A 72,089-nucleotide genomic window follows, 5' to 3' on the forward strand; every position below is an offset into this window, starting at 1 on the left:
CACCGGATTCTCCACTTGCAATACATTTTGTCTCTTACTGACCCCCTTAGTCGTAGTCAGTCTCTGGGTGTCCTTCGCTCCCTCCAGAGATTTCAATCCCCTTTGCCTTGTATTCTCATGATGTTCCTCCTCTATAGGCCTTTTCATAGTATTAGATCTCTTTTCTTTCATAGTCCTAAATAGGGGAAATTGATCATCGCCAGTTATCTCTATCCCCATCTGTTGGTCTTCTATCTGTTGCTTCTTCTCCCACATGCACGAAATCTGTAACATTTGTCTGTCTATTCCTGCCAGATCTGTGGTGCTTACATTCCTCCATTCCTCAGCTTCTTCTTCTTTTTTGATGATTTCTAAAAGATCACTGAAGCAGAAGTCTGACATTACCTCCTGTTTGTTAACTCCCCACTGAGCCTGCACTACCTCCACAGATTGACTGACCTTCATTTTCTGAGTTATAGCAGTTACCTCTTGGTCATCCTTTTTTTGTCATTTCACATTTGGAGGTTGTAGGAAGGGGGGAGGGGTTCTCAGGTTTCTCAGGAATGCCCAACATCCATTTGATTTTTGTTTATCTCCTTCTTTTATGTTTTTCGATTTTTTCAAATCTGGTGTTTGGGCGTTAGCCTGGATTCTCAGCCACCCACCTGTTGAGTCTGAGTTTTGGAATATCGAAAACACATTTCCATCTGCAGAATTTATCAGCTTTCTTTTTCTTGTGTGTTAAGCACTTCCTTCGAGTTCCCAACTTGCTTCAAATGCTCAGCCATTTCCCCATTCTTTTCTACCTCCATCCAAGTTCTCAGTTGATTTCTTATTCCGGCTTCTTGTGGAATTCTGCAAATCTTTTAAGTTGTTCTGCATCCACTTACAATCTTCAAGTACAGCTGCCATCAAAGTGGACTTATGCAGCTCCTCACGTCTTGCTAAATCTCATAGACGGTTTTGCCAATTCCGGGATGATTCGTCTTCCTAATCCATACGTTCATGAACCTTTGCCAAAAAGCCCTCCAAGTAGCTCATCTTAGAGTGGGGCTTTCAATGTATCATTAAGAGCTTTGTATAATTTCCCAGAGGGTGCCAATGACAGGGTAAGTGTCACGATCAGGGTGTATTGCAGGTAGGCCACATCTGTGGTAATACGGGCCCCTCTATGTTTAGCCTCAGCCTGGGAGTCTTGCTGATATCTCCTTTCATCAGTCGATCCTGAGGTTAGACTACTATCTGTGTCTTCATCCCTCTGTCTCCGATGGGGCCTTTGGTTAGCTTTTATGTTTTCTCTCTCCTTGACATCTCCTACTTTGCCTATTAAATTGCTCATTTCATTCAAGTAGAACACTGCTTCACTTAAGATATTTGCTGCAAGGCTTGGGTTTAGCCAGGATTAATTTCCTAGTCTTTCTTTTAGACTAGCTACACTTAGACATTTTTGATTTTCAATACTTGCTGTTAAATTTAGGATGTCTTTCGATGGATGGGCCACCAGCATTAGTGATTTTTATTCTTCCCGCCCTACCTGAATGGCATTTACTTCACTCATACCCACGAATTGTGGCTGTTCCTTGTTGGAGTTGAATTTGTCTCCCAAGGTACCCAATACTCTTGTGGGGCTTCGTTCCTCTCCTGATGCTGCCCTTCCTTCTCTTTACTACCTCCAGGTTACTTTGCAGGGCTAGCTCCACCATATAGTGGGCCCAATCATCCCCAGTTAGTAAGTCTGATCTTGGGAGCTCCATGCCTTCAGATTCCCTTTGAGGGGACTCATCCTGATTGTTCACTTTTTTCGCAGCAGGGGCCGTGGTAGTATCTGTCACCCGTAAAAGGGGAGGGGTTTCAATGTCCTTCCCAGCAACCTGACGCTTTAATTGCAAGCACGTTTTGAGGCCCCAGTCCCGCCATACCGGCAGCTCACTCCTTCACTCCCCAAGCCTCCTCACCTTTAGTGGGTTCTTCTTAGGTATTACTCCTGTAGAGGCATAGGCTGGTCTTTAGCCACAATCTTCCGGCTCTGGTCGCGATGCAACTGGGGACCGACAACTTCAACCAGCCTGGCACCGCACACCAAACATAAAACACTCTGCTCACTCCACCTCAGTGCTGCCAAGGTTATGTGTATTTATGCTCCTCCTCCTGGAAGAGCTTGGCCACAGAGGACAGACTTTGCTCTGTAGGAGCAGCAAAACGGCAGAGCCCGCAGGATCAACAGCAAACACAGAGTGTCACAAAACACTGTGCTCACTCCATCCAAGGAACCTATATCCAAATACAATATCAACACTTTGCAGAGGTTTTTGAGCAAAAAGAGGCAGACAACTGACCGCCACCTTGATCCTGTTTTGTTGGATTAAATTAAGCCAGGTTCATAAATACACACGAAATTAACACATACTTTGGTTGCCTTCTGCAACTAATCTGGCTACTCTTTAACCTGATGGAAGTATTGCGAATGTTTATTATGTTGGATTCAAAATGAATATATAGAATTATAAGGATGTACCCAGGTGATGAGTGGAAAACTGCCTTATTCACACACTCTCATTGTTTATGAGTAATGTATAATTCCATGTTGCCCCTGCTTTCTTCCAACTGTGATGAAACAGCCATAAAGTCAATGGGGGTCATTACGAGGTTGGCGGTAGGAGTTTAACGGGGCAGTAGAGCTGCAGGCCCCTTTAAACTCCTACCGCCGCATTACGAGGTTTGCTCGCGGGACCCACAAAGGGCGCCTGGTAAAACCAGGTGCCCTTAATGGGTCCTGCTAGCAGAACAGGGAGCTAACAACGGGCCCGTTATTAACGAGCCCGTTGTTAGCTCCCTCCCCATTCCCATTGAGCCCTATGGCGGCAGGAATGGGAATGGGGATGTACCGGTTGCAGGTTCCTCGAATGAGGAATTACTGGGTCCTCCAAGGTTGGAATGGCCCGGTAATTCCTCATTTAAGGAACCCGGACCTGGTACCCGGTAAGGGGTAACCATGCCGCAAATTGCAGCATGGTTACCTCCAAGGTAGTAATGACCCCCAATGTGTGCAATGTGTGCAATATGAAACCTAATCAATGACATTACTGTAATTTACTAATAACAGGGCAAGGAGAGTTTTATTAAGATGACATACATTTTTGAAAATGAGGACTTGATTAATTACAAGCATCATCATAACAACCAAATTATACATCCGTTTCCAGTTAAGGTGTTTAATAGGAATTGACTGAGTTGATACGTTTTCTTTTCAAATCGTGTTTGGAATATTTACTCCTTTGCAGACTTCAATCAACCAGAAAGAAAATTATGCAGTAACCACTCAGAAGAAACCACTGGTTTAAGCAAGGAGAAAAGAAAGTCTGAATGAACACATAAGTGAATTAGAAGCACAACAAAATCGCAACCAGACTGTTAAAATACAAAAAGGTAAAATGCTGAATATTCTTGGACCAGGGAAAAAAAAGATGTTGCGGCTCATTTCAGTTATTTTCCTATTGACATGCTGTCACTTCTGTTTTTATAGCTTCCAATCACTGTGCTGGTTGTGGCCATACAGATGTGTTCTTTTTTTCCAAGCTGTTAGCAGAAATGTTGCTATTGCTCCTGTTGTTTCTGGAAGTTAATCTCCCAGGAGGGACTCATGTCAGTCTTTGAGATTTCCAAAGTTTGTTTTGCCAGTGTCTAACTCTGCTACAGCTGTTTTAAAAGTTCACTAACTGGAGATACAGGGAAAGCTTTATGTAACTGAAATGCCAGAGAAAGAGGATGAAACCTATAGGCTCAGAAAAAATAGAGAAATGTTGAAGTTTTAATCAAGTTCACTGAAAGACAAACGCTCTGGTCTGGTGCAGACCTTTAGATCAATAACCAACGCTTTATAAGATGAAAGAACTGCCCATCATGTTTTATGGTGTTGAAATATGGGGGCTGAAATATCGTAACAAACTGATGTCATCAGACAGATTTTGCCCTTGAAGGCTAAGTAGTCCAGTTGAATATATTTACATGGAATTTGGGCTGAGGAGCATCCTTGCTTGGATAATTAAGCGCTGTCTGAGTTTAGACTGGAGTTAAATCCAGAGGCATCACTCTAATAAATGTAATCTATTTTAGCTTACATTCCTCTAATAGGACAGCAAGTGATAGCAATTTAGCAGGACTTAATGTGGTTGCAGCGTGGTCTACTCTACTATGTATTGGCCCTCATGACAACTCAGGCGTTAAGGGTTAACGCCACCGTTAACCCTTAACGCCTAAATCTGATTTTAACGCCTGCTTTTAGCAGCCGTTAAAATCCATGGCGCTAACCCGCCATGGTGCTAATTACGCCGCCGTAATTTACGGCGGCGTATTTAGCGCCTTCCCCACTCCCATTATGCCCTATGTGGCAAAAATGGGAATGGGGAAGGGAAAATGGGAAATGGGGATTTACCGCCCCACTCACCTTGGAATGGGGCGGTAAATCCGCCATCCACCATGGTGTAAACGTAGTTTACACCATGGTGGTAAAGTTGGTGCACTTTGCACCAAGGTTGTAATGACCGCCATTGACTTGTGGAACGCAAGCCAAAACATATATTAGTCTGCAGTGAAGAAAGGTATACTTGAATACGATTATGCTCAAATTATCATAGACTTAGCTAGTAAAAAAATATAGTGGAGGATATCTACTAAATGTACATAAAAAAATAAATAAATAAAGATGGCGAGCTATATAACAGTCTTTCCAGACTTTAGGATTCTCCACTAATATATTGGAGCCAAATTTAATATAGCAGAATCAGCAGAAGTGACGGTTGCTTGGAATAAAATTCTGAGAGAGATGAGAACATGTAGACTAAGTGGCTCCAGCGCTATTGAGACATGCACATATTTGATTTTGACTTGTAAACACTTTACTGCTATCCATATAAGGTATATATCAGCAACTGGCAAGCTAGAATTATTCAGGGAACTTATAGAAAATAGGTGGGAAATCTATTCCTGAGGTGATGACAGCGCAGATATATACCATTTAACAACTTTCTGGTTCCGGAGTAAGAACCTGCTGCTAACTTTGTGAAACATTGACTATCGCTTCCTCTGGTATATGCATGTGATTTGATCAGAATCTACTTTGGCACTTTGGATTCTTTTCTTTTGAGATTACTGCACGCATCTTGGCCAATTGTCACTTTGTCTTTATGGTTGCATGAAATATTACTGAATGATCGTTTTGTTGGCTCACTACAGATTCAATCTGTTTCAGTATTTTCATGATTGTATAAAAGCTTTATGCCTAAATAAATATATAAACAATGCTTTATGCAGAGATGATCACATTTTAAAAATAACACGTGAAGATCTGACGATGCAATCTACCCCGAGGTGGCTCATTAATAAGGGACAAGGCCCGCAAACATGCCAGAACCTGCCAGATCCCTCAACCATTATGAAGGAGCCAAGCCAATCCAGTGAAAACATTGAGCACTCCCTCCGCTGCCTTCTGCAGATTTGGGAGCATTCCCAGGCTACTTAAACTGTTAAAGGGAATCGTGGTTTCCCTTTGGAAGTTTCTGAACCCCAGCATGCATGTCCAATCAACCATGCAAGGCAGGGGAGTTTAACTTCCCCAGCCTTGCATGGCTCATTGGGGATACAGGCTGGATGGCGGCACCTCTGAATGTGCATAGGAAGTACGTATCTCTGCATCCCCCCTCACATTCATACAATCTGGAGCAGTTTATTGGTAGCGCATGTGCAGTAACAAATAAGTGTTCTTTGCCTTTTAGCTCCTGTGTGTAGGGTGCAGGATCTGGAGGGCTTCCACTTTCAATGGGTGGCTGGCGTGCAGCGAGGTGGCAGGTTCCAGACTAGGCTGAAGTTAAGAAAAAGGTATTTAATAATTAAGTGTGTGTGTGTGTGTGTGTGTGCGCACGCGCTGGAATGCGTTTATGAAGGAGTGAGTGTATAGTGTATGAGTGCAGGAGTGAATGATGTTTCAATGAGCAAGCACATTTTCTGTTAATGTGCCCTTGTGTGTTTGTGCCAGACTGATGATTTGTGGGTGTTTGGGTATATGACCGTATCATTGAATTCAATTTGTTATGGGCATTTGATAAAGGAAGCATGATATGTCTTTTTATACCTGGCTAGACAGGAATTTTTCTTGCGGCAAGCGTACTGACATCTTTGGAATGCCATTATTTATTGGTCATCTATAATAAAGAAAGCATGGTAAGTTTTATTATGTGGCTAAACTGGCATTTTCCTGCAGTCAATTAAGTTATTTCTTTCTTTGACAGGTGAGCATGCCAGTCAGCGTTAGCTCACTTTGCATGGTGGACTGAACACTGACAGGGAAAAAGGCAGCACACACACAAGAAGAATTAGCTCCTATGTGTTATTAGGTGGTTATTCTGGAATTTAGTTGCAGCCAGTCTAGCTATTTATTTGGCATGGCATGTTTCACTGAGCATCTGCGCTAAAGCAAACATGATGTGCTATTACGTGATTTGAATGCTTAATTTCTGCAGCCAGAATGGCTAGTTCTTTGACATGACATTTTACACTAGGTGTCTATGATAAAGGATGCAATATATGGGCAGGCTAATTTGTTTGTACAGACCATCTAGCTATTGCTTTAGAATGACATTTTATACTGGATAGTGTTGATAAAGCAAGCATGATGTGACATTGCATGGCTAGACTGGCATTTTGTTAAAGCCAGCCTAGCTATTCCTTTCTGTGACATGACATTTTTTAACTGGCCATCTATGATAAACCAAGAATGGTGTGTTATTATGTAGTTAAAATGGCATTTTGGTTCAGCCAGTCTAGCTATTTCTTTTTTGTGAAGTGACATTTTGTCTGGGCATCTATGATAAAGCAAGTATGATGTCTTATTACATGGATAGAGAAACATTTTGCTACAGGCAGTTTGAACATGTTTTCATATAGTGGCATGCTGTTTTGAATGTAAAATACCACCAACAAAAGGTGAGCAACCATATACTTCATATTGTGTTTAAACCATATAAATCTGTTAAAAACCGAACCTCAAATCGACTTCATACACTTACAAATTCTGGCACAGCAACATTTTGTTAGTAGCAGTTCATATTTGTATAAAACAAACATTTGAATAAAAATCTTGACACAGTTAATGCATTCTCTAAAATACATATTGTATACAAAAATTGAATACATATTCATGTAAAATCAAAGGGATAGAAATCCACACATTCATATCGCTCCATACAGTGACATAAAAAACGGACGGACACACATACAATGCACACATCTCACTTAAACTCAATAATCCCTGACACTCTATTTTTGCGTAACTCTATACGAATTAAAGTTATGTTTATAGTCTTTATCCAATGTTCTAGCATTGAATTGGTCAGCTGATTACCACAAAATCGTCCAAACGCTGGAGTGTTGTGTTTTCGCCACAACTTAATTTTTGGACATAGATGCCAATTTTCCTATATGGGAGTTTCAAGGGTAGATCTAACAATGAACAGTGATCTGGTGTTGTGATTGAATTACTCTAAAGTTACTCCTGTGAGCTTTTAAAAAAATGATTAAGGGTAATTGACAACAAGTAATATGTGGTGTTCCTGATGAAAAATCCAGTTTCTATGTGACTTATTCTGCTCATCTTATTTCTTCCTTTGCCAAGCGTCTATTGGAGCACCTCAGGGTCTTGGTCTTGGCACAACACTGTAAACCCATAGAATTCTTTCTGTTCAAATCAATAGACCTGAAAGAGAAAAGCGGTGACAATGCATCACTGATTCTCTCCTCTTGTTTAAAATTATGTCACCAATATGATGAGTTCAGTCTGGTGACTAAAAGGTAGCCCTACCGAACTGGTTGCACCACCTGATTCTATTGCCATGATTCACCCCTTGGTGTTTCCCCAATTCCCTCCATCAGTTCATGGAGTGGGGGGCTGTCCACTGCGCCAACTATGGGAACGTTTGGTGCCATTTCGTCAAGAGAGGTTCAAGTTATAAGGAGCGTCGAAACATTTTTTAAATCAGAAATGACTTCAATGAGACAAAAATCGGTTGCACCCAAAGGTCAAACTCCTGTCTGATTTTCAAGAAACTTGTATGAGGATCTGCCGCCCAGTCCCAAAAGTGCGCTTTTCCAAATTTGGCTTTAATCCATAAAGTGTTTTTTTTTAAAAATGACCAAAAAATAGTTACAGACATGATTGATAGCTTGTTCCAGTCCTTGTACTCAATTGCTGATTCGGATTCCGTGGACGCTAATGGACTAATCAAGGAGGTGGGTAACATTTGCAGACATTGCCCAAAGGGGCTGATTGTTCAGTAGAGAAATGAGCTGAACATCAACTTTTTACAATGGATCCCATGTTATGTTTGCAATCTGTACCAGTAGTCCACGAACTGCACTGAAATAAACATTTCAAAAACAAAACCTTTCAATTGCCTTGCATATGAAACAACTTCTGGTGGGGTGTGGGGTGTTTCATATGAGTTTTAAAAAGTGCATTAAATGGCAAAATAGCGTGTTGTTGAATTTCTGATGCGTGTGGACTCCTAAGTCTTTGGGTGCTGTGACAATGTTCATCGAAAACTCTTAGCGACTTTTTTTTTATTTTTCACATGTACGTTTTAATTTGCAAAAACGCCCCTTAAAATAAAAAAAAGCAGATTTTATAAAGGCACATGAAGGCATACATCTATTATACATTTATTTACATTTTTTTTTCAAAATAAGTAACATATAATCTTTTAAATCACTACAGAAAACAGAATGACCAAATAATCTCCATTCAAAAAAGCACGTTTATTCTTTTCTCAGCCTAAGCATTTGGCACGTTTTCTATGGTGGTGAAAACCTGACACATCTATGACACTTTATGGCTGGTGCATGCCTCAGAATCTTTTTCCACTCCATCAGGGACGTCATTCAGGGGGTCGCCAGTGGTCGCAAGAGCAACCTCTGCTGATTAGTTTAACCTCGGTCAATATTTTGCGACCTCTGGATGTTGTCCAATCAGAATACAGGGGGGCGTGGCCACAGCAAGCTGGTAACTGTGCCGTGTGCCTAGGTTCCTCCATTTTGTCTACAGCACGTGTGTTCTCCTGAGGGTTCTGCATCCACTGCTCATGGGCTACCGGCTATGTGTGCTTTGTCACAGTCAGTATTGATGGTAAGTGTTGTGTGTAGGTGGGGTAGGTCAGGCTTGAGTGTGCTAAGGGGTGGTACGGGTTCTGGTCGTTCCTCGACCTCATGTCATCACAGTGCGGCCTGGCAGACAATGTGGCCCTGGGCCAGCTGGCTCGGGGTATTAGCTTGACGCACGGCCTCCCGGCCAGCAGCCCGTCCTAGGGGGTCTGCTGAGTCTGAGACTACCAACTAGGCCCAGCTGTGACTGCTGGGCCTGCTGATGCTGAACACCCATTGTGGGTGTCTCTAACTATCTAAGGGAGCATTTTGCGGAGTGTGTAGGCCACGCACGTGTCTGTGATGTTAGTCTGCCCCCGACCCCCTGCCTTGTCTCCCATGCTGTTAGTCTGCCCCCCAGCCCATGTGTTGTCTCCTGTGATTTTAGTCAGCCCCCTACCCCCTTCCTTGTCTCACGTGATGTTAGTCTGCCCCCAATGCCTTCCTTATCTCCTATGATGTTAGTCTGTCCCCCCACCCCATGCCTTGTCTCCCGTGATGTTAGTCTGCTCCTTCACCCACTCCATGATCATCCGTGATGTTAATCTGCCCCCCAACCCCTGCCTTGTCTTCCATGATGTTAGTCTGCCCCCCCAAAAAATCTCCATGGTTGTCCATGATGTTAGTCTTCCCCACCGACCTGCATTGTCTCCCGTGCTGTTAGTCTGTCCCCCACCCCCTGCCTTGTCTCTCATGATGTTAGTCTGCCCCCCAAGCCCCTGCCTTGTCTCCTGTGATGTTAGTCTGCCCCCCACCCACTCCATGGTCATCTGTGTTGTTGGTCTGCCCCCTACCCCCTGCCTTGACTCCTGCGATGTTAGTCTGCCCCCCACCCCCTGCCTTGCCTCCCGTGATGTTAGTCTGCCCCCACTCCCTGCCTTGTCTCCCATGATGTTAGTCTGCCCCCCACACCCTGCATTGTCTCCTGTGCTGTTAGTCTGCCCCACACACCCTGCCTTGTATCCTGTGCTGTTAGTCTTCCCCCACCCCCTGCCTTGTCTCTGTATGTTAGTCTGCCCCCCACCCCCTGCCTTGTCTCACATAATGTTAGTCTGCCCGCACACCCACTCCATGGTAGTCTGTGCTGTTAATATGCCCCATCCCCTGCCTTGTCTCAGCTATTGTTAGTCTGCAACCCCACTCCCTGCCTTGTCTCCTGTGATGTTAGTCTGCCCCCCACCCTCTCCATGGTCATCTGTGGTTGTTAGTCTGCCCCCCACCCCCTGCCTTGTCTCCCCTAATGTTAGTCTGCCCCCCACCCCTTGCCTTGTCTCCCGTGATGTTAGTCTGCCCCTCACCCCCAACCTGTCTCCCGTGATGTTAGTCTACCCCCCACCCACTCCATGGTCATCTGTGATGATAGTCCTCCCCTCCACCCCCTGCATTGTCTCCCGTGCTGTTAGTCTGTCCCCCACCCCCTGCCTGTCTCCTGTGATGTTAGTATGCCCCCCACCCTCTCCATGGTCATCGGTGATGTTAGTCTGCCCACTACCCCCTGCCTCTCTCCCTGTGATGTTAGTCTGCCCCCCAACCCCTGCCTAGTCTCCCGTGATGTTACTCTGCCCCCACCCCTTGCTGTGTCTTCCGTGATGTTAGTCTGCCCCCCACACCCTGCCTTGTCACCTGTGCTGTTAGTCTGCCCCCACCCCCTGCCTTGTTTCCCATGCTGTTTGTCTACACCCACCCCCTGCCTTGTCTCCCATGATGTTAGTCTGCCCCCACATCCTGCCTTGTATCCTGTGCTGTTAGTCTGCCCCCACCGCCTGCCCTGTCTCCCATGCTGTTAGTCTGCCCGCACCCCCTGCCTTATCTCCTGTGATATTAGTCTGCCCCCATCTCCTACCTTGTCTCCTGTGAAGTTAGTCTGCCCCCAAACCCCTGGCTTGTCTCCGTGATGTTAGTCTGCCCCCCACGCCCTGCCTTGTCTCCCATGATGTTAGTCTGGCCCCACCCCCTGCCTTGTCTCCCATGATGTTAGTCTGCCCCTGCACCCACTCCATGGTAGTCTGTGCTGTTAATCTGCCCCATGCACTGCCTTGTCTCAGGTGTTGTTAGTCTGTACCCCCACCCCTGGCCTTGTCTCCTGTGATGCTAGTCTGCCCCCCCACCCTCTCCATGGTCATCTGTGCTGTTAGTCTGCCCCCCACCCATGCCTTGTCTCCCGTGATGTTAGTCTGCCCCTCCACCCACTGCATGGTTGTCCATTATGTTAGTCTGCCCCACACCCCCTGCCTTCATTCTTGTGATGTTAGTCTTTCCCCCACCCCTGCCTTGTCTCCTGTGATGTTAGTCCACCCCCCCACCTGCCTTGTCTCCTGTGAGGTTCGTCTGCCCACCACCCACTCCATGGTTGTCTGTGCTGTTAGTCTGCCCCCACCCCCTGTCTTGTCTCCCATGCTGGTAGTCTGCTGCCCCCCACCCACTCCTTGGTCATGCATGATGTTAGTCTGCCCCCTGACCCCCTGCCTTGTCTCACGTTATATATATATATATTTTTTTAAATTCTTTTTATTGTTCAACAACAGTGGACTTAACAGTTACAACAACTCTCCCCCTCCAATTCACACAAATCGACAAACAGAAAAAGAAAAAGACATTTACAACCGACATTACACAGCTTCATCATCGTCTGAGAGCAAATCACATAGATACATACGGAAGGGACCCCATATGTCCTTAGGCCGGCTTGCCCCCGGGAGAGTCAAAACATATTGTTCCTCACACTCGTTGACATATGTCAGCTCGCGAAGGAAAGTGGTCATGCTTGGCGGTGTGGACATTTTCCAGGTTTGCAGGATACATTTCTTCGCCACTGCGCATGCCACATTCAATAGTCTCCTGGTTTTCTCCACGCACTTGCCAATGTCTCCAAACAAGTATTTGTGGGGGGTTAATTGCGGGGGTATCTGCATGATATCAGTCAATAGCTCAGCCACCTCCCCCCAGAATTTCAGAACGGCAGGGCACTCCCCTCCATGCTCCACGACAAATATTGCCAGTTTAGCCGGCTTGTAATGCAACCTGTTCAAGAGTTAAAACTGTATCAAGCGTAGACCCGCATTTAATGAAACTTTTTTCGTCAGTGCACAATATCTGCTCCACTTATCTTCCGGGATGGGCATTTGTAGGTCCGTTTCCCATTTGTCTTGACCTGGTTTATTGTAGGGGTGTGGGTTTGCACTGCTGCATACAATTTAGAGATACCCAGCCCGGCATTCATAGTGATGAGCTGCATGCAGGGGTGTTGGGGAGGTTCATCTGGTAACATTGGCCATTTCTTCTGAAACGTGGCCCTTACCCTATAATATTGCAATATTTTAAGTGGCCCACCCCCCATTGCTCTCACAAAGTCTTCTTTAGTTGCAAATTTGCCATCTATATACATGTCGCCCACCCTCATCTCCATGTGTTGTTCCCAGACCTCCTGAATACCCACATCGAACGTGGGGGGAATACCTGAACATGTCCACAGGGGGACCTCCGAGTTATATGGTGTCTCCAACTTTAGCCTCTTAAACAATGCGCCTCAAGCACGGACCGTGCGGCTGACCGGGTCATAGTCACAAGTGTCCCTGTGTCTTGTAGTAAATATGACTGACCTAATGTCCACTGGGGATATAATTTGTGCCTCCACCCACGTATGCGGTATTTCCCCAGAGTCCTCATACCAATACTGCGCAAATTGTGCCTGGGCGACCAGATAGTAAAGCTCAAAGTATGGAGCAGCCATACCTCCAGTATCATAGGGTTCTGTAATTTTTTCCCAGCCAATTCTGGCCGCCTTACCATTCCATATGAAGGTTACTATTAACAACCGTAGCTTAGTAAAAAAAGTCTCTGCCCGGCCATATTGGTATATTTACAAAAAAATATAATAGTTTGGGAAGGACTATCATTTTAAGCAAGGCGATTCAGCCATGTAAGGATAGAGGGAGGCGTCCACAGATCTGTAGCTTAGTGCTCAGCATCTGTAGCGCCTTCTCGTGATTATTCGCCTATAAGGTTTGCCTATCTCTGGACACTAGCACCCGAAGGTATCTGATATGTTGTTCTGACCATTTCAGGCCGCACATATTCGTGGGGCATTCAGTGGAGGGCGAGAGTGGAAACACCTCCGACTTGGCTCGGTTGATGACATACCCCGAATACTCCACAAACTTGTGTATGTCTGTCATAATGGGCTCTTTGTTTTTTTCTGGTTCGCGGACGTATAGGAGTGTATCATCCGCATAGAGCGAAATTAGTTTGATTGCGCCTTTCATGTTTATTCCCTTGTCTCTATGCCTTAGTCTAACAGCAGCTGCCATTGGCTCGATAGTTAAGGCAAACAAAATGGGCGAGAAGGGGCATCCCTGTCTTGTGCCCCTCCCTAATTGGAACATCTCGGAGACGGTTCTGTTGGTGCACACTCTGGCTCCTGGAGCAGTATAAAGCAGTCGAACATACACAATGAAAGTAGGTCCCCCCCAAATGTCTCCAATACACTAAAGAGATATTTCCAGGTCACGCAGTCGAACGCTTTTTCTGCGTCAAGGGCAACGGCAGCTGCACTCCTCCCGGGATCAATCTGGGCCATTATACCAAATAATCTACGGAGGTTCAATGTAGTGGATCGCAGGGGAATGAACCCATTCTGATCAGGATGGACCAATGTCGAGACCAATGGTTCCATTCGGTTCGCCAGAACCTTGGCAAATATCTTGGCATCGACATTGATAAGTGATAAGGGCCTGTTGCTAGGTGGGCGTCGGGGTTTAGATAATACAGTTACGATGGACTCCCTCATTGTCGGGGTAGTATGTCTCCCTCTAGGGCTTCCTCCCAGATCCCCAGTAGCACTAGAGTTAGCTCCTTGCGGAACTTCTTGTAAAATTCGGCCCCCAGCCCATCGGAACCCGGTGCTTTGCCTGACGCCAGCCCCATGATTGCCTCTTCCATTTCTTCCACAGTGATTGGTTGATCTAGGGCCAAACTGTTTTCAAGTGGGAGTTTGGGAGCCCTAATGATGTTAAGTATGCCATTATCTCAGTGGTCGTTTTGCTATCTCTGTTGGAATACAGTGTTTGATAAAATTGGGCAAACTCACTGTTTATATCCACCTCGCTTGTTTTGACCTCGCCATTCACACCTTGAATACTAGTAATAGGTTGTGGCTGTCGCTCCTGCTTAATTAGATTGGCCAGTGTTCTACCCACCTTGTTCCCCTCGCCATACCTGCATGCTCTGGACGGGGCTGCCATATACTCTGTTTCTCTGGTGGCCAGGTCATTGAAATCACGGATGTGTTCATGGATTTCGGCTAGGGTGTTCCTATCGTGTGTGTAACTATAAGTTTCCTCAAGGTTGTTTAGGGCGCTTTCCACCTCCTCCAGCTCCCTCCTCACTCCCCTCAGGAGACCAGTAGATTTCGATAGGATTGCCCCTCTAACCCAGACCTTGAAAGTCTCCCAGACAGTGGAGACCAGCGTCACTGACCCAAGGTTATTAGTAAAGAATTCTGTTATTTCTTCACGTAGGGATTCTACTACCCCAGGGTCAACAAGCATCCCCCCCGGCATTCTCCATCTCCTAGTTGGTCTGGGAGTATCTCTCAGCCAAATCTCCAACGCGACTGGGGAGTGGTCAGACAGTGTACGAGGTAAAATCTCACAGCTGTGCAACGTCTCGGAAAGGCCTTGTGAGATAAAGAAATAGTCTATTTGCGACTCACTGTCGTGGACGGATGAATAATAGGTGTACCGTCTAACATCTGGGTGTAATGTGTGCCATGTATCCGTTAGTGCCATTTGTGGAAGTAGCTGTCTCATTGTCAGCGCCATTCTAGTTGGTGTCCTGACTTTCACACTAGATCTATCTGTTGTGGGGTCCAGGGCCATGTTAAAGTCCCCCCCCATATTATGGAAGAAGCGTCAAGTTTGTTAAGGGTTGCATATATATTTAAGTAGAAGTCTGGGTCGTCTATGTTAGGGCCATATGTATTCACTAATATAACATGTTTCCCAGCCATTTCTCCCCATACCAGAACGTGTCTGCCCTGCATGTCCACCTTGTGGCCCGCTACCCAGAACCCCAGGGAGGGGGGTGTATGAGAGTGATAACCCCCCTGGACTGAGACGAGTAATTAGTATAATACTGTGCCTTCCCCCATTTGGGCATTACACTCTCGTTCACTGCACCAATTGCATGTGTTTCTTGCAACATCACGACTTGAGGGTGATGTCTAGACACATAATTGCCAAACTTCCTGGCCTTCATTGATTGTTCAATCCTCTTACATTCCAAGACAACAATGATATTTTCAGCAGCCCTGTACCGTTAGTTCCATATATATTAGTACCCGCCATGTCATCCAACTTTCCCAATATTCACATTACGGGAGCAGCAATCGCAACCTCAAGACCACATATTCTTCAACCCAAACATAACAACAGTGCAACTATCCCCCTTCCCCAACTTTGCCGATGGCTCAGCATAGCGAACTATTACCTGGTTTCCTGGCCCCCCACCCACATCATCACCCCCAACTTGACGATGCTGCCCATTAACACTCAAAACTTGCCCAATGGGCTTTTTAACTGAGCTTGTGGACCTTTCCATAGGGTCGGCTAATGTTGCCAGCTGGACACCCACGGAGGAGGCTGCACAGCCCGACAACAACGTATCGTGTTCCAGTTCAGTTGTACTGATTTATGAAGACATAGAGTCACTGCAGGGAAGGCGCCGACACATCTGCCCGCCAAATCGGTTCAGTCCTCGCCAGGATTGGGTCTCGCATTTTGATCCCTCATTCGGTCTCTAGGGGGCAGCGGAATGGAGGCCTCCATATACGCCATGGCCTCGGAAGGGTTTTCAAAGAAGTGGGCTCTCCCTCCATGTTGAATTCTCATTTTCTCCGAGAAAATTAAAGCATAAGGGACACCATGGAGCCGTAGTTGTTTTTTAACCATTTCATAGGACCTGCGCTGCGCTTGTATGGTCACGGAGAAGTCAGGAAATATATGAATTCGGTTCTCCTCGAAATGTATTGTTCCTTTTTCTCTGTATAGACGGAGTATTGTGTCCCTATCCCTGTAGTTTAGAAGGCGCGCAATGATAGTGCGGGGTGGACCTTCTGGTTTCGGAGGGGGTGCAAGCGTGCAGTGAGCTCCCTCGACTAGAAAGTGGTTCGAGAGTGATTCCGCTCCCAGCACCGATTTCAGTAGTTCTTCCACCTGCCTTTCCATAGAGCCCTTGCCAAACGATTCAGAGACACCAACAATACGAATGTTGTTTCTGCGGGACCTCGATTCGAGATCCTCACACTTGCTTTGGGTTTTGCGCAGTTTGGTCTGGAGCAGGGCTATATCTCGGCCATGTTGAGAAATCACATCTTCATTCGAGCTTATTCTATTCTCCGCCTCCGAAATGCGTGCGCTTTCCTTTTCCACCCGGGCCTTCAGGGACCCGATCGCCACTATATCGTCCAACTTGAGGTTGACAGCCAGGAACCCATTTTGCACAATTGTTGCCAAGCGGTCCAATGGGTCTGCGTCTCGATTTTCGGATGTTTGCGTCACCCCTCCAGATGCCTCCTGCGGTTGGGAGCTGGTAAAGGAATCCATTGGGCCTGTCTTTCTTCCCCCTGCAGCTTTTTTCTCAGTGCGGCCCATTAGGCGACTTTGTCACTTTTGGGGTGGTCTGTGTTCCCCCACTTATGGGTACTGCTGGCGACCAGTATCGGGTTATGTTGTATGGTGGCAGCACAGCTTGGGCAAACCGCAGTACAGGTGTGGGGATAGGTTCAGTCTCACCCCCGATGTACACTCTCACCCCCAGGGTTGTATTTGTGAGACTTCCGCAGTATCCGTCTATCGGGGGCAAGGTGCACTCCTTCCCGCAGCGCCTCCCTCACCTTCAATTGTGCTGTGGCGGCAAGCTTCTTCTATAACAATATTTTAACGTTCTCCCCCACCTTTGTTGGGACCCAGATGTATCGTGCACCGGGCACTGGTCCCTGGCGTCCCCTCTCCCCAGCGACCCACTTACTTCACCAGCAACGTCCTAGCTGGACTTAGTCGTGGGGAGGGATCCAGATCACTTGGCAGGATTTTTTCGCCCGGAGCTTGGCAAAGTCTGAGTACTCGTCTTCGTACAGGCGGGAAGAGAAAGCAAAGCACCGCCGTCCTCCGGCAGCGCTTGTGTATTGGCGGGCTGCCCCTCCCCCAACTGGCCGACTCGCCGGTGCGAGCCCCGGGCTCAAGTGGAAGCCGCCTGGAACCCACGGGAAGTCACTCCGCAGCACTACGGCCGCTGCAGCTGCACCTGCGATTATCACCGTCGGCCCGGGGTCCATACGTTCCGTTTTCACAGGGTGTCTTCTACGAACCTTCCCCCGTGGTATTCTGCAAACGCACGTCTGCCAGTTCAGAACTGGAAGGATTTATAGCTGAAAGGATTTCAGTCGAGCCGGAGCTCTCCACCGAGGCGGCCATCTTAGATGTGCGCAACAGTGCCCCCCCTTGTCTCACGTTATTTTAGTGTGCCCCTCACCCCCTGTCTTGTCTCCTTTAATGTTAGTCTGCACCCCACCCACTCATGGTCATCCATGGTGTTAGTATGCCCTCTCTGCCTTGTCTCCAGCGATGTTAGTCTGCCCCCCAACCCACTCCATGGTCATCTGTGCTGTTAGTCTGCTCCCCACCCACTCCATGGCCGTCCGTGCTGTTAGTCTGTCCTTGCATGTTATCCTTGTTCCCACCCCTGGTGTCTACTTGCTCCCTCACTTTCCCATATCCTCTATCTTCCTATTGTCCCCGCCCACCGCCCCTCCTGGCATTTCATAATCTCCCTATCCTCCCCCCTCTTTGCTTTCTTCTTCCTCACCCTCTACCACTTTTCCTCATCACTACTGTTGCAGGTTCTTAGTGCACTTTGGTTCACCTTCACCAAACATTTTGCAAAAGCATGGCTTTGTCTTGACACTTTGTCCCTATGCCTCACCGTCTTTCTCATACACATGGCGACATGTCTTCTGACTTATGGACACTGAACACTTGACTCGTGTGATTCACCTTCTCCACCAGTACGCATGGTTGGTCCAGGTTCATGCTATGTTCCCTTTTGGCCATTCTGTGTTACGTAAAATTTCCACAGAGCTGGTAAATCTTCCTTTCCTGGTTCAAACCCAGAACATTTTGCTTTTCTAGTGGGATATTTGTCATTAATACCTCAGTGAGTGAGAACCTTTTTCCACACTCACCTAATGTTTAACTCTTTTTATGGGTGTCATTTTTAAGATTCTCCATAGTGTCTTTTTAAAGTTATCATGTTTAAACAACGTATTGGTAATAAGTGCCTGTTGTTGCAGGGTTGCCCTAGGGGCTCCCCATATAACTTTCTTGTGCTAACCTTGAGTGAACTACAGTTCCCAAGGGTAGAAAGGATCTTTGGATCCCTTTTACATTTTATTCTGTGAAACCAGCACACCCCACCTTATGTGGAGTGCTGGGGAGATACAATGTATCCCCTTTCACATCAAAAACTGTAACCATTCTGTTACAGTGACAAGCTTACCTTTAATGGCTGGTGGCAGTGATACCTTTTATTAATTTGGTGCAGATTTACCGTGGGATGTGATCAAAGCTGCAGTAAAGGCACCTAATGGTGCTAATTTTACCAAAATGGCCCCTGTCGTTTTTTTCTGCCATTTTAGTTTTTCTTGTAATTTCTTGTTCCTTCCCCTGACATCCAGGGTGGGAAATTCCTTTGTGTGAGTTTTGTCTTTGGCGGGAGTCCCCTAGACACCCCGCCCAGGCTCCAGTCAGTCTGTAAGCACAGGAAGTGGGGGAGGAGTCCAAAACTTCCTCATCCTTTGTCTTATGCCTTGCTTCAACTGAGACAAATCCCAGTGGGGGGTTGGTTGTCCCGATTGGACAACCAGACGCCCCTTTCTTGTAAAATGTGGGGAGAGAATGCAGAGGTTGTGCTGTAGTTCCTGATAAATACTGGAAACCTGAAAGCTGAAGTCATGTCAACCACTGGAACAAAAAACTGAAGAGGACGATGAAGGAAAAGTGGTAGAGATGATTTCCAGTGACCAAAGAGCCTGCTGTGTACCCAGAGCCTGCTGCAGCCCTTCCTTGCAATTGACATGGGGTCTCCAAAAACGATGACCCAAATGCAGAGCCTTGTGAGACACACTAAACTCATGAAGACCTACATTTTGAGCCATCCAAAGGGTTGCTGCAACCTTGCGTTCTTGCAATACCCCAATACCCTGCAACCTCCAGCCACTGTGTGGTGCACGGTCTTCCGAATTCCTAATCTCGCAGAAACTTCGTGGGCATCTTGGTTATCTCCAGAGACATGAATCAAGTCGGAAAATTCCCGTCACAAGAGAGTTGGACCTTTAAAACAACGAGAATTCAACTGTGATTTTCAATCTTCTTCTGTGCTCCTTGAAAAGGTGCCAAAACCACAGAACCACATTCAGCCATGAGGGAAATCTTGCCTAGAGCCTTCTTCATCAATCCCTGCTGCAAAGTCTCTTCTGAGGTCTTGTTTTCAGTCTCCACAACAAGGAATCCATTGACCGGGTATTTGACTGCCGACCCTGAAGTTCTCCTGCTGCAATCTCTTCTTCATTGCTGAGGTACTGTCTTGGCTAGGGTATATACTTACCTTAAGCCTTTTGGGATGTATGTGTACTCCTGGGGTGTTTTCTGTGTTTGGGAGGTCCCTCATCCAGTGCACCCAGTCACACTGCTAGAATCCTGCTGGGGTGCCTTGTGTGAAGCCCCTGGGCCGTCTTCTACCTCTAAAAGTAAAGTACTCACATGTTTGCCCAGTTTTCCTAAGGAACTCTGACTTTTGCTACTAAAGAACTTATTCTAACACTGCCTGTTGGTCACTAGTCCTAGTGACCCCCCTTCTGCCACTGAGAACACTCATGCTCCAAGAATAAGGGAAACACTTTAAAGGGATTGGGACTTCTGCCTAGAAAAGAAATCAAGTGTTTTACTTACTTGTAAAGAGTTGGTTACTAACTGTAATTCTAAGAGTGAACAGTTACAAAAGTTCTTTCTGATCTTGAATGTGTGATGCATTATTCTTAAAAGTATGGTTGACATCTTTTCTTCCTTAGCCACTGTTTTGCCAGTCTAATAGAAAGTAGATGTGAAGGTATTTTACTCTCCTGTGATTAGGTTGTACCTCTTTACAAAAGTAATGTGTTGGTTTCACCAGATTATTCCTGTAGGGTAATTGTATGAGTGTCCTACAACTGTTGGTATCACCAGGTTAGTCCTGTTAGGATAACTGTATGAGTGTCCCCCAACTAGGTTTTGCTTCCCCTGACTTGCTGCTAGCCTGTCCTTAATAAGTCTACATTAGGTTTTTGCCTACCTAGAATAACTATTCAGTAAAGTGTTACATTGGGTTTTACTTTCCCCTTCATTGTGAAGTTAAAGTATGTGGGGTTTACTTACCTTGTGTTAGCTGTGTGCCATCGACAACACGTTACCAGAGTTATTGCTTACCTCAATCTGGGGTTACCTGATTTGAAAAGCATCAGTAATTGTATATCCTTAGGTTTTACTCACCTGGTATAACTGTGTGTTATGACAAAAGTAGTTATAGGTTTTTACTGCACCTAGGATAAGTGTTTCACTATTCACCAAAAGTATATTGTCCTGTTGACTGTTTATGTGATTTGTTCCAAGAGTCACTGTACAACTGGAAGGGCCTACTGCCCTTGTATTACTGAATGTAATCTGAAAGTAACCATTGGTCTTTTTCTTCCAAAGAATAGGCTTGATGTATACTAAATGTATATAACAAGGTTTTGACTTCCCCAGAACTACTGTTAGGTGTTCCAAATAAGGTCTATACTTGGGTCTGTGGATTTCAAGTATAGTGTTGTGTTTTTATACTGTGATTTCTTATAATGTTTTAGTACTTACTCACCCGTTGATTTATCTGGGCCTACCTGTATTTAAATAAATCCTTTATTTTTACAATACATAGGGCCTCATTACATGGACGGCGGTGGACCAAGGTGCTATTAGCACCTTGGTCTATGCCGGTAAAATACCGGCACCGCCTTGGTGGAAAGGGGAATTACCGCCCTATTCCAAAGTTGGTGGGGCGGTAATTCCCCCTTCCCCCATTGCCCTTCCCCATTCCCATTTTTGCCCCATAGGGCATAATGGGAATGGGGAAGGTTCTAATTACGGCACCACACATTGCGGTACCGTAATTAGCTCCCTGGTCCCTTTGCGGGTTTGTTTTTAACGCCTGCAAAAAGCAGGCGTTAAATTCTCCAACCCGCAAAGGGACCTCGTAGTAAGGCGGTAAGGATTTACCGGTACCGGTAAAATACTGGTACTGGTAAACCCTTTCCGCCGTCCGTGTAATGAGGCCTATAATGTTTCAGTGTTTCTTTGGATCATTTGTATTACAATTTCACTTGTACTGTGTCTACTGCCCTCTCTCCCTCCTAAGATAAGCCTGGCTGCTCTTTCTAAAGCTACCCTATACTCAGGTGGTACAGCCTTATACTAAGAGTGGAGTCTTGTACTGCCTCAGTTTAATGGTTTTACTAAGCCCTTAGTTGGACTTCAGAAAAAACTGTCCTAACAGCCTGAATCCTTGCTTACCTTGGCTCTCTGTAACATTGTGATTTTACTGTCCTCTGCAGCTGTATTCTCTCTCCCCTTTGCTCTTCACCTTCATTGCTTACTCTCTGCTCCCTGCCTCCCTGACCCTCTTTATTCTCTACACTTATGTTATCTGAATTTTCCTTGATCTGGTAGGATAGCAACAGCTGTCTGTCTCCTCTCCCTTCCCTCATTGTTCCGACCCCCGCCCTCCAGCACTATCTTAAATATCATCAGGCCTAGTACGATAGTTGCTTGCTTATTTCTTCTCCCTCGTTCTCTCCCCCTTCCCATCCTCCTTTGTATTCTCAGGCTCTATCAGAAATGTTGTCAGGCCTAGTTCTGTAGTTGTCTGTCTGTTTCCTTTCCCCCTCCCTTCCCCCTCCTTCCTTATATGTTCTTTAGCAATTGCACTATCTGAAATGTTGCCAAGCTGAGTATGATAGTTGATTTCTCATTCTTGTTTGTGGCCATTCAAGAATGTCTCTGTATTTTTCCCTTGTTCCCTCGCATGCCATGAAGCGCTTTGAAACACATTGTGCATAGGCGCTATACAAATAAACATATTATATCATATCATAAGCTAACCTAAATCCCCGACCCGCTCGCCTCCTTGTTAGTACCTGCTGCACACCCATTGTGTGGGTGTCTCTAAGGGAGTGGGTCGGAGAGTGTGTGGGCAGTGCACAAGACACAAGAAGTGTTACAGCAGAACCCTCACGAGAGTACAGGGAGTAAGATGGAGTCTTGATCTCTGTTTTCTAGATGTGAGTATAATACCTACCCATCCTTCAAATGTGTGATGGACACGGCAGGCTTTCACGCAGAGTACTCTAAGTTCTCTCCTTTTCAGATTTTTGGTAAGGATGCAGCACTAGAATGGCAATGCTGAAACACTGCATAAGAGGAATAACAGGTTTCAATATTGGCAATCGGGTTTTGGAACACACCAAACCTCTGCAGACCTTGGATGGTAGGATGTGTACTAGAAACCAATAAATTATACTTGTTCTGAAAGTGTGAGAGTGTGATGGTAGAAATGTACAGAAACAAGAACTTGAAATGGTTTTTCCTCTTGAGTTATGCAAGCACTTTGAAGAGATACAGGAAGATGATCAGGTAGCAGTATTTGCCAATGCACTAATCAAACCCATTCTAAGCTTAGCACTAGGTTCTGAAGGAGATGAAAATCAGAGAAGTCTGGCTGTTTTGTGCAGGAGTAATGAAGTCCATGAAACAACTGCAAACAGTACAACACAACACTGAAGGTAACTTGTCGAATCAGAAGAAAATGGGTTAAGTGCCAAAATCATTGAAGAATGTGGATGCCATCGACTAGAAGGATACATGTTCTCTGGTGAAATATCGTCCCTCTACCCTTTTATCCTGGCTTTTACCTATCCCCATACCCGCTTATCCGCCCCTGTCCCCGCAGAAAGTGATTTTGCGCAGTAGTCCTTTGAAATAACAGGGCGCATCCACATGAAGAGGTGATTTGGGTTCATACACTTCCCATGGCAACATGGTTCTTGACACACTGCTGCATTCGATGATCCATTCTTGTATGAAATGTCACAATACAGTGATCTTGTAACCATATTTTTCTTAGTGTACTGAGGGATAATGCTTTATGATGCTACTTCCTGTGATGTCACACGGGGCACAGCAAAATTACTGTTGGTGGAAATAGCATTATCACTGTAACAGAAAGCATGACAGCGACCACCTTTTTTTCTTAAAACATTTTAAGTTTCTTGGCATTTCAATATTACAAACCACAAAACTACCAGGTTAAATTAACACAAAGAGGAATACAATGAATCTACTTTAACCATGGCCCCCTAAAGAAAAGAAAAAAATAACATATCACCAAATACCCCCCGCACCTCAACATATGCTTACATGATTTATTGACCCGGGATAAGCAAAAGTGTTCTAGTCTGTCCCTCCCCCCTCACAATCCTCTGAAGCAAAATCAAACCCCCCTGCAATTAACCACCCAGGTAGGCACACCCGAACTAGAGTTCCCTCCATGGCTCCTGTCCTTCATTTTCCTGCCTCCCCTACAAGCCCTTTCTACACAATTTAGGCCTCAGAACTGACCCTCTGCCTCAAGGCTAGCCCCTCTTGCATGTAAAGCTGCTGTGATCCTCTCCATCACATATAGGTTATTTCCGTACTTATCCACTCCCCTTTGTCAGCGAGCAACAATCTCTTCCAGTACCCTGCTAAGCAGGCCCCCCTTCTAGCAACAGAGAGTGTGGCAGGTGCGGAAGACTCCTACATTCCCCTTCTACACCTTCCAACCTGAAAATAACCAAAAGAAGTGACATCGCTCTACAGATCCCCTCCAACTCCTTAATCCACCTAAGCACCTCTCCTCAATAAACCTGAACCTTCTTGCAGCCGCACCACATATGCCAGCAATCGGCCCTCTCCACACATTAATGCCAGCAAAGTGGGCTCACCTCCGGAAACATCTTGGAGAGGCGCACAGGGTCATAATGCCATCTATGAAGGAGTTTGTAGTGTCAGGTGATCGAGACCCTGTGTGCTTTGCAACACATTTTACGCCATAATAGCTCATCCACTTCGAGACCCATCTCCCCCTGCCACCTGTTCTAAAGCTTTTCTGTACTCCCTTTACTGACTTCCACCAGCACACTGTACAGTGATGAAATCAGTCCTTTCATCTCCCCACAGGAGTCCAAAACCTTCTCCATGGGGGTCAATTCTCACTGTATTTGGTCATTTCATGATTCGGCAGTGAGTACACCCTTCAACTGCAGATATGAGAATACTGACAATTGTCCTATTCCTAGGTTCCCCTTCAATTCCACAAGTGAGATGAACTGGCCATCCCGCCACAGCTGCCCAACCCTCACTGAGCTCACCTCAAAACAAGTCTTAAACCTATCCAAATTATGGATCGGGTCTCTAGCTCCTGGTACCCAAAAGTGACTTAAGGAGGAGGGCCAAGTCATAACACCCTCATTTCAGGACCCCTGCACCACATATTCCAGATGACCCCATAAATGGGATGGTCCCTTATCCTTCTGGGGAGCCGGTTCCGTGGGGCCCACATCCATTCCCCCACCGTCGCCGGTGTAAAGTGTAGGTTGTCCAGCTCCAGCCACGGACAGTCCCCGATCTCCCTCAGATGTTGGATCAGGACTTTAAGTTGCGCCACCTTATAATATAGAAAGATATCAAGAAACCCCACCCCTCCTTTTTCCCTTGGGAGAACCAAAACCTCATATGCTACCCTTGTTTTCTTACCCTGCTATAAAAACCTCAGAAGGCGGGCCTTAATCTCTCAGAACATAGCTTCCGGAACTCGAATTGGGAGCATTTGAAACAAGTAGAGAATCCTAGGGAGGAAGTTCATCTTTATAGTATTTAGCCTACCCAGCCATGTGATTGTAGGTTTACCCCACTTTTCCAGAAGGCCAGTCAAATACGTGAGAAGTGGCAGGAAGTTTGCTTCATATAGGTCCCCTAGTTCCTTCTTGACATTTCCCAAAGTAACGCAACCGCCCTTCTTCAAGCTTCACCCCCAACTGCAAGTCTCTCATGTTCTCCCAACTGGGTTAATGGAAACAGAATAGATTTCCCATTGTTAATCTTGAAGCCCGCCAGCGCCCCATATTGTTCCACTATCTCCACCACCACCGGGACCGAGGACACCAGATTAGATAAAGTGCAGAAGGATGTCATCCATGTACAAACCCAACTTATATTTCCGACCCTTTCATCAGGATACCTTCCACCCAAGGGTCGCCCATATGAGCCACGTCAGAGGCTCCAGCGATAAAGCAAAAAGGAACAGTGAAAGGGAGAACGCTGCCTCGTCTCCTGCCCCAGCTCAAACCATCAAGAAAAGTCTATGTTGGCAGACACAGAGGCCGTTGGCTCTGAATACAGTGCCATTAAACCCTGTATAAACTTCTCCCCGAGACCGAACCGAACCAGAGTCGCCTTCAAGAAGCCCCACTCCACTCTATCAATTGTTTTTTCTGCATCGAAATACAAGAGCTTGGGTTCCCTTCTCCGCCCCAGGACCCTTCAATCAGGTGCAGGGACTTAGGCATCAAGTCTTCCCCCTGCCGTCCCTGTATAAAATCCAATTTGTTCTGATGCACAAACCTAGGCATATACATATCAAGTCTTGATGCAAGAACTCAAGTGAATAACTTGGCAACCACATTGAGGAATGAGATTGGGAGATAAGAACCACAAACCTGCAGGTCTCTGCATTCCTTATGTATCTTGGAGATGAGAGACCGATCAAACGACTTTGGGGTCCTTCTGGTATCTAAGATGTAATTAAATAACCTGACCAGATGCGGCACAAGGACCACTGAAAAGGTATTGTAGAATCCAGCGTTAAACCCACTCTCCCCCGGTAACCTACCGAGGTGTAGCCTGTTAATTACACAGCAAATCTCATTTCTGGTAATGGGGGTGTTCATTGCACTGACCTTCTACAAGGTTAATGATGGTAGGATCACCCCAGCTAGATATTCTCCTATCCCCTGGGTCTTGTCGGTCTTCCCCTTTGTATACGCTTTCGTAACAATCTGCAAAGACCTCCACTTTTCCCCCGTAGTTGTTTCCAGTGTGCCTCCAGGACCTGCAACTGCTGCTGTAAATCTGTCGGCCCGCTGTCTGCACAGTCTCGCCACCAGCAGAGCAGCCACCTTATCATCTTTGTCATAGTATTTCTGCTTCAGGAACGGAAGCTTACTAATTATATTACTCTCCTCCAGCAATCAAAGTTCCATTCTCTTGCTCCTCTATCCACTCCCCAACCCCTCCTCCTGTGCCTGTATCTATTTCTCCAGGGCCTCTTTCCTGCCATGCATCCTATTCTCCAAGAAGGTCTCCTCTCTCTTCCTATGTGTCCCCTTCCTGATCAACAGCCCCTACCATGTCACCTTCCCCGCATCCCACACTGTTCCCTGTTCCACCTCCCCTGTGTTGTTCATCTGAAAATAGTCCTGTATTGCACCATCAAGTTCTTCACAGAACACAGAATCTTTCCTTAGGGATTCCTTGCATCTCCATATTGTTTACTGGGGCCCAGGTCTGTCCAAGATAAGTCTAGGGATGCCATGTTATGATCAGACCAGAAAATCGGGTGTATTTCTGAACCATTCACCCCCTCCACAAGCTCCCCCGAGATGCAAAGATAATCTATACAAGTATAGGTCCCATGAGGAGCGGAGTATAATGTGAATCCCCTCTCTTGAGGATGAAAAAGGCGCCACCCGTCTCAAAGGCCATGTAGGTATGAACAGTTCTGTAAACCCCCCCCCTCTCGAGGTGGACCCTGATCTGGTAAATCCTGTTGCCCTCCTGTCCAACTGTATGTTTGTTCACATATTAAAATCTCCACCCATAACCATGTTCCCACTCTCCTCGCTTAAATGCTTGGCCAGCATGGGTTCTCCATGCACCGCAAGGCCCTATCTACCTCCACTTTAAGCCTTTTATGGAACAGAATGCCAACAACCCGTTTTCTCACCTCCCCAGACACCCAGCACAATTGTCCTAGGAGACCAAATGGGATCATCCTTTTGTCACCCCTCAGAAACCTAGATTCCTGGACGAAGAGAACATCTGCTCTCATTCTCCTTAACTCAATAGCGACCATCGATCTTTTGGTCAGCGAGTTGAGTCCCTTCACATTTGGAGTGCAAATCCCAAGGTGGTCTCCCCCATCTCCTCTGCTCAAGTCAACCATAGCCTCACATCAAACCTCACCACCTTGTCAGACCACAGTCTGTAAACAACCTTATCTCCCTGGATCATAACAGCTTGAAGTAACTACCCCCCCAACCATAACAACTCCCCAAACCACATCGTACAACCACCCCCCCGCCCAAACCCCCATTCCCTCAAAGGTGCTCGGTCCCCGCAGTTAACATCACCAGACGGGCACCAAACCAAAAATAGGAGCCAAATCCCAGTCCATTTCCACTTATTGCACCCGGTCAGGACCCTCCACTCACACCCCCTCCATCACCCCAACAGCTCCCCAATAGCTCTGTAGAAGAGGAGCCAAATGCCACTACAGGAAGTCCCACCTCCATGCTACCTATATGTTGGGAACCAGAAGTTGTGACATGCACAAAACCAGTGACTGTGACTATTCCAAAGAGAGTCTTCAAGACAAGGTATCCACAGAGAAAACCCTATCTGATGTATCAATGGAGAACTGAGAGTCTCCTGGAGGAAGTCACTGAAGGAATATGAAATTAGAGGGAAAGAAGCAAGTGAGTGTGACACACTGAGAAGAATGGTCGAAGAAGAAGATGCATAGACCTTATAGAATTTGATGACGAAGTAAAGAATTGAGTAAACTTCCATATGCAAATTGAAGATTGCCTGTGTAAAAAGCATTGCAGAACATGCAAGCCATTTTATAACTGTACAGATTCAGTAACACAAGTAGACTAAGTAATCATGATATGATATGGCAGTTATAACACGCCTATACACAAGTGCTTCAAGGCGCGATGAGGCAAGGCGGGGGGCAGAGGGAATACAGAGACAATGATCTTACTAGGGCAGCTGACATTGAGTTCACCAATCATAAAGCTGGCTATACGTAGTAAAATAGATTGCAGGCGGTGCTGTCATTATATATAATCTGAATGTTCGATTTCACAGTTATAGTAACCTCAAACCCATGCAGAAAGAAGGATGGATAGCTATGCATGTGTCGCAGCAAAGAATTAGCTGGAGCTCGAAGCAAGACCAAAAAGGTTGTCTGGCCTGATGTCAAAAGGCTGAAGTAGCCAAAACTGGTTATCATTCCTGGGAGAACACTGAATGTGAGACACTGAGGCATCCCTTGTTAAGTTGCAAACAGAGAACATCATGAGTGACATGTTTCTTCATTTAAGACAAAATGCTATAAAATGGGCCGATTCACGGTCTCTGGTCACTTGAGTCCAGGATGGAATCAGAAGTGGACATGCAGACCTGAACCTTGATATGAACTTGCTCACACTCCCTTATATTCCCAGGAGCAATAAGAAACTACAAGGCCGAGTTCAAAGACAATCTGAATGGCAGAAGACATGAGCGATTAGAGAGATGAGGCTAATTGGGTGGGGAGACACGGTCAAGTCCACCCACCAGCAGCTGGCATACCAGTTTACATGTTGCTGGTGAATCGAATGTTCTGGAAGGGTACAAGCGTGCCCACCATATAACATAGGGCCGTATAGTTTGACAGCCAATGAGGTATGGTGAATCCAGTAACTGTCGAATATGATTTGCTCTAGGGGTGGGTATAGGTTGTACACCTGACGGTAGAGACCCAGTCACAATACCACCCAGTACAGCAAGTATACTTAGTTGTTCCCCTTAAGCCAACCACAATCCCACATAGTTTTTTCTCTTGTTTGCCACGTAGTGAGACATCACGTATGACAAATTATTGCTATAAAAGTATGCTTTTTTAGGAAATGCTTTGAGACTATGCTGTGCAATGTCCATTGATGTACATTCTAATGCCCTGTTTAAGACAATTGGAAATAAAACAGTCTGACAAGACATTTTGCCAATTTCCTGAGTCGGTAATATTATTTGGTGTAAGAATGATTCTGCATCCCATCCATCATTTGACGTTTTACCTCACTTAAAAGGATCATACAGGTTCACTTGGTCACATGATGGATAGTTGGAAATAAGACCCATGGACCTGTTGCCTCCAGAGCTTTGGATGATTGAACATCCTTCGCTATCCAGCTGGAAAATTGCAGGGTTTCCTGTGGAGAGCAGCCGATATAGAATTCTTGCCAGAACAATCAAGACAGGGGGCAGGGTCCCTCTTTGACGAAATACCTACCTGCTTTCCACAGGCGCTTTGCAGACAGACGGCAAAGTGGTTCATTGGAGAAGCATTCAATACCAAAGGCCTCAAGCTAAACATGCAAATGGTGAGTAGATTGAGGGTAGATGCAAACTGAGGGGACTGGGTTGTGGTAATTTGGAAAGTAACGGGAAAGTAACAGGAAGGTAACAGGAGATTATTTTTATGTGTAACGATAGAGAGGAGAGTGCCCAAGATTCCTAACCCAAAAGGTTTTACAAGAAATTGTAATACACTTCAGTCTAAGTAAACTAGGCTACGTACAGGACAGGTCTGTATAAGATAACAATCTAAATTCTGTAATCAGAGTATTGATTATTGGCAAAGACGATGAGGGTGATCACTGAAGAATAATGTGAAGAGTCAACTAGGATTTCTGTTTGTGTATTTTCATTGAAATTGAAGTGTCGAAGAACGATATGTGTAAGCAGAGTAAGAAAAAGTCAAGAGTTTATATAATTTATCTAAGGAACGTGTTGATACAAACCCAGAGGTAGATTGAGATCATTGAGATATATAGGTTTTGAGCAGCAATTGTTGCAGTTCTCTCATAGTTGTTGTTTTTGTGAAGGTATTTTACAAGGTCTGGTATGTATCAAGAGTTAATTGAGATTTGTCACAAAGGAAGTCGAGGAAAAGAAGATCACATGTTGGTCTTCCAATCATGGAGGGAAGAGGAAAATCTGTTCAGCCATGAGCATAGAACCTTGTCCTTAAGCAGACTGACCTAAGATAAGGGAGAAGGGGACGAGAGTCACACAAGTTGGGGACTAGATATGTCAGACGAAGAGAGAGAATCCTTCCGTGGGGAAGAGGGATGAGGTGCATGTGCTCACGAGGGCAGCCTGCAAGCGGCCAAGGAAGTAAGATGGTCTGATCTAGAGCAACCAAAGGTCCTGATGCCAGACCCTTTAGCATATCCGGAGCATCCCAAGAACAATCGTATAGCGAGAAAGGAGAATCACCACTGTATGTGATCAGGTTAAGATTGTTGCCAGGGAGGAGACGATCAGGAACCATTGTCCCCACTATGGACAGGCAGAAGATGGGAGCTGATTGCGGGTCAGGATTTATATAGTTTTCCTTACTGGAAAAATGAGGAGTGAGACCACGTATATTCCATGACTGCAGATGGATAATGATAATTTAAGGTGCAAACTCCAAAGATTAACGGCGGGTGCGGGAAATGGATTTATGAATTCAAAAAGAATGACAGGAGGAAATACCTTGGCAACAGGGGAAATTAAGGATCTCCTAGCAGCCATTCTTGGGGAAAGAGCAGACAACATTTGGAAGAGAGCAGGCTATTCCATTGACACAGCACATAAGACAGCACATGAAGGAGCACTTTTAATAATTATAGAGCAGATGTCTGCAGGGTTCTCAAGGTACAGTATCCTGACATGTCAGACATGGGTGCAATTATGACATGTAAAATGAAAGAAGATGAAGATCCTCTTGCTTACATTCTGGACATTCAAGAGCGCTGGACTCTTGAAATGCGCGAGTCATGGGGAAAAACAGTGACAGTATTTTACCACATTTTATGTCAAAGATTGCCCGAGCAGGTACAAAGGCAACTCAAGAAGTTGGTGGGAATGGCAGCAAAGCCATGGGCAGAAAAACTGTTGACAATAGTGCATCACTGTCGGCTGTTGCAGGAGAAAAATAAGAAGGGAGAGGATGCTAGAAAACTTGAGGAGGCCAAGCTAGTTCAGAAGAAATTGTCAAAATATGCAATAAAAGGGGCGGTATTGACAAGCGGAGAAGGATTGGGGATACAGCAAACAGTGGGTACATCGCATATCAACAACCAGCGCCAGATGGACCAAGGAGGTTATAGATTTGTGCCACGAGGTAGAGGTATGGGTTACAGAGGAAGGAGTGAATTTAAAAACAATCAAGGTGGGTTTCAGAATGCACAGAAAGAGAATTTGAATGTGCAAGGAGGGTTCAACCAAGGTGGACTAATCAGAAGGGCTCCTCCTATATGTTGGATGAGTGGGATGACATGGCACATTGCATACACATGTGGGATTCAAGGGTATGTACAGAATGGCCAATTCTCAAGAGGTAGAACATCTTATCCTCCAGCATATAGCTCACAAGCTAGGGAAGGGTTGGCCCAGGATCAATCAGTGAATCAGGCACAAGCGCTCCAAATGCAACAGGCACAGCAACCACAGCAAGCACCATTGAATCCACTGCAAGGGCAGCCATAGCACTCCCCCATGCACATACAGCAGAATGCAAAAATGGGACAATTACTGACACCTAGAATAGGGGTTGTCACTGTGGAAGGAGGAAATTCTTTCACAGGTACAGGGGTATGCATGTATCCACAATAAGACATCTCACAGGGTGTCTTGATGTGTTCAGTAGTATCAGTAACACCAGACCCCCAAGAGGAACCAAGGGTCGATGTGACAATGGGAGGCAACTCTTTTTTGTTTCTAGTGGACATTGGAGCTACATGCTCATGTATACAAGAGGGAAAATATCATATGTTGGGAATTGCCATGAATGCTCAAGGGTTCTCTGGAGATACGATTTGAGTTCCTTTTACTGATGAATTACCAGTCTCTATAGGAGAATGTTACATGTCTGTTCCATTGTTGTATTCAAGGCAGACACCAGTCAACATTCTGGGAAGAGATTTAATGACTAAATTTAACATGACGATTTATTTTACTGATGAAGGTATTTGACAATAGGAGGCAAATCTTTTTCTAGTAGACACTGGAGCTACACGCTCATGTATACAAGAGGGAACATTTCAGATGTCGGGAATTTCCATAAATGCTCAAGGGTTCTCTGGAGCTATGATTCGAGTTCCTTTTACTGATGAATTACCAGTCTCTATAGGACAATGTGACATGTCTGTTTGTCTTTTCCTTTATTGTATTCAAGGCAGGCACCAGTTAACATTCTGGGCAGAGATTTAATGACAAAGCTTAACATGACGATTTATTTTACTGATGAAGGGATAGTGTCTTCCACCCCTAGAATACACTACATGAATGTGGGTGAATTTACATTGGCAGAAACAGGGCAAGTGGCTCTGCGAGGTGTACCAATAGAGCCAGAGGGTTTCCTTTATGGGGGGAGCATTCTGTTAACATGACTACCTGGCTTAGTGGTAATAACTATGAGGATACCTGATTAATTTTTGTTTAGGCCACAGATACCTATGGACGAAGAGGGGGGGCATACACTCCCTCTAGAAATAGATGCAGCCATAGAATGAGGGGAAATGGCAATGCTCCAAGGAACAGATGATGAGGGTAGACCATGGAGAACAGTGATTAGCATTGGGGAAGGGTATAGATTGAATGATGTCACTGACAATGACATATTTAGCAATTATCCAACTGATGATGTTGTGGTATTCTTCGTGAGCATTACATATTGTATCAGAATAGAGAAAAGGGAGATCCCACAGTGAATGGGAATAATGTGACAGTGTCCAGTATTTTTTGACAAAGACTTGGAGAATGTGCCAAGCACTTTATGGACTACAGGCCTTTATGAGGTAGGCTTAATGAAGGGACTAGGGGAAGTCAAGATAAAGCTGAAGCCAGGAGCAATTTTACCTTGAGCAAGACAGTACCCAATGTCTCGAGAAGCTGATGAGGGAATTTTTAAGACTATTTCAGCACTGATGGACCAAGCTATTCTGGTTCTGGTCCCGTCACAATCATCAAGTAATACTGCAGTGTACCCTGTGAAGAAATCAAAGGGAGGGTCGTGGAGATTTATATAAGATATGTGACTGATTAACCAGATTGTAGATGCAGAGTTTTGTTTAGTTCCTAATCCAGCAAAGAAATTATGCAGTCTCCCAGTAGAAGCTCGATATTTCACAGTGATCAATTTGAAAAATGTGTTTTTCTCAATCCCGTTCCACAAAAACTCACACGACTTGACTTAATTTACTTTTTGCCAGATTCACCTGAAACATACTAGGCTGCCCCAAGGATATTGTGAACCACCATCGATCGTTAACAGAGTCCTACAGATGGATTTAGGCAATATTGATTTGAAAAGCACTATGATACAGTACGTAGATGACATTTTAATCAATACAACAGCAGAGGATGAGTGCAGACTCAATTCTATTGATTGATGACTATCCTAGCAGACAAGGGATACAAGGTAGACAAGGAGAAGTTACAGTATTGTCAAGAAGAAGTGTTATATATAGGACATTTGATTTCACATGAGGGAAAGAGTGTAACACATGAAAGAGCTGAGATGATCATGAAGTCTGCAAAACTGCACACTGTAAAGCAGATGCAACCGTTTTTGGGACTATGTAATTATGTAAAAGCATGGGTGTTTGATTATAGTTTGTACACAAGACCCCTTTTGCAGGCTTTAAAGAAAGCACAGGTGAACAAGGAGAAGATAGAATGGAATTAGGAAATGGAGGAAGGGTTCGAAGAGTTGAAGAAGGCAATTTGTACAACTTCTGTTTTAGGAATTTACAATTATGCTGAGTTTTTCTTGTTTTCGCACACAAATGGGACAGTCATGACTTCAGTGCTTACACAGAGGACTGCATTAGGGTACAAACCTCTGGCATATTACAGTGGGATATTAGACCCAATTATGAAGGGACACTTTCCTTGTGACCAGTCATTGTCAGCTGCCGCGTTCGCAATAGAGAAATCTGCAGGTATTGTAATTCGCTGCTCTATGACGCTTTTTGTAGAACATGCTTTATTTGTGATTTTAGACAAACCCAAAAGCACATTGACATCCCACAGAGCTTCTGTGTATGAAGTAATGATCTCAAACCCAGCAATTGAAATTGTCAGATGTAAAATTGTGAATCCTGTCACATTTGTATCTGTACAAATAGCTGAAGGCAAGCATGCGCATGAATGTGCTAATTGTGTCGAGTTTTATGATGATGTACTGCGCGTAAAGGATAATGCGTTAGCAGGAGGGGAACTTCTCTTTATTGATGGTTCTTCAAAAATTGATTAAACAAGTGCTGCAGTAGTATGGCTTAGAGCAAATGCGAGTTTGAGATTGTAGCAAGTGCAAGACTACCGTCTCACAATTCAGCACAAGCGGCAGAATTGGTAGCGCTCATTGTCATGCTAGAGAATCACACAGGGCAGGAAGTGATGGTGTATAGTGACTCTGCCTATGTCACATCAACCGTGCATGCATGGATAGCACATTGGAAAAGGAGGGGCATGCATCTTTATTGGACAGGCTTATTAAGGCACTACAACTCCCAGTAGCCATAGTAATAGTTAAATGTGCAGCACACGCTAAGCAAACTTACTTTATCTCTTGCAGGAATGAAGCCACAGATGCAGAGGCCACAAGGTTGGCATATTCACCAGATATTTCAAGTTTTGATTCTCCAGATGTTAAGGAAAAAGCAATCACGATTATGGAGGTGACAAAAGGATTTAATCATTTTCTGAGAACCCAATTCATGGAGATTCAAGGCAGTGCACCACAGGAAGAGCATGAATTATGGAAATGAAGGGGGTGTTCTTAATCACCCACAGAAGCATTATGGTGATAGGACAGCACTGGAAAGCCGGTGATGCCATTTGCATTACTGAGGGTATTGCTTGAACAGCTGTACTACCCTAAGCATGTAACTAGGGAAAGTATTGCTACAACAATTGCAGAAGACTGGTTCATGCCAAATTTGTTAGAACACATTGCATTTTATATAGTAAATTGAATCGTATGTCAAAGGTTTTAGCACTGGGCATACACTGTGAATGATTATAGGAGTAATTCCTCAGCCAAATGGACCTTTTCAGCATTTACATATTGTCTATGTTGATATGCTGCAAATATGGAATGGATAAATGTATCTGATAGTGGTAGTGTGTTCCTTCTCCAGGTGGATCAAAGCAGGTCTGTGTACAAACTCTGACATCATTTGCACAGTGACATTTTTAGTATGTGAAGTCTTCCCAAGATGGGGAGTGTGTGAGGTGCTGAGATCTAATAATCGGCCACATTTTGTCAATGAAGTATTTGAGCACATAGGTCTGTGATTAAATATTAAACACAAGTTTTCTTCTGCTTATCACCCGCAAGCGAACATGTTATGTGAGAGACTCAACAGTCTCCTTACAGAGAGAATTTCCAAGCTCAAGTTCACTCTGAAGAAGGGATGGCTATATAGCTTACTCTTAGCTCTATATGCCCTAAGGAATCAGCCTGGCTAAGACCACCACCTCACACCCCACGAACAAGTGAGAGTTAGACAAATGAGAACACCTTTAACTCCTCCATCAAGGAGTAGAAATGATGCCCAGAGCACCGCAGCAATGTTAGGAAATGAGCTACGTGTGTATTTGACATGTATGACCGCTAATATCTCAGTTATTTTAATCAACTCAAGCGTCAGGGGGGTCGGTCACAGAACACAGATGAAAACCATTCAGCAACCAGATTTTCTCAACTTTTATCAGCTCCAAGATTGTTTCCTGGCAATACCATGCTGATCAATAACTTCACTGGGAAGTGGCACTAGCCAGGGTTCGATGGACTTTTTGTAGTTGAGAATGTTACTCCTTTAGCAGTGAAAGTTCAAGGTAGATGAGCTTGGATCCATCTGAATTATGTGAAGCTACACATCGGCGAGGCCACAGCTCCCCCAATGATCGATTCAGAAGCAAGGCAAGAAGAAGAATTTCATCAAGTGCAGACTCTTTCAATGACGAAGAAGGATGATAAGGTTACAGATACATTAATGCAGATTGTATTTGGACTGTGGCTTGGACACTTTTTATAGATATTATAGCAGGAGTGCAATTCTTTACTTAAGCCACAGGAATCTTTCGAAATGTACTTCAGAAAGTTGTTAATGTATCATGAATATGCCTGAACTGGTTTTCAAATTTGGATTTGATAACTGGAAACATGAGCAGTGCCCCAATTCATTTTTCACTGGACGTTTATTTGGCTAGTCCTATGGTCCTGACCAATGGATATGCCCATAGACTTTTACTTGCTGTTTTTGCATTCATTCTTCAAGCTTATCCTACCCTTGTTAGAAGAGATGTGGACATTCACACTTTCTTAAATTATCCTAAGAATGGCCCTGTGATTAGAAGGCTGCTTGTAGCGATGAAAGAAGAAATCCTGTAACTACCAGACCTACCATAATTGCCTGATTAAAAAGTGTTTTTCCTTCATTAAATGAGTACAGCAAACATGAGAAATGTTGAAAGTGGCACGGTCTTATAGAAAGAGCAAGCTCAACTAAATCCAAAATGTCGCAAATGGTGGGGATTAATATGTTGGTTTATGATATACATATGTGCCACCGTACTTAGTGTCTTTCTGTTTCTTCTGTTTAGCATTCCCTATTCCATTGACGCTCCTGTTAAGATAGGGACTACTTTGATTCCTCCTACTACAAGTACTGCTCTTCATTTATTTGCTTCCACTAAGGTAGAGACTCCTATAGTTCTCCCCAAAGAGAGAACTGTTCTTGATATACTTCATGATAATTATATGAGTTAATAGTAGAGAGAAACAAGAAAAATGCAGAGGAAGATAATGAAGGGATAAACACATATCTAGACAGTACAGCACACTTGGGTATTAACATGTGGTATCAACACATGAAAAGGTGGGAGAGAAAACATCTAAGGAGAGTTGCTATGTCTGCGTTCTCATACCTTATGCCATGGATTCAATACAAACTTTAATTTCTAGAGGAATCAGAGAGTATGATGCCAGATGTCTTGTTTATCTTGCAGCATGCATGACAAGAGGCCAATTTCAAGGAAGTTGGACCACTTTGCAATGGATGTCGAAATGGTCATTTCCATTCCAAGATGATAATATCAAGACTACACAGACGGAAAAGGAACCTGCTTCGAAAAGTAAGATGCTTAACCTGAGAAAGGACATGAAGAGGTAGTAGTTGTGGAGATGAAGAGACTGAATTGCCTTGATAAAGTAGAAGTAGCAAGATGGCCTGGATGTTGGGAACAAACACAGTTCTTAGTTTATGGATAAGTGAAATCCACAAAAGGATGGGAAGGTGGCCTCATGCCTGACACAGCTCATCTATTGAAGTCAGACTATTTGCCAGAAGTACAAAGAGTGAACAATGCTTGTTTAAAGTCATAGGCTAACCACGCCAGACTATTGACATGGGTAGAAGATGACTCTGGCCTGATGATTGTGGTTCCATTGATAAATGTGACACTATACTTTCAAAGAAAGGGAAATAATTATGTGGGAAGAAATAAAGGAAGCAAGACTACAGTTGACGTTATTAGAATGGGAGCAGGGACTGCCGTCCTCATGGATCAATATTGGGCTTGTGGATCCAGAGCCTACATGAGGCTACCCAAAGACTGGGGAGGGACATGTTCTTTAGTGCTTATACATGTTTCAGCTTTAGTGATTCCTAAAAGTGACCTGAACATTGGAGACCCATTTGAGGAAGAGTTGGTCACTCCAATTCCTCAACCGGACAAGGAGGGAAAATTGCTTTTCAGTAAAATCAATAGAAGCCTTTGATGCTATTCCATATGCACACAGGTTGGTCAGCCAGAATTCAGCAGTATTCACGTCTATCTTTATGCTAGGGATCCAGATGATGGCCAATGAGAAGTGGTTGCAAATCACTCACTGGGAGCTCCTGCAGATGATCAACACTGCCATAAAGGGATGCAATAATATCAAGGAAAAATTGAGGGCCACACAGTTGATGACCCTTTAGAAGAGATATGTCAGTGATATGATCACAGCAATGGATGGAGGAGTTTGTGTCAAAAGTGGGCCATCATGTTGCAAGTTCATACCTTCTCATGATGACGAGAAAGGGACCCTTGACAGACACCATAACGTTGCTGACAAAACTGCATGATAAGATGGAAGATGAGACAGAAGATATTGCAGATGACAGTCGGTTTGCGTTGATCTTCTCATGGGTTCCACAATGGATGACAAACATCTTCAGGTTTCTTGGAGGAGTATTAGTGATGATAATATTTGGAGTCTGTCTGATCTGGATAATAATTACACAGTGCAACAAGACAGCAAAGAGGGCCATAGAAATGAAGATCATGATCAATGTTGAATTAGGGTTTGTACCCAAGGAGTTGACAGATGAAGAAATCAGAAAAAAATGTAGAGGCCAGCATTGTAGCACCTGAGGGACAAAGTTCCTGTATCCAAGAAATTAAAAAAAGTATGTAGGCCAATGGATCTACTGTAATCCGAATGGCCAGTGCAGCTACATGAACTGGAGTTTTGATGAACATGTAAAATCAACAGGATCCATAAAGAGAGTAGTAAAGATCTGACCAGAAGAAGCACTTCTTCAAGAGAGGATGTCTAGATGTGAAGACTGGTGAAGGTGTGGATGATGGATCAACCAGAGGGGGGAATGTAGAAGAGGATCCATATGCTACCTATATATGTTGGGAACCAGAAGTTGCGACATGCACAACACCAGTGACTGTGACTATTCCAAGGAGAGTCTTCGAGACACCGTATCCACTGAGAAAACCCTACCTGATGTATACCCAGAGAACTGGCAGTCTCCTGGAGGAAGTCACAGAAGTCCTGGAAGGAATATGAAAATAAGAGGGTAAGAATCTGGTGACATCACAAGAAGTGACCGTGACACACTGAGAAGAATGGTCGAAGAAGAAGATGCATAGTCCATATAGAATCTGACAACGAAGTAAAGAATTGAGTAAACTTTCATATGCAGATGTTACGTTCACCTTGTCTCTGTGGAGGTGTTGGGGCACAGTTGCAGCCATCCCAGAACTTGAATCACCCCCTTCAGGTCTCTCCCTCAGTAGAAAAGCTGTGAGTGGTGATACATGGTGATACTGCTCCTGCGTGGAGATAAGAGTGTGTGAGTGCGTCAATCTGTGATTGTTGTATCTCTCGAATCCTTCACCGCAAAGTAGGTTTCTGTGAGCATACGCCAACCCATAAAGCTCACCTGTGAATTATGGAAGATAAGATATCCATCCTGCTACTTCTGGCAGGGATACATCGAATGGGATCTAGTTCCTTCCCTGATCCCTGATAAGGATTAGTCCAGTTCAGCTGCGACTATGCTTCTCCTTATGATTGGTAAGTCTTTCTTGAGCTCTTGTGATGCTGTTCATTCTGTTTAATGTCTTTATACATTGCTCCTATTTATGCCCGCAATGTCTCTCTTCTGTTTTCTTCCCTTAGATGGAAATGCGGCCTCAATGCAGCTGTGAGACGCGCGACGCGGCCAGATGGAAGATGGATGCTACCGCAATGTTCCACAGCAGATAAGTGATGGCTTAAGGAAAAGTGTGAAGTATGGGAAAACACAACCTTAAACTGACTGGTTTTTTTGATGTCTAACCTTGTCATCTGTTTTTTCTTGCAGGCGCTGCTGTCGACGATGAAGTGTGTCATGCTGCGGTGCCAAGATGAATTTTCGGCGTTCTGGAAAGTGTAAAGATGAATACTTGGTCCGCCGAAGAGATGTACAGGTAAGAACAGCTTCCCCCAGTTGGTAAGTATGCTGGCAGGAAGCAGGATGTCCAGGAAGCAAGATCTTCAAAAGTAAGTCTGACCTCAGGTGACGGTGAGCGTTAGGCTGCTATCGCGTTGCGTCTGTCTTGAGGATCGGGGCAGCTTATATAGCTGAGATCGTGGGCACACCCATTAGGGACGGCTTACCAGCCACACCCTGCCACTCCTAGAGAGTGAGCATGTGTGAAGGCAATCCATTAGCAGCCACACCCTAGAATGCACTTGGGGCTGCTTACTGGATGGAATGTTCAAGGTTAATGCATCCTGCTTAATGGATGGAATGTTCGAGGTTAATGCATCTGAAATGCTATGTCCATAATAAAAGCGGTTTGGTGTTAAATGGATGTTCTTGTTTACTTTTGGTCATGAGCCTGGGGCCAAAGGCACCAAGACAGTGTCCGCCCAGGTCTCCTGTGCATGCAACCCCTGCATGCCTGTGCCCCTGACTTCATGACCATGACAGCAGATTGAAGATTGCACATTTGAAGAGTATTGCAGTAAATGCAAGATGTTTTATAACTGTACAGATGCAGTAATGCAAGTAGACTAAGTAATCATAAGGCTGACTATACGTAGTGAAATAGATTGCAGGCAGTTTCCATTATATAGACTCTGGATGTTCAATGTCACAATTTTAGTAAGCTGAAACCCATGGAGAAAGAAGGATGGAAAGATATGCATGTGTCACAGCAAATAACTATCTAGAGCTTGAAGCAAAACCAAAAGGCTGTAGCAGCCAAAACTGGTTATTAGTCCTTGAAGAACAGTGAATATGAGATGCTGAGGCATCCCTTATTAAGTTGCAAAGAGAACATCATGAGTGCCAAGTTTCTTAATTTAAGACAATTAATACGATAAAATGGGCTGATTCACTGTCTCCTGTCATGTCAGTCCAGGATGGAAATGGAAGTGGGCATGCAGACCTGAACCTTGATGAGAACATGCTCACACTTCCTCATATTCCCAGGACCAAGGAGCAACTACAAGGCCGATTTCCAAGACAATCTGAATGGCAGAAGACATGAGCGATGAGAGAGAAGGAACAACTTGGGTGGGGAAACACGGTCAAGTCCACCCATCAGCAGCTCGGCTACCAGCTTACGTGCTGCTAGTGAATCGAATGTTCTGGAAGGGTACAAGCGTGCCAACCAATTATAGAAGGCCATATAACGAATGGCCTTATAGTTTGATAGCCAATGATATATCATGTATCTAATAATTGGCTAAGATGACTTGCACTAGGGGTGGGCCTAAGTTGTTCACCTGACTGTAGAGACCCAATCACAATTCCACCCAGTATAGAAAGTATACTTAGATGTTCCCCTTAAACCAACCACAATCCCACGTAGGTTGTTCTTGTTTGCCCCGTAGTGTGACGTCAGGTACGATTAATTTTTGCTATATAAAAATGCTTTTTTATGAAGTGCGTTGAGACCATGCCATGCAACATCTGTTGATGTCCGTTGTAACTCCTTGTTATAGACAATTGTAAATAAAACAGTTTGATGAAACATTTTGCTAACTTCCTGAGTCAGTCTTATTATTTGGTATAAGAGTTATTCTGCATCCCATCCATCGTACATTGTGTTACCTCAATTAAAAGGGCAAAAGCTTTCAACTTCTCTCCACAACTCCACCAGAACCCCCCAATTCCCTCTTGTCAGCCAACCTATAGTCTGACCACTGCAAACCACAAAAGCTCTCCTTAAGCCCCCATCCAGCAAGACTCTTCGATTTGTGTATATCTCCCTCAGAGCTGCAACCCCCATCCCCAACCTCAATCCAAAACAGCCAACCAACAATACCCCATACTTGCAACCACTAAAGTCAGGTGGCCTCAGCAAGGGTGTGTTCAACTTCCTAAACCTCCTGAAGCATGGAACCTTTCGTCTATTTGGTCCTTTTAAATGCCAATGTCTATCTTTGGGGTCCTTCGAGCTACCTTCTGGCACAGTCCCCCATCTCCGGTCAGTTCACCCATAACCTTGGGTATGTCATCCTTCGTGACCAGCTTGTAGTTGTATCCCTCCACCTCGAATGAGTTAGAGAAGGGGAAGCCCCCTCTGAAGAGCACTCCCTTCTCACTAAGCCATTTTGTCAGTGGACCGTATAGGCGTCTATTTGCCAGCATGAGTGAGGACAGATCCTGATAAACCCGACTTCTACAGTTCCCAGAAGCACCCCACACATCCCTCTAGACTTTTCCATTACCTTTTGTTTGACAGGGTAGTTGTAGAAACAGACTAGGACTGACCCCGGACCTCTACCTGTCCCGCCAGCCTTGTGGACTTCGTCAATCCTTGGTTCATCGATAGTGGTGCCTTCAAACTGGAGTGTTTCCATCTTGTGTAAGGCCCTTTGCCGGTCCCTTTCCATTTTCCCCTCTCTTTCTGGCACTCCATATAGACTTAGATTATTCTTCCTTTCACGATTTTCAAAGTTGTCCATCTTGAGGGTTACCTCCCTCTCACCCCTTTCCAGTTCTGCCATCTACTTTTTCATATGGATTTCCAGAGTTTCAAGAGATGTCTGGTTGTTTTCCACCGCCTGCCATCTCTCATCCATTGCATCAATCCTCACATTGATCTTATCCACTTCCCCTCTGATGTCTGCTGTCATGCCCCTTATCTCTTCCATCAATCCGGCAATATCCTTCTTCATTGACACAGGGTCAGCATCCCACTGCCTCATCATAGGGGCTGGGGTGGGAGCCTCCAGCCCCTGGCTCTGTGGATATTCAAACTGCCCCAATTTTGCTCTCTAGTCCATGGGCAGGGGTAAAATTCCCAGTCACCTCCCTCTGCCTGAGAGGAGTTCTCAAGGGCAAGCACTTGTGTTCTCCATTCTGTAGCAGCAGTCCTCAGTTCCTGGGTGTGGGGAACACACTGGGCATTCAGTCATCTCTCACATGGCTGACCCCACAAGACATTTACGCCCTCCACCCAGCACTTTGAGGTGGACCAGTGCCCCTCAGAGTTAAGGCACCTCAGTCCTCCTGCAGTGCACCAGTCCAGGCCTGACTATCAGCCCTCAATCTCTGGCGTCAACCCAAAACCCCAATCCTTCAAAAGTTGTAATGTGACAGTTGGGCACAGACCCTGGCTGCGGCCCTCGGACCCATACCCCTCCACTCAGCCCCAAGTTCTGGATCCCCTTCTTGCTGCAAATCTGCTAGGGGGGCTTGCTGATGCACCCCCTATGGAGATGCACTCCACTCCGGATCAGCGCTGCTCCCTGTCCCACATCTGGGCTCTCCTTGTAGTCCACTCTTCAACTCCCCTGCTCCACTCCCTGTGGGCTAAGCATGGGGGAGAACACAAAGCCTAGCAGATCCAAAAAGCTCCTCTGTTTGAGGGGCAGAGAGCCTTCTTTTGTTGGCCTGCTCCTCCTGAACTTCTCAGCTTCTGTACAGTGTGAGGTGGGCACACGCCCCAAGCAAGAGCCAGGGGGTCCACAGCTCAGTAGAAAGTCACCATCACAGGTCCGTCCCCTACTTTTACACCAAAGCACTCCCCTCCTGGGGGACCTAAAAGTGCTTTGGGCCTCTCACGGCCACCGGGATAATGAAACCATTCTCACCCACACACTCTGGCACTGTGTGAGCATACCTGTAACAGGGCGGGCACATGCCTCAAGCTTTAGACCAGGGGCCCACACCCTGTTTCTCCACCACCAGGCCCAGGTTCTTATTTCAGTTCAGCCTTAGTACAGGATCCCATCAGCCCTTCTTGTCTTTGGCCGCTTCCTGAGAGATCCCTTGAATAATCTTGGGATCCCTTTATTCTGGAGGCTGATGTGCCACACAGGCCCTAATCACTAGCCAGTTCCTTATTGACAGTGTCTCTGCGCTCCCAGGTCAGACCCACCTATGTGGCCAGGCTCACAACCCTGCCCGCTGCATGGCAATGTCTCACCATAACTAGCAGCCTCCAACAAACACCAGCCGCAGCAGACTCTCACAACAATTTAGGATGAAGGGGGAGACCAGCCACAGAACAACCCATCCAAGAGCTCTCCGGGTCTGGGGGCACTGGACTGTACTCCACTCACTTCCACAGGGACACTGCAGCTCCATGCAGTCCTATCTGCACTTTTGGGCCCACATTACATACGCTGGATGTGGGCCCCCGTCCCAGTTGGTTTCTTTCACTTTCCCCTGTCTGTTCGTTCTGTGATATCTTTGTCCCCGCCGAGCCAATTCTCTTGCTTTTTCGGATATATTGTCCTGATGTCCTCCGATTCACTAGGGGAAAACAGTTCTCATGACATGGAGGGTCTAAGTGGGGGCTCTCCACTTCTGGACCCTGCGACCCAGTAGCTGCACACCTAAGTGACCATCCTAGCTGTGCCACCTGGTCCCCCAGTAGCGGCCATCTTTAAAAACTCAATCCGCTCTGAATCCATGACTTCCTGCACCCATACACAGCAACAGGACGCAGGAGCCATGTCCCAGGAAAAACCAAAGGTAAGGTTATGAAACACAGGCTGCAAAAACTCAGTTCAGTGAGGGAGAGCTCCAGTCCCTCACTCATGAGGTGATTGCCCATTCTGAAGAATGATATGGCTCCCACCAAAGGAAGACATCTGGACAGTGTAAGGAAGGCTTGCTATCAAACAGTGAAGACAGACAAAAGTGATCACAGTTCAAGGGTGGTTATTGAACTTCAATGGGTTGGTTGAACGCCTATCTAATCCTAAATCTAATAATGGGAGCAAGCTACGACCACCAAATAATAATAATGCAGTCCTAGTAGAGTATCTGTCAAAATAAAATGGCCTATACTAATAAACCTATTGCCAATCCTTACTTCTGAATACAAATGCTATGGGAAAATGGTGTAAGCAAAAGAAATTGTTCAAGAAACAATATGTGAGGATAGTTGAGCAGTTGGTTTCCCTTCCCCACGTTTTCAGCACTGTGCAGTTGGCACACTAGAGCTTTGCACACACTCTGGCATCTCTGCCATGAGGATGCAGATCAAAACATAGGTACCAGGGCCTTCTGCACTAAAGTCTCTTTCCCAAAAAAAAAGCCTCTTATTGCAGAGTTCATAATGTAACAAACAAGTATCAAAATGTCCTTTCTCTTCAGGACTTTCACATTCACAAGTTCTCAGATGCACTGTTCACCACAGGTCTCCCCCAGTCAGGCTTGGACCACCTTAAGCACAAGTTCAAAATGTGTCTCCCTCAATCGGGCTTGGACCACCGTCTTTTCCTCAGTCGGGCTCGGACCTTACACTCTTGCTTTCTTTTTGTAATGAAAATTCCAAGCCTTTTGACTGGCAGATGGATTTTTCTTAAACCGTCACAGGACCTCTTCAATTTACTCCATTCATTACTTTCACTTGATCACTTTTGTTTCTGCCAATTCTTGGCTGGGTACTTAACACAGAGACCTTCGATTGAGCACACCTGCTGTGCCAGGCCACTCTGTTACCTTGTCTCGTACCGTCTCTGAAAAGTTCAATCATCCATCGACAACTGAGTTTTACTCGCGTCTTTCATCACACATATTAATATTCTTCGCTCTTGCTCTCTTTATATAATGTTGCTGAGTGAAACTTTGAATTCAACAAAGACCGGTCTTGCATCGGTCTCCCCAGCTCACCGGCTGCATTGATTTCTCTGGCGCTGCTTTGATCCTGGCACCAAGGATGGTCCACGGCGGCTGCAGCTCCTCCCTGACTTGCCTAGTCATGCAGGAGGGCCCCAGGTATATCTGACAAACAATGCAGGTTTCTTCAGCCTGGTTACACCTTTTAATCTGTTGGTTTCTGGAAAGTAACGGTTTCTCGCTGGAACGATCAAGGGTATCTCCCTCCTTGCTTTCCCTTCTCGGTTTACCGCCTTTCTCCCCTTGTTCAGCAGCCATCTGGAAAACGTTGTCCCTTCTTGTGCTATGCCTCGCTCAGAGTGTGCTGTCATGTTCTGCCTTTTATACGTGTGGGGAAGCTTAATGGAAGTCAGGTGTGAGTTGTTAACAGTAATTGCCTGACTTTGCCTGACCATATTATTGGGACGGACATGTCAGGTGTAATGCTCAGGTGTCAGTCTGTGTTCTCCCAGAGTGAGCTGTCTGTGTAAAAGTGTTTGTGTAAGGAAGGCGGGTAGAGTTCCAAAGTATCCTAGCAGGTATGATGGGGTAAAGGTGTTACAGGGGGGAAACCATGTCTTGCCATCAGGTGTCCCACTCCCATTCCCCAAAGACCCCTCACCCAGGTGATCCACCCACACTGGTCCAGCCCCTGGGTCTGGATCCAAAGTTGATGGCTGTGCCCTGGCCACCTGTGAGAGAGACCCCCGGGAACTAGCGGGTGAGACACCTTCTGGTTTCTCACAGCAGGCCAAGTCATTCATCTAGTCATCCATCAGCCAGGAGTTGACAACTATAGGCATGGTCCAACAGTATGGGAAGGTCTGTCGCAAACAATGGAATGAGCTCACGGTCAGGGTTTGCAGCCTCCTCTCAAAGCACAGGAGGCACTAGCCAGTGGAGGGGACACCACAGAGTCACTTGCCCTGACCCCATAGGAGGAGAAGGCCATCTCCATTATCGACATGGAGGGGATTGAGGGAGTTGGTGGAGTGGAGGCCGCCATCAGCAGCCAAGAATAAGGAGGTGAGCATCCACGCCCCAGCCAATACACAAGCATATTACCAAACAAATAATGTGCCCCTTAGCTCAGATGGTCCAATGGACAGGGTTAGATGCCAACACATGGCCATGGGTATTTGCCTCCCAATGCATGTCCATCCATGCAGAGCCAGTTGCAGGCATGGGTGATCCACGCAGTTGCCCGAGTTGCCACATCAGTCCCACAAGCATGCGCAGAATAACATAATTCCCTGTGTGCTGCTGGGCCAACACTGTGACTGCATACATGGGTAGTGTGTAAACTTTGCACGTAACCATGCCCAGCAGCAAGCATCTGCAATTGCAGCACCCATGTGTGCTGGGAAAGGACAAGTGCCAAAGTGGACTCCCATATCAACTGTATAGACAGGCTGCCTTGGCAGCACATGGAACTAAGAGCACCTGTGCATGGGGTGGACAACTTCAGCAGCGACTATAGCCACCTTGCTGTGGTCACATGTAATGTGTGACAAACCAAAGGCTGTCTTGCGTGCTAGTCATCGGGGACTCATTCAGGTGGCCCAGACACGGCCTTTGCTTTTGGATCCAGTTCCTGGGGCTGGACCAGTGCAGTAGGATCTCCTGGGTGAGGGGTCTTCAGGAGTGGGGGTGAGGGTTATCCAGCCCCTCCTATTCTTTAGGATTCACCGAAGTCCCAACTCCCCACCCCCTTTTTGCACAAACACTGGGCAGAGGAAGATGGTGACTGAGACTAACAACCTTAGTTTGCACACATCATACTGGACCTGTCCCACTAATCGGGTCAGGTAAAGTCAGGCACTTGACTCTAGGTGCATTCATCTGATACCAATTAGCTCTCCTCACACAAATAAAAGACAGAACCTAGAGACACACTCTGGGCAAGGCGGAATATGAGTACGAGCAGAACTTCTCGGATGAAGGCAAACCTACTAGAGCAGAGAGATGGACCAAGGGGCAGTAACTGCATGTAGAAAACCCCAAGAGTTCCTTACTGGAGGTTGTTACCTCTGACAGGCTGTGGAAAGACCAGCATAATGTTGTCAAACCTTTCAGACCTATACATGAGTGCCTATCCGGTATGGTCCAGGCAGCAGAGCGGGCCTTCAGGAGGCCAAAGGTCTGCTCAATGCAGATCCTGGTCCTGCTGTGCGCATCATTGTAGGCCACCTCCTTTGGAATCTGTGGATCCCACAGAGGTGCCATGAGCTTCGGCAGCTAGGGGTATCCAGAGTCACCTGTAAGGATAAAGTTCAAAGGTTTCAGTCACAGTGGATTGTGTATGTGTTGCCATTTACTACAGCATATTGATGGGCATGCTGTTCATGCTTTATGAGTTTCATCACACCACGTGTCTTGCTAAAACAGTTTGTGCATAGGGAATCCAGCAGTATTTGCATAGTTATGTTACCCCATGCAGCCAGCTCACTGGCAGCAGTTGTTATTTTCAGCGTCTATGATTGTTATTGCAAGATGCCCTGGTGCGTGTTTTGGGCCTGTATGTTGCTCTCATGCCTGTGCGATGATGGATGGCTAGTTGTACCTCTGTGGGTTTCTGGTGTCTGTGTCTCTTCCATGATGGCATCAAGTACTTGAGTACTTGGCTGAACAACTCCCAGTGTTACTGTTCTTTTGTGCTGTTTCACACTTAGTGGTACACTGATTAGGGATATATCAAGTTGCATTGTGGTACCTGTATTAATGTGTGTGTGTTGGTAGGCCGTTGTGACAATGTGCATATGCATACTGATACATCATTGACCATCATGTCCTAGTCCTATGGGTTGCAATCTCTCATTTGTGTGGTGAGAGGGCAGGCTATGCATGTACATGGATGGCTTTGTCAGGGCATTCATTTTGCTGTTGTGCACATGCACCCGCTTCAGTGTGCTTTTCTGTAGTGCAGCACATTGACATTGTGTGTTGGCACTTGTACTCACCCACTATCCATGTCTGTTGTCCTTTGTGCCTCTCCATGTATCCAGGCAGTGTACTATTGCAGAGGACTGTGGAATTGTGGGTGGAACTAGTGAAGTGGGCACAGCAGTGCGTGATATAGAGGTCTGGATCACAGGCCACCTGGACATTCAGTGAGGGGTAGTACCTCGAGTTGCACTACACCACTTCATGTGCCTGAGGGGGCCACCAACGCCACATGGGTGCAGTCCAGGGCTGCAAAGACGTTTGACTTGAATGCAACCGCATGAAACCCTGCAATCATGGCATTTACTGTGCCAGGGTGGCAGTCAGAGCGATATACCGTGACACATAGTGCAAGAGGGCATCCAAAACCTGTCAAAACATGTTTGAAAACGTTGACTCTGACATGCTGTGCAGCATGGTCAAGGAGTGCTGAAAGGAACCAGTTTCCGGGAATTGCAGGACATACACTAGCTTTAGCAGCAGGGGCACAGCTGCCCTGATGTGAATCCTGATTTCAATGTCCGCCTAGATTATGGTGAGCAGCTCATCTATGGTCTCCCTGTTGAGCCGGTACAAGTTTAGCAGCTTCATGTCCGTGAGTGCTTAGGGTGACGATCTGACTCTCTGTATGGTCACTCGCCTTCCATGCAACAACTCCTCCTCTCTACACCCTGCCTCTGTAGGTCCATGCTCAGCGTGAGCAGCTGCATATCCCAGGTCGCAATTGATAGTTGCAGCATGGTTTTGGAAAATGTGTTTGGGGAAGGATTGTGCCACACGTTGCCCTCTTGAGTGAATTGGGTGCACCTGTGGCTTCTTTTATGGCACCTGTCCAACTAAACGGTGGAGGTGATTGCACTGTGTTTTCGGTGGTATTACTGCTATGTCCTGACCTGTAATTTGATGGTAATACAGCTTTGTTGTTCTCGACAGTATTACCACTGACTCATAATTCGGAAGAACAGTAAATGTGGCAGTACTTCCGTCACCACCATGTTTACCATATACCTCCGAACCCATAATGACCCCCACCTTCTCTTGATTCCTACCATCATTTTGTAGCATCTGTTCTATTTTCTGGAGTCTTTAGTTACAGAGCATTTCAGCTGATGAGTTGGCTGCATTGTTCTTGTTTGGTTTTTTTTTGTGTATTGTTATTGTGTTGCTCTCAATCTTGGAAAACACGATATATTTATTACATTAAAAGGTTAATTGTTCTTTTCGAGCTGAATGAGATCATTAGGGCATGATAGTGCATGTTTATTTAAAATGTGCATGTGTTTCTTCTCCTTGAGCCATGTCTTCTTTAAGAAAGCACATTTCAAGCCACATTACAGGTATTGCTGATATCTACTAGAGAAAATAATTGCATGTGAAATACTGCAAGATATTCAATATATTTATGATGTATGCAACATTTATGAATAAATATTACTATAGGTCTGTAAAACATTATCATTTTTTTCAAGCTTTGCGAATAAAACTAGTTTGAAAACTACAATTCTTTAAAAATATATATCTTTGTTAATGATGCACATGTTTTGGGTATGCATCCTCTGAATTATCTGGAGTCCATTGTTTGTTATAATGTCATGAAATGATTTAAGAAAGTGTTTTGAAAACAGAAAATCATATGGGGGATAAGATAGCTCAGGGGCTACTTGTGTGTCTGAGACCAAGACAGCGCCAAGCAGCACGCGTTCAATATCTAGTCCCATGCTTAGAGACCGACACTCTGCATGTAGCCCAATTTAAGAAAACTATTTTTGTATGTATTCATTTTTAAAGCAAGCTTTCTTTATCAAGTAAATTTGAATGCATGATCCTACATAATATCTTATATCAGTGTTGGGTTATTAATAACAGAAACACTTACATTTAGAGAAGATAACTTGCTGATGGTAACAAATGTTGCAAAGCAATACCTGTGAGGTGTTGAAGTGAAATATTTCCAAATGGCCCCAAATTCAGCCATAACTTGCAACTGAAGAATGTGCTTCTCACATTGACACACAATGTAAACTGCAACAAAGAAAATGGTTACGGAAACTCCATGGTTCTTTTACATTTATTAAAAGAGTATTTTCTTCTAACATACAGTGCTGAACAGCATTACTATTTGTTTTAAATGTGAACATTCACAGTAAATGTTGTGAGAGGGACATTACTGTTAAATTGTTATGTTTGCATTGTGCTTAATATCAGAAAACATGTGCACGCTGGTTCTGATGATGTTGTATATTCCTAGTCATCCCAACCACACTGACCACTGGGCCCTACCTTGGGGCTTAACGACCTGTTGGATTTTCATTTCCCAACCTTATCCGAACACATTGACCTTTGGCTTTTCTCTTGCAGTACAATTCCTGGAGGATTGATAAGCCTGAGTGGAGTGAGGAGGGATATAGTGATGGGCTGGAGCAAATGAAATGATGTTGTGGTGGAGTGGTACAGGAGTGACGTGATAGGCCCAAGTCAAGTGAGGCCCTCAGTGAGGGCTTAGCGTTTTTACTGGCCACTCCCAGCCCTGATAGCGCTGATTTACACTGTTAGAAGCCTGAAGCTCACTCTGGGTAAACATATGTTCTTTTCTTTTTTTTAAGCAAATTGGGTAGGTGCCTACAGCCGTAAACTGATTTACGGAAAAAAAGAATACGGGAGTCATCACATCTCTGCCAATCTGGAAAAAATGTGCCTGTATTTCCATATACTGGCACTTTTTTGGATTGGCAGAGTACAAGTTTGCCGGTGCGGTTTACCTGATTTTCCTCCAGCCAAGAGCTGGAGGTGAATCAGAACCCCACTGTCCAAAAACATCCAGTATTTCTGGCAACGGTATTACCAGTGCCGGAAATACCGACAATAATTCCCCCATGGTGTCATGACCCGGGGAAATTGCCCCTTCTGGACCTCATGGTCATTGTCACGAAGGGCTTGTACTCCTTGTTCCTCCCAACATGGCCATACCAAGCTCCGTGCTACGCACTAGCTTTCACGTCGTGGCACGTACTATAAATTGGTCACACCCCTGCGGGTCTGCGTGTCTCAACGCTATCTTCGGTAGTGACCCGACGTGTGCTTACTCTCTACATTGGTTTCCTTTGATCCTCTTACTTCCTTCCTTGCCTTTTATCCTGTTCCTGGATTTCCCCCCCTACTTACTCGTTCATCGCTAATCCTGGATACCCTGGAACCACGAACTTCCCGGAACTCTGAACGCGTCCTGCAACCTGACGAGGCTCGGGCGAGCCTATTCAACGATCCAGAGGAAGAGTCCTGCGGCCGAACAAGGGAGATCCCGATCACAGGTGAGACAGGGGGAGATTTACGACACATGGCTTCCTATCGGACTCCATGGAAAATGGGAATTACTGGTATTCACAGCACCTGTAATATCCCAGTAATTGCGGGATATCAGGTGGCATGAATGATAATGCTGTTTGGTGTTATCCCGCTGGAATTACTGGCGGGATACCTCCAATCTCCTAATGAGGGATTTTGTATTTCACACAATGTAGAAAAGGGTGTAAGACCCTTGTCTATGTTGATGTCAGCCACTGCGGCAGGCCTGAGCAAGCAGTGAGGGACCAGAGAAGTGTGCATGTTTAAGTAGGCGAATAAGAGAGGGAGGGGAGGTAAGAGAGGTGTGATGATGGCAGAGACAGGTGGGATATGTGGATGGCCTCTGCAAAATAAAAAAAATGATAGCTCAGTGGAGTGGTGCAGGAGGCTAGAAAAGAATGCATGCTTATTCTTATAATGAAAGCCCTTTTTCCTGACCTCTTGATTGTCCGGCACCACACCCCCGGATGTCAAAACAAGCTTTAAAAGTTTCAGAATATGCAATAACGAATTTGCATCTAACAATAAAATACTTGTAGATTGGTTATATGTTGTTCATAAATATGTTAACTAACATAGAAACAATAGAAACAAGCTTATTGTTCCATGTTTGGGCCTGCGGGAAGACCTTTTTTTTAACTTTAAAAAGGGTTGACATATTTATAATAAAGATACTCCATTTTTCAATATGTCTCTTGGGTCTTGGGATGGCAGAGATTCTCTGCGTAGCTTCCTTATCAAGCTTTTCCAAACTCGACCTGACTGACTAAACGTGTGGATGTTGTGTTATTTCTTTTCTTCTTCTCAGCCTGACCTCTTGACCGATTTCCTAGCACACTTCGGTCTGATCAAAAAACAAATGCACTCAGGCACACACGCAGGAAGCTTGTGGACTGGGGCGTGAGAAAGAGTAATAATCACATTCCAGCTCCAGAGCTAATACCAAGGAGGATTGATTGGCTGCCTCTGAAGTAAACACATGCAGAGGACCACGGGATATGAGAGCACATACCGCTGTTAGATGAAGTGAGAGGCATGGTTTGAGATTGTTGAGTGCATGAGTTCAGAACAACTCTGTGATATGAAGCCTAGGCCTGCGCCTTTCCAACAGAGAAGCAGAGATAAGTGCATTTCTTTGGTGAAATGTACACAAATACAATTCGAAATGTTGTTCCAGTATGTATGCACATGTTGTAAATACGGCAATAAGAGAATAGTTTCCTTTATCAATGGAGAAATGAATGCCCACTCTGTCCCCCCACCGCCGGATGCCCTTTTCTTAAACGTATATTAGAGGACATTTCTGGAGATGGAAGAACCCTTTCACACGAAAGAGAAAAGCATGTAAAATGATACACACATTTCATGGCATGACCATACATTTATTCTTCGTCAATCAGATCTCACGGAAATCAGAAAGATAAAGAAATGTAGGCATGCAAAGGAAGTGCAAATGTGAAATTAACTGTTTCGTACTATTCATGGGTGAACTATTTTGAGAAAAACTCAAACCACGTGAGTTTTAGTACCTTAAACGTGCCTGGACATGTTTAAACATTTTGGGGAATTCACATAAAAAAGTTTAAAATTCGCCCATGTTCAGAGGCTTGTGAGTTAAGCATTGTCAAACTTTTCAGGTAAATCACCTGCATGTCTACCAGTTATGCCACTCACAACTTTCTCAAACTCTCTGAGATTCAATTGCTTGCAGCACATTAATTCTCAGAGGTTAGTTAAGGTATGCAAGCTTGGAGATCAAGATCAATCTTGCAAGCTGACACTTGAGTTAGCTAGGGTAGCTTGGAGATGGCTAGAACATACAGGTAGGATTCAGTCAAGGAACACCAATCAGGAAGAAATTGCCCCCTGCCAGCAACCCCATGGCAATATTAGAGATACCAACCACTGATGGACTATGCAATCAGGAGACAAGAGTATGTGCCAACCCTTCTGAATTCCTTAGGGGTGACTAGCCAGGGGAATCCCAGTGAAGGTTGTAGATCAGCCATTGATCAGCCTCCTTGCCTCTTAGCTGATGAGCCTTTGATTTTGCCTTTCTCCCTATTGCACGTGTGAGTACCTCAAGCTTCCTACTTACTGTACTGTGTCTTCACATTGTTCTATTTGCCTATAATGCATTCACTCCTGCTCCTCCTGCTGCTCCCCCTACTCACCTCTCCCTATGCGTTCTGCTACAACTTCCTCCTTTCCTATCGCCATTATAAAACTCACAACTCGAAACTCCCACCACGCCATCTCTCTTCCACCTCCTTCCAACAAACAAAGCCGATGAGCTAACCATACCTCCTCTGACACCTATCTACCTCGCCTCTCTATCTTCCTCTAAGATTCATCTTCTTTACTCTTCCATACCTTCTCAACTTAACATTTCGCTCTGGAATGCTCAGTCTGTATCAAACAAAACATCCTTTATCACTGGCTATTTTCACTCCAGATTTCCTCCCTAGACTTGCTTGCTATCTGTGAAACCTGGATTTCTCCATCTGACAGTGCCACACTGGCAGCCATACACAACTCCAAAATATCTTTAATTCCGTCTCCTCGACTGACTGGCAGAGTTGGAGGTATCGGACAGGTACTCTCTTCCCACCACAATGCGTCACAAAACTCTAATGAAACGTCCCCTCCTACCTCTTTTGAATTAATGAAAGATCAGGCTCATCCCCCTGCACCTGTTAACAGGCACATATGGAGGTACAAATCGTGACAGGGTAATGTATGATACTTTAATAATGTTTTCCTCAGATGTGAAATCAGTGGTCTAAACCATGACTGAAAAACTTACATTTCCATCCCCTCAAACGGGGGTGGAAATACTTGTTTCCCCAAACATTTCCTATGAAAGGAGCGCCCGGCAAGTATGTGGAAAAATGGATCACTCATTTATCTCGGTGTATCACCAAATTCCATCTGCAACATGCTCACATGCCAGGAATTACAAAGTACATATTGGCCCATATAGAACTTTGACAGGGCCATAGCATTGAAAGTATACTGCACTGTCTTGAAGTTGCACTACCAGCTGGAAAATGTTTAAAGGCTCTGCCAGGACCACAGCAAAGACAGCCTTCCAGAATGTTCATCCAAAAATCCTGTTAAAGGATGGTACCTGCCATCTCAGATTGTTCTTAGCTGCTTCCAGGTAATCCTCCAATTTTTCACATGTAATATCCATCTTGATTTACCAGCAAACAACTCTGACATTAAACATAAAACTGGTTAGAAAAGGTTATGGAATGCTGCTCAATTCTCCTGTCATTCAGAGTTCTTTGATGCTATAATGTATGTTGGACAGTTGTGCTCTGCTTATTAGCCCTGTTTCTGTTTCCATTTGACACAACCTTTCCTAATTCACCTGGCGGCAGCAAACATCGAGGGCTGAGGCTACTGAATTCCCCATCGCATATAACACATGTCAGCTTCCTCTGACTCCTGCTTTTGATCATCAACATGCCATTTTGCGGTGCACGGATTAATGCTCTTCCTGCAGATAAATGTCCAAAGTGAGACGTTACTTTAAGTTTTCTTATTGGTAAGAGGAATTTAAGAATGTAATTTACTCCTCATTAACCATTATTCACGTTTCTACGTGTGTTCCATTCCCTAGATTTTTGTGCAATGGCTTTTGTACTTTATTCACAACTACATTTTTCAAGTATTCATCTTTGGGGTGGGTGATAATGTGCACATTGAATAAGTGTGCAATGAGTTTGCAGTATAGACAATGTGCCTCATTATGTTGTTACCGGACTGGCTAACTGCGAAGCCTGCTCGCATGTGCCTTTGGCGGTGGACTGGCACCCACGAGCAGTCCATGTCGGATGCACCGGCACCATTCAAGAATGGCGCCGGTGCATCCGGCCTCCCCATTCCCATTGAGCCCTATGGGGTTCGAATGGGAATTGGGAACATTTTATTCCGGCTCCCGGGAATTGGAAATTACCGGGCCCACCGAGGATGTAATGCCCCGGTTTTGCCCATTCCCGGGCACTAGAAAAAAATGACTCCGGTGGCAGTCGTGCTGGTTTTACCGGCATGGCTACCGCCAGAGTCATAATGAGGCCCACTGTATCGAAATAGACAATTTCCTTATCAGATTTCTTCCACTCCAGCTGTTGAAGGCAGATCCAAACCATTGTGCCCCACACCCCTTGCTTCACCACTCGTTCTTCCGGCAAATAACAGAAGGTAAGGCCTGGCGCGCCTTATTTCAGTGTGGTTCTTTTATTAAAAAGAAAGAAAAAAGAAATGTTTGCAAATCTCGTCTGCGAGCGTGTCGTGCACTCATGATTTGTTTGCTAAGGTGAATTACATCTTGTTTGCCTAGTGCACAATGGGGCTGCAGCGCAAAGGGTGCAACACCTTTCTGTGGCGATTTGCCCATTTGCAGTGCACAACTGTTCATACTATGAGATGGCCGACCCTCCCTGGGTCTGAGAAGCTGCATTCTGCCAGCCAGCTGAATCTTCATGATTGGCTACCTCTTAGACATTAGCCAATCCGAGGCGCCTGCAGGCAGAAGCTGGCCCCTCTACCGAAGGCCCACAGCTAAGGCGCTGTCTAGGGCCCCCAGCTACTTTTTTCATGAACTATGAAGCAGCCTTCTGATGGCCGGCACCTGCATTGGTCATAAGCCCCTGCACCTCCATGCTCCCTTCTGATCAACAAGTGAGTGATGGGTAAACTTTCTAATGCCTCCTCTAATATCATTCTCTGAACCGGAACCAAACTGTGCCCATCTCACTCTGCCTTTCATGACTCACCTATTCTAGCTTTTGCATTGCTTTTTGTGCCCTTGTTTGATTCAAATCTAGGTTTGTGTATTTTAACCATCTTGCACCCCACTTCTTGCATTGCATTTTGTGCCTCTGTTTGATTTTCAAATCTGGGTGTGTTTTAATCATCTTGCACCCCACTTTTTGCATTGTATGTTGTGCCCTTGTTTTTTCAAATTTAGGTGTGTGTGTTTTAATCATCTTGCACCCCACTTTTTGGATTGCATTTTGTGCTTCGGTTTTATTTTGAAATCTAGGTGTATGTGGTTTAATCATCTTGCACTCCACATTTTGCCTTAAATTTTTTGCTTCTGTTTGATTTTGAAATCTAGGTGTGGTTTAATCATCTTGCACTCCACGTTTTGAATTGCATGTTGTGCAATTGTTTGATAGAAATCTAGGTGTTTGTGTATTTAATCATCTTGCACCCCTATTTTTGCATTGCATTTTGTGTCCGTAGGCCCATTTTGTAACTCATGGGGTGCCTGGTGAGTAGGCTTGGATTGTGCTGTGCAGCCACTCCTCTTTCCTTTAATTATCGTCTGTCACCATGAGAGCACTCACCATCTTTCCTATCTTCTCTTTCACCTACCCTCCCTCTGTCATAAAGTCTGGAGGAAACAAGCACACAAAAGACATCCTGACTGCCAACCCTGGCCTACCCATCTCAGACACCTACATCAGTTCTAATTCCAGGCAGAACTTCACTAACATCCTCTTCTCTGTCCCCTCTCCAGATTTATGGACTCCTCATGTCATTTCTACTTCTTCACCTTTCACCTTTCACATCCTATCCCATTAATAGTGGCACCAAGTCGGAAGGTCTCTTTGCAGGCTTTGCATCATCCTGGTGTCATGATGCCTGCCCCCGGAAGACCAGACCAGGCCCAGCAGCCCCAGAAGCAGGCATCATGCCACTTGGAGCATGCCCAAAAGCCCCATAAAGATAAAGTCATTCCTGGCGCCATGGGCGCCAGGCTCATTATTGATAACTTACCTGAAGCAGACCATGCTGCATACTCACCTGAGGCAGACCATGCTGCATGAAGACTCAAACCAAATGAGGCTTAGGAGGGACTATTTTACTGAAGGGACTATTTTGTTACTTGGGTGGGGCTGTGGAAGAATACTTACCTGGATCTTCTTCCAAGGCTATTTAAACCACGCCCGGACAGCCACACGTGCTTCGGGTTATTCTGCTTGCTGCAGCGTAACGCTCACCGTGTTTTCAGCAGCTCCAGTCTTCAGCCACGCCCGCTTCAGTCCTGGGACTCCTGAAACAAGAAGAAAAGACGGATAAAGGTTAGAACAGGAGTTTTAACTTTAATCCTTACCTGAATCCTGATCCATTTCGCCACAGAGCTGAAAGACAGAAGTCTTTGAAGCATCGCTTCGCATTCCTAAGGAGCCGCGCTGAACTCACCTGCTTGGCGGTACTTCAGCATTCCATCACACTCTCTCCATCTCGCGGCCGCCCTCCGACAACTAAGGAGACAAAGACAGCAAGGTGAGCAAGGGGACTCTCTAAGGCTATACAAGCTACCCCCAAGGACTTACCTGATTTACCACGGGAGGTACTCACCTCATCTCGGGTCGGCCCAGTCAACTCTGCTTCATCGCCATACCCCGGCCCCTAAGGGGAGAAAGCAAAGACAATACCAGTTACCCCCCACAAAACTTACCTGATTTACCACGGGGGTCTCACCTCATCTCGGGTCGGCACAGTCAACTCTGCTTCATCGCCGTACCCCGGCCCCTAAGGGGAAAACCACAATAGACTTACCTGAATCTTACCAATTGCCATTTTATAAATCTTCGAGTGGATTAATCGGCAACCTGCAAGGAATCGGACAGAGTGAAGATCAGACATTTGAACTTTTATGAACAATTGGACTTTAGAATCAATACTGAAACTCACCAATTCCTCTACGCCAGTGAAGTAACTGGTCATCAACGCGCCCCTGCGGTCGATGCAGGATGGAGAGCTCATCCTTCCAAACCATCAGGTGAGACTAAGGAGGGGACATCAAGAGTGATCTGTGGGAAGACAACGGGAGTGGGGAAGGTGGGTTGACACTCAATTCCACGGGTGGTTAATTCCTCTTCTCCTTTGCAGAAGAATATTCTTGCGAGCCAGACAAACTAAGCTGAGCGGGCCAGTCCAGTCAGTCATCTCGGTTCTACACGTCACGCTGGTGGAAACAACAGCGGCCCAGTTCCGGTCGACGCCCCCGTGGGAACCAGGTGAGCGTAACACCTGGTGTATCATTAATGTTTACCACACTGGAACTATTTTGTTTCATGGTCCTCAACCCAACCTCCTTCTCTTTGACCAGCGCATGTCATCCCTCATCAACTTCCTTCCCACACCTGCTTCTCCTCCATCTGCTTTTTCTGTCCCCCCTGACTCGTGTACCATGCCCCTGTGCTCCTCCTCAGAAAACCTTCAAAGATGGAGACCTTCTTCATCTAGCCACACTTAATGCTCACACAGCCAACAAACACTCTGCCGACATCTTCCTCCTTCTTGAAGACATTGACCGTGACATTCTCGCTCTTACCGAGACATGGTTTTATGCCAGCTCAGTCACTTCTTTTTACTGCCTTTTCTCTGATGGCTACAAGATCATTTCCAAGCCCTGCCTTAAGCATGCTGTAAGTGGGGCTGCCTTAATTTTCCCTGAGTACGTTCCTTCTTCCCTCATACCCACCCAGCCTTACTCCTGCTTTCAGAGCCTGGTATGCAAGTTGGTCATCTCTCCCTTCACCTCTCTGACCATTGCCACTTTCTATATGCTCCCTGGCTCTACCACCCTATTCCTCTCTGAATGGGCCAATTTCTGCTCCTCTCTCTCTCATCTCCTTCTCTTGGGCGATTTCAATATCTATCTGGACTCTTCCATCACTGCATCACTCTCTCCCATGACCTCTGCACCTCATTCTCCAACTCCATTCTCCCTTCTGGTACAACCCACTTGGCTAGACACACTCTTGACACCTTCATCCACTCAAATATTTTGCTCTCCTCCCGACTGGCCACCCCTCTCTCCTGGTCAGAACACTTTCTCCTCTCCTCGCACCTTTGTCCCTTTGGCCTTCTGACCACACCTCCCCCAGCACTGCTAGCCTCATTCACGAATATCCGTCTGAGGAAAAAAGTGTCTGTTGCTGCCTTTTCCTTCCACTTTCATCTCCCACCCTCCCCCTGCTCCAGACTCTGCTCTCAGCAACCTCCATCTGACCATTACTAACCCTCTGGACATTCTTGTCCCAGTCATGAGGATTAGTCTGTAACCTGCCACTAAGGGTAACACCTGGTACAACTCGGAACTTGCAACCCTGAAGCGCAAATGCAGAACTGAAGAACTAAAGTGTGAGTCCTCTGGCTCACTCTCTGACAAACTGGCCTATCGCCTGCCCCAAAGACAATACAGACTTTCCATTTGCACCAAGAAAAGGGGGTTATCTCCAGTCACAGGTCTCGGCTGCATCCAACAACTCAACTGAACTCTTTAAAATATGCTGATAACTAATATGCAGAGAACTAGCCAACCCTTTGGATGTCTCCTCCCAAGCCATCTGGAATTGCCCACTCTATTCACTGCTAAAACTCAGGACATCCAAAGCACCCTTGTGTCGCTCTTCCCGACCCCTCCTCCACTCCTTTGCCTCCTATGGCCTCCCACGCTCCTTCCTCCTCTCTCTTCGCTTCCCCTGTGTAAGGAAGGCATGATATCAAAGTAAGACAGACACAAGTGATCACAGTTCAAGGGTGTTAAAAAGTAAGTAAAAATGGGTGAGATAAACACCTAATCTAAACTAAATCTAAAATGGGAGCAAGCTAAGACCATCAAATAATAATAATATGGTCCTAGTGGAGTCTAGTCAAATAAAAAGGGCCTACACTAAAACACCTATTGCCAACCCTTAATGCTATGCTACAAAACAGTGTGGGATAATGTTCACAAGATAAGAAAGTAGTGTTCACAAAAATGAAAAATCAGAATGTTATGGCCGGGGTCTCCCTTCCCTATGTTTTAAGCACGGGACAAAGCAGGACTCCTGAACACAGCACACTTCTGGGTTTCTCCAGCACAAGATTACAGTTCCTTTTCCTCAATTCCAGGGCCTTCTGTGCCCAAGTTTCTTTCATGCAAAGTCCCCTGCTTCAGAGGGCCTGATGTGCCATAAACAACAAAACAAAAGTTCATTCTATTTATCTTCATGTTGTGCGATTACTCTTCAACCTTGGAGCCTCCTCAGACAGGCTCTGATCCTCCTCTCAACGTTAGCCTCCCTCAGTCGGTTCAGACCAACCACTCACTGTGGACATCCCTCAGTCGGGTTCATACTTGTCATCACAATGTTCATGGGTGTATTACTATTCACCTAAATTCACAGGCATCCCTCATTCGGGTTCACTTTTGCCACTGTAAAACAGTTCACTTTGTTTCCACAACGTCTCAAAGACTTTCCACTATACAAGGGATTTGGCTTGACCCTCATATGACCACTTTGACACTTCATGCCGGCCTTCCCTAGGGCCTCTTTATACTGATAGTTTCACCAAATAAAAGTTCAATACATTATCTTTGTTCAGGAGAGGGGTACTAGCCAGCGTCCTTTGAATGAGCACCCACATGGCGCTGGACCACTTTGTTTCTGCTACCAATTGCACTCACAAAAAGACCTCTAGTCTACTTCTTTCCTTCAAATACAATTTTACCACTGCAACCTTGAGCCTAACACAGTCTGGTCTGCTAACAGCGTCCCTCCGACTCACTGGCAGCGCTGAACTTGTTGGCTTCTCTTCTGCCGTGCGAGTCAAGGATGGTACCACGGTGGCAAGTGCTTCTCTGCCCTGGCTATCAGTGCAGGAGGGCCCCATGTACCTTTGACATCCGTCACACAATTCTCCAGCTGCGATTCCTGTTCTTACGTTCCCTTTCTCAGAGGCTTCACGGGTCTGGGTTGAAAAGGGCGATTCCCTCATGGTCGTCCTCTCAGGTCCCACCACCTTTCTCCTCCATTTGAATTGCCAACCCGGAATGGCTGCTTCCTTATTTGTTTGGCCTTGCTCAAAGTGTGCTCTCACGCTCTGCCTTTTATCACTGTGGAGAAAGGAAAGGGCAGTCAGGTGTGTGTAGTTATCGGCAATTACCTGACTCCGCCTGGCCCTTATGTTGGGATACGTCAGTTAAACGGCTTTGGTGTTAGTCCATTTTCGCTCATGTATTGAGAAAGTATTTGTGTTGGAAATGGAAGGGGTAGAGTTTCTAAATATCCTGCTGGGCAGGATGTGGAAAAGGTGTCATAAGGAAGGGGATAACGTGTCTCACCCTTCGGTGTCCCACTTCCACTCCGAGGACCCCTCATCCAGATGATCCTTGCCACTTCTCCACCCCCAGGAACTGGATCCAATAGCGATGGCCGTGTCCTGGCCACCTGGATTACAGATCCCCGGGAACTAGCGAGTGAGACATCTTCAGGTTTTTCACATCTGTCACACCTGCTGAGTTCACCAGATTTGTCTCCTCCATGAAGGTCTCCTCTGTAAGGAACTCATGGTGGCAACAGTAAATCTAAGTTGGGAGCAAGCTGCAACCATCAAATAGAAAGAAGGCAGTCCTAGGAGCATCTTGTCAAAATAAAAGAGCCTATACTAAAAAAAAATAAAAAATATTGCCAATCCTTAAAACTAAATACAGAAAAGTGTGGGATAAGGTTCTTGTGAAAAAACAGAAGTATTCACAAATAATAAGTTAGGATGTGGTAGCCGGGGGTCTCCCTTCCATACGTTTTTACACCGGACAAGGCAGGACTCTGAAGCACAGCACACACTCAAGCTTTTCCCTGCATGTGTCTACAGTTCCGTTCTCAGGTAACAGGACCTCTGGTGGTTAAGTGTCTTTTCTACCAAAAGTCTCTTGCCTCCGAGGACCTGCTTCATTCAAAATAATAAACAAAAGAGTTCCTTTCCATCTATACATTGGGTGATGACTTTTCCACCCCTGGATCCCCCTCATCCGGGCTCAGATGCACAAATAATTTCTAGTAATATCAGGACCTTCAGTGATTATGCATCTTGCTTCCAAGGGCCTGCAGTGTTCAAAATAAAAAAATAAAAGTTCCTTCTTAATAATAATTGGGTGATGCTTCTTCACACCTGTGACCCCCTCTTCCGAGCTCAGCCTCTTCTTGATTGTTTGCTTCCCTCTTTGGGTGATGCTTCTACACTCCTGAAATCCTCTTCCAGGCTCAACACCCTCTTTAATGTTATACGCCCTCCGCCGGGTTCACTATGGCTTGTATTGTAAGGGATTTTAAACAATCCTCTTTGTTACATTCATGATTCTATTCTTAACTTATTTTTAAACAGTTCACTGTGAACCTCCCTTTCTCGGGTTTACTCTTGTCAGCACAAATGTTCATTGAAGCACCAGGCTTCACCCCTTTTTTTATTAGTTTTATAACATGTCTGACATAGTACATGTTAACCTCACAGTAGAGGTCAGTAACGTGTACATATATCACAGTTTGAACAGTGAGAAGAACCTTCACTTGTCTTATATTTCCCTTCTCAGCCCCCCCACCCTCGTTCCCTTCCCCCAGCCCCACTCAATAAAAAAGGACATTCAGAAGGTATCAGGATATCAACAATGCACATATCACAAAGCATTGTTCAACTTGCATTGCTCAGAACCCGGAAAGATTGTAAGAAAGAACGTTGGGTTTCACAGTAACCTGGACATTGTACTGTGAGGCAATAGAATTAGTCAGTTGGTGTTAAGGAATCCCAGTATGCTGTGTAAAATTCCTTGAAGGGTAGCCAAATCAGGTCTATACGCCTGCGAGATTCAAGAACTGCTGCTGTTAGGCTCTCCATTTCGTATACAGAATGTGCTTTGATCAGCCAGTCTCTCTTCGTGGGGAGGGTTGTACACTTCCATTTAATTGTCAAGCAAACCCTTGCCGCCAGTAGTAAATTACATGGCATGTGTGAGAGTGTCGCATGAGAGTCCTCACCATCCAATTCTAGCCCAAACAGGACCGGCACAGGTGTGAGTACTCTGGATATGCCATCTATGGCCTGGATCCACGCTAGGACCTCTTTCCAGTATGCCTTCACCTTACTACATTCCCACCACTGATGCCAATGGTCACAGATTTCACTGCAGCCCCTCCAACAGTGGGGGGATGAGCTAGGGAACATTTTGGATAATCTGAAGGGAGTGTAGTGCCAACTCACCAGCAAGTGAGCGCTGTGCATTTTGCATTGCACAGAAATTGATGATTTCCATACGGCTCTTTGCATGGCTTTCCACACCTCAGGTTGGTCTACTAGTCCCAATTCTGCCTCCCATTTAAATTCAGATGCAGGGCGCTCAAAGGGCTCTCTTTGATCAACACTTTGTACAAGTGAGCTATTAGGCCCTTTGTTGTTTGGGGGACACTAAGGATCTGTTTGAATGGTGTGAGAGGACGCTGGAGGGAACGACCCCAGCGGGGGTCTCTGAGGGCACTGTGCAGCTGGAGGTAGGGCAGGAGGGAGACCCCAACAGCCTGCAAGGCCTCCCCTAGATCCTCTCTGGAAATGTAAGTACCCTTTTTCCACAAATGTCCAGCTCACTATTAGGTCACCAATGGGGGTGGGGCAGATACAGCTGAGTGGGGAGGGCCAAGTCGTGACCCTTTTCATGGCATGAGAGAGGCACCACATTGACCATAACACCTTTAAAACCGGATGTTCCCGGATTCTTTGTGGCATGACTGACGGGGGACCGACAGCCACTCTCCCAGCGTGACAGGTGCAAAGGAAACATTTTCAATGGCCACCCATTGCTTCTCAGGGTTTTCCCACATGTGATCAGGAAGGACTGGAAGTTGGGAGGCCCTGTAATATTCCCCTAGATCTGCGTACCCCATGCCCCTGATTCTTTGGGTAAAATGAGTGTTGAGAAGGGGAATATAGGCTTTTTATTGGCCCAGAGGTACACTAGCAATGTATGTTTGACCTCTGCGAAAAGGGTTCAGGAATATAAATCGGGAGAGACTGGAAAAGGAAGATAAACCTGGGCAAGATATTATTTTTTATCGAGGTGAATCGTGCAGCCCAAGACAGGGATAGTCTGGACCATCTGTTAATGTCATTTTTGATAGTCTTCCATAGGAGGACATAATTTTCCTCAAAGAGATCTGAGAGGGAGACAGTGATGTCAACTCCTAAATATCTAATGGAGTGAGTCTGCACCTTAAAGCCCCAATTCGATTCCAGTAGAGGGGGGTGTTCACTGTGTGTTCTTAAGGGGACTGCTATCGTTTTTTGTAGGTTCGCCCAGAATCCCGACAGAGCTCTGTATTTTGTTAATTCATGAAAGAGGGCAGGGATGGATTCTGCTGGTCAGGTGAGATACAACATAATGTCATCGGCAAACATTGCTAACTTATATTCCTTGCCTCCCTGTGTCATTCCATGTATCAAAAGGTTAGATCGATTGGCTTGGGTGAAAGGTTTGATAACTAGGGCATACATAAAGGGGGAGAGTGGACAGCCCTGCCTAGTACTTTGCATGAGAGTGAAGGGGTCAGTGGAGGTGCCATTGATGGAGACTTTTGCCTGGGTGGCGCGATATAGAGCCTCAGCTCCCTGAGTCCATACCACTCCTAAACCAGCCCATCTCATCACTGCCCACAGGAAAGGCCATTGAACGCTGTTGAATGCCTTCTTGGCATCCAGCGACAGCAGGAGGGGACAATCCTCAGCCTCCTGAGGGGAGGCCAAGACATCTAGGGACTTCCTGATGTTGTGAGCCCCTTGTCTCCCTCTTACGTAACCAACTTGATATTAGTGGACTTGTTGGGGGAGACCGTGGGCTAGGCGGGCAGCTAGGATACTGGAGAACATTTTTGCATCAACATTGGTGAGGGATATCGGGTGGTATGATGGACATTCTAGAGGATCTTTTCCTCTTTAGGAATAACAACAATTATCAAATCAGTGAACAATTTGGGAGCTTGTCCTGATGTCACAATTGAGTTAAAATGCTTAGTTAGAAAAGGGGAGAGGGTGGCACCATTTGATTTGTAAAAAGCTGGTGTGTAACCATTTTGCCCTGGAACTGAGCCCACTTTAGGGTTGGGGATGGCTCCCTGAACTTCTATGGTGGTGATCGTGGCGTTTAACATGTCGAGATGTTCTAGTGTTATGGGACGGCATGGGAGAGTTGGCAGGTATTGTTTGATTTCTGAAGGCGTACCTTCTCCCTCCGCTGTGCACAACTTATTGTAAAATCTTGAAAAGCGGTCCACGATTTCCTGGGGGTTCGTGAGAGCCGCACCAAGCTCCTCCTTCATTTTGTATACAGCCCTGTCTGCCCTTTGCTTGCGTAGACGATTAGCAAGCATTGTGGGGGCTGTATCCCCTTTCTCAAATACTTTTTGTTTTAGATATTTGAGTTGTGTGAGTGCTTTGTTATTCCATGTGTCCATGAATTCCTTGCGAAGCCCCCTGATTTGCTCTACACTATCGTCAATATGGGCTGGACGTTCGCAAAGATCCTGCTCACAGCGGGAAATTTCAGACCTAAGCTCTTCCTCCCTTCGCAGCCTGAGTACCCCTTATTGTAGCCTTTCCAGCCTCCCAAACCATGTTCAGACATCTCTTCTACATCGGAGAGAGACTCCCTGAACACAAGATATCTACACATGAAATCTTTACAGACCCACATTCTATCTAACCTATGAAAAAGACCTAAGTCCAGTGCAAGTGTGCACAGCTCATGGTCAGCCCAGGCCATGACTTATATGGAAGCTCCATGAATTCCATGTTTACTTTCATCCTCCTGCAAGAGATAGTCTATCCTCGAGAATGTTTGGTGGGGGGGTAAAAAGTGAAGGCTTTCTCTCCACGGTGGGTTGAGCGCCAGGTGTCTATTAAGTGGTGTTCCATTAATTGGCTAAGGAATCTATCGCCTTGTAAGATGCTTGGTGGGTAGGGGTTTTGCCGTGCCGAGTTCCAGTCTTTAAAGACTGGAGGGGGGTGTCTGTACTCCTGCTCTCTATATGGTAGAGGAGAGGCACAGAGGACCCCAGCCAAGATTCTCTATTAAGGTAGGAATGGCTGAGCAATCAAGGCCTAGCTTCTCAGGAGGTGATGCAGGCTTGTTCTTAAGTACAGTGTAGTCCCAAGCCCCCACAAAGGAGTGTCCACACACTTCATTAGTTAAAACACAGTCTTTATATAAATAAGGCTCAAGGTCATATACACAATCAAAATAACTCACTTTGTTCTCAGTTAATCTACAATGGCAAATATATACAGTTCTAAGTGGTACCACAATTATTATCAGATTTCATTAAAGTGCATCAACTGTACTCTTGTCAAATGTCACACAAATCAATTAATAAAGGTAACCAACAATAGATATAGGAGGAAAGCAATTGGCTAGAACAATTGGCTGAATACTGGCCCGTTTTCTAGATACAATTCTCTGTGGAGATCCCCTTACCTGGGCACATAGTAAAATAAAGATATATCACAAGCCCAGTCCATTTATTGTTCAATAAGTCTTATTTCCTCCTACAATGTTTATACCACCCCAATGTACGTCGAATAGAAGATTTGGACGCTGAGTCGTCGACGGATCCTTCTTGAGCGGCTCCCTTTAAAGCAGGAGCCACGGATCATTGAGATCCCTTGAAAAAAGTGAACTCGGCATCGAGGCAGCAGCGTCGGTCCCAGCGGTGCTCGTCAACAACGAAGCGAAGACATCCTGCAATGAAGAGGCATACGGGGCACCTCAATGTCGATAGTTTAGGACCGCAAAGAGTTTGTGAAGAACTCTGGCCCAGCAAGAGCATCTAGTTATCGAGCGTCTCTACGGTCTTTGGGTGGCGGGAAACCCACCACTGGATGCTCCTCGGTGCGTCAACGGCCTGGCCTTCTCTGGCGAGATAAGGCGGGTGGCGGTGCGGATGAGCGCGTCCGTGAATCAAAAGTCTTAGGTAAAGGAGCGTTACGGCTCCGGTCGTCGGTGGCATGGCATCAATTGGTCCACTCTTCTGGGCAACACGGCTTCGATGGGCCTCCAGCAGTTATAGCAAACCTGCGAACCCTAGTTGACGACGGTGGACGGAATGTCCGGTGCTTATCTTCGTTCTCCTTGGCAGTCCGCATCTCTGGTTGGCAGCCTGTCGAGGGTCTGACTTCCAGGGAGCTTCGGCAAAGGTTAGCAGGGCTTGATGGTCCCTCGGAGCACGGGAAGAGGGTGACTAACCAGGTCCTCTCTTGGATCAGTCCGACGTCGCAGCGGCTTTCAGATTTCAGCGAAGGGAGACAGCAGTCAACCTTCTTCTTCAGGCTCTGTTGTCGAGATCAAGCATCAGTTTCAACTTCAGCTTCTGAACGAATTCTAGTAGTGAGAGGCCCCAGATATATTAGTTGATCTCCCAGTCATTCTGCTGGGTCACACTCAGGCAACCAATCACTCAGAAGGGCATTCACCAGTCACTCAGCCAATCAGGCATACAGTGCATTCAGGCCATTCTCCTCCCTCTCAGATACTCACAACAAGGAATTTGTATTGGCACAGGTACCCAGCCATTCAACACTACACACTGCAGTCATACCTGTTTCGGCAGGGCTGTTGTGTCAAACACGAGATGCTAGACATCCACAACAAGAAGTGCATATTGGTCACACACTCCATTCACCGAGGACCCACCCACAGGGTGTACCCACAACATACAGTCACTGGGAAGGCTCTAGCCAGTCTGGCCTGGACTTCACAACAACACCATACATGGAACTTCCACCCAACAGCCAGTCAGGGGGAAGGGACAGAGTCAGGGTTTCCCAGTACTTTGGGAAAACAAGGTAACAGGCAATAGAAAGCAAGAGGCCACAGGGGCCATCGTGTTTCCTATCAGGAATCAACTGATTCCAATGGCAGAGCCATGGTATCCCAAAATGTAAGATACTGAGAGCATCTGTCAAATTCAGCATGGCGCTGCCACCAGTCCATACTCTGCTCTGTGGGCCAAACACAGGTGCCCACAAACATACACTAGAGGCACAGGGTTGTACCCCCCACCCATGGGTGCCATAAGGGTATCCCATGGGTCTGTACACCAAACCAAAAACAGTAAGAGCTGCACTGCCAGGAGTCCCACATGGACTCCTGGGTGGAAAACAATACAGAACACAAATGAGAAAGGACTACAGGACAAGGACAGGGAGGCCCTGTCCCTCCAATGCATTTCCAGCATCACACAGTCCCACTCCCGCTCCGCTACCACATTAAAATCTCCCCCACAGATTAGTGTACCCACCCTCTAACCTCCCAATAATTCAAACAAGGGTTCAAAAAAGCTCAATAGACTCTGATTAGGGCCATAAACTGAACAAAGAGTGATTGTGCGAGTCCTCAGCTTCCCCTTTAGCACAGCATATCTACCTTGGGCATCTCTTTGTATCTGCTCTATTTGGGGACCCAAAATTTCCTGCACAGGATTCCAACCCCCTCTCTTTTCCAGGGGCCAGTGGCCCATACTATATCTTCAGTTTCTCTACCCAAGATCCTATGCTCCTCTCCCCTGGTATATTATGCCTCGTGTACAAACAACACATTCACTTTAGACTGTTTGAATTGCTGAACTAGCACTGACCTCTTTTGGGGCAAATTGAGACCCTTCACATTTAGGGATCCAAAGACTATGCTGTCACGTCCAGTCATTCCAATAATTGGACATCATGCGTGTAACCCTAGCATCTTGCGTTGCGAATGAACAACCATTTCATTTACACTTGGTGGGTTGTCTTTCTTGCCTTGCAAATATTGGCGATGAGCATATTATAGTATTTTGAGCTTGAGAGGTCCTTATGTTTGGTTGAGTGTTTCCCCCCCATCCCTTCCCATCAACGAGTTGCGCCAAAGATGGCATTTTACCAAAGGATGAGACACCCTAAACTAAGAAGGGCCTGTAGGATTGTTTAGCATGTTTTGGGAGCACAGAGAACAGCACCACTGGACAGGATCAATGCATAGCATGTTCTTTTTGAAGTGCAGCGCCACTGCATGGGTTTGGTGCATTGCTATGATGCAATTGTTTCAAGCTATGTGTTGCCAGTGTAACATGGACATATAAGTGAGGGCAGGTTATTCAGTCAAAAACGATTTTTACATATAAAAAGCAAATCATTTTTTTCACAATTAAAAGCACACATTTGTACATTCAAAATGTGCACTATTTTTCACCTGAAATGCCTATGTTGCAAGAGACACATTTGCAAATTAATAAACTAACATCATTAACAACTAACCTGATCATAACCCACTAATAATAATGTGTTCTCCAGTGCAACATGGATGGAAAATGACAGGCTCTGAAAGTCATTATTTAAATGCACATTCAGTTTTTATTTTTTATTTTTGCTCTGCTTTTCTGTCCACAGTAACTGCAGGAAGCAAAGACCTCGAATAAGCAGGAAATCAGTTTGGTTACAGTTGCAACTGTATAAGCCAAGCCATTGTGTGCAGAGGGTGGTTAGGGCATGATAGAATTTTATTGGTTAGGATCCTTTGGTAGGAGGTAACCAGAGTTTTTTTTGCTTAATCTCGAGGAAGGAGCTAGGGAGAGACATCTTGACACAGCTCGAAGAAGGACTGGCTTGATAGCTGGGGATGCCTGATTCCTAAAGCAGATTCAACTTGGTTGCAGAGACTGGGATTTCCAGTCAACAAGTCCCAGTGTGAGTGACAGCAGATGCTTGTCCTTGCTGGGTGAACCCCTCCAGAAGGCGACCAGCCAAACAAGTTACATACTGGATAAGACTGGTAATTATCTCGCTCAGGTGTGGGGGCTGAGTGTGTACGAAAATATTCAGTCAGTGTAGGAAAGGAGATTCCTGTGCTTTACCAACGTGTTTAATGTTGCAAATTGAATTCTTTTCCCCACCACTCTCTTTTCAGTGTATCACAAATAATGCTGTTACTGTGCTATTTCATTTATTTCTGTAAAGAGTGAGATCGTGTTTAAATGCAACTTTTATAATACACAAAAATATCTGAAAGCAGACGGGTGGTGTGTTTTATATTTACCAATACAGTGCTGATGATGTGGGGAGATGTTTAGACAGTGCAATTGTCATTTTCAAGGTAGCTAAAAATAAGATTTGGCTGCAGCTGTGTGAATGTCATTCAGTATGAGCAATTATAAATAACTGTGTGTGTTATAGCCTTTTTGCTGAAGGTACAGGAGTCAGCAAAAATAGAGAACCGGGACATAGTTCTCTACCGTATATAAGTTAGTGAAAAATACCACATGATAGCTCGCTGCCATAGATAAGACAGCGAGAAATTGCCCATGGTGGCACACTAAAAGTGAAAATGTGGTGTTCCTGAAATGCAAGCCTGAGGTCTCTATAGTGATTACACAAAAAATCTAAACAAAAATAAGGGGTTCTGGATATTGGGGCCACAAATAAAACAAAGGAATTATGCTCACCAAAATACCACCAACCACGCATACCAACCACGCATGTCTGTGTACTGAAATAATGCATATCTACTGTATTATTATTATAGATAACCCAATCTGAATACAAGGAGTGATTGTTGCTGAATTATTTTTGGCGGTAAGAAAATACTGCCAGGCCCCAAATCTACACAAAATACCCAACAGGCCACTCTGGTGAGGCCCCTCTCCAGGCATATAATGAGAATATAAGCACGTGTGAGAAAATCTTGCGGTAAGAACAACATTCAATAACAAAAGGAGTCTATTACATCCCTCATGTGTCTAAGCAATCACTTCATACTTCAAGACCTGAGTGGGTGACCAATAGAAGGCACAGAACAGTCGTAGGACATGGGAGTACAATTTCACATGTCATGGGGTGTTGAGACGCTTGTACTTCCATTTGCCCACGGCTGCTCCTCGGAAGCTTAGGCGCAGAGTCTTGTTGCGGTCCCATGGGTCTTCTGTGGGCATTGGTTTCTGAGCCTGTAGCTGGACCTCAGAGGTGCTGCAGGTCTCTCTCTGCTTCTTCTATCAAGGTTAGTCTATAGTCCTCGCCACCAAATTGAAATGACAAGGAGAAGGGGTGGCCCCAACGGTAGCAAACCCTTGGTTCCTGTAGCCAAGCAGGGAGGCAGCGACACCCTCTCCTTTTAGCCAGTGTAACTGCCGAG

Source organism: Ambystoma mexicanum, chromosome 8 (genome assembly GCF_040938575.1).
Source record: "Ambystoma mexicanum isolate Mex_15411 chromosome 8, UKY_AmexF1_1, whole genome shotgun sequence".
In the NCBI taxonomy this organism is placed as follows: domain Eukaryota; kingdom Metazoa; phylum Chordata; class Amphibia; order Caudata; family Ambystomatidae; genus Ambystoma; species Ambystoma mexicanum.